The sequence below is a fragment of the Prosopis cineraria genome, unplaced genomic scaffold, assembly GCF_029017545.1.
Source record: "Prosopis cineraria cultivar Desert tree isolate PC_DT_omini unplaced genomic scaffold, ASM2901754v1 PC7, whole genome shotgun sequence".
NCBI lineage: Eukaryota > Viridiplantae > Streptophyta > Magnoliopsida > Fabales > Fabaceae > Prosopis > Prosopis cineraria.
In genome coordinates, this window is record NW_026555338.1 from 24939573 (window position 1) to 24992726 (window position 53154).

Consider the following 53154-nt stretch of genomic DNA (forward strand, 5'->3'; position numbering starts at 1 on the left):
AAAAGTATCTTATAATATTTGATTCTTTCAAAATACCATCATTAATCATCAAGAAGATTTTTTTTTGGCTATAAAAGAGAAATAGCATAAGATAGCATTTACAAAGAAATAAAAATTCTTTCATGCGTGCATGACAAAGGAGATGTAAAAAATAGAGAAGAAAAAATTGTAAATTTTTCTTACGTGCATGACAGAGGAGAAGATGTAAAAGAAACAATGCATATAATTACCTATTATCAATAGAGGAGAAGATGATAATCCACTCTACTAATTTTTCACCCACATTTTTTGCGTCAGAGAGCACATGAGAGCAAATTTTTTGCAGCCAAAAACAAGAATAGAGAACATGACATAAGTTATTTTACTGTTATCTTTTAGTGTTTAGCGAGAGGATAATTTTATAAAGTTAGATAATTGAAATTTTAAAATTTTATGATCCTTAATTGGAATTAATGTCCTTAGAGGGTTCTTAATTATCATTTTCCCATTTAAATATACATATTTGTCACATGTGAGCAGATATAACTAGCTTGAATTACCAGCATTCTTTTTAGGTAAAAAAAAATTACCAATGTTCTTCCACTAAATTATAAATAAAATATTAATTTTAATTTTATTTATAGAATATTTTTATTTTCTATATTTAATTTTATTTTTACTCTTATTAAATGTTATGAAAAGTTATTAAAAATAATTTTTTTGTCTTTATTAGAAGGTAGATGTGGAAAATAACTAAATTTTAAAAAGGAGTTAATTAGTATTAAAGTTTTCTTTGATTATAATAAAATGTGCTAAAAATAACTTATAAATAAGACTAAAAAAGTAATTACTTAATTTATGTTTCTAAAAAAATTGATTAAAATTTTGATTATTTAAAATTTTTTCCATCTTTTGAATTGTTGATGGGTGAAATAAATATAATATTTGATCCTTTTAAAATACTGTCATTAATTACTTGAGTGGAATATAATAAGTGTATAATTGAAAATATATATATATATATATATATATAAAACCTATACAATACTCCTATATTTTGGATAATGTGAGACCTTTAGAAAATGCCGTATATTGTAGCGCGGAGGGAACATTTCACAATTTCATATTTAATTTTTTTTCTTTTCTATGATAATAACAGCAGAGAATGGGACCAACGGAGGAAAATGATAATAAAAAAATGGATTTACCACTCTTGAAGTTTGTTATGATTGGAAAGTTCTTAAGCTCGATCGTATTTAATAGAGGCACTTTGAAGTATATCATCATGTTTCCATGAATATATATAATTAAATTGTATCATCCATTCCTTATTCCTGGTTTCATTTTTGTTTAATTTAAAGATTGTCTCCTATGGTAACTGCAAAAGTTTATATAAAGTTGAAAATCATCACGCAGTACTGCTTTTATCCAAAAGAGTTGTAATAGGAACAACATACGATACAATGAAAACTTTAAACTAACATGGCAATATATCACAGAACAATAATATTTGAACACTAGACACTGAACATGACAAATTTTGAAGATATGCAACTCTCAAATACTCTTATTTTTTAAATATAAGGCATTTTTAATAAATTTCATTTCAATAAATTAGTTAACTTTCTTTCAACTAAAAGCATTTTTCTGTATTTACCTTTATTTAATAGGATATTTCACTTAAAAATAAATATTACTCTCTCTAGACCATTGTATAATATATCTTTTAGAAACTTGCTTGGTCCACAATATAGGATATTGAGTAATTTTTATAATTATTTTTTCAACTATATTCCTATTTTATTTATTATTCTTTTTGAAAAAAATGATGTATTAAAATTTTGATTACTGTTATCAAAGCTCTTATATAAGATATTTAATGAGGGTATAATTGAAAAGTTGTAAATTTTTTTAAAAATTAAGATTTCAACTAATATTTTTTAAAAACCGTGAAATACTTACCAATGTCTTATATGTTGATTTGGAGGGAGTAAATGATTTATTTATTAATGACGTTTTAGGAAAAAATACATTAATTATATTTTAAAATACTAAAAATATTTTATATTTTTTAATATTTAATATTTTAAAAAATAATTTACATTTTTAAACGGAAGGAATATATACTATTTATACAAGATAGTACTTGAGGATATATAAAGTATGGTTTGAAGAATGTGACACCTTTTATTTCTTGATTCGGTATTTAATATAAATAAAGTTAACTAATTTTACATTTATTAAAAAATGTTAGTCATAGTTTTAAAATTGTAAAAGAAAAATATGTAGCTTTCGAGTTAAGTATATAAATTGAATTAAGCACTTTAACTTTCAAATCTCACCTTATATTAATAACTACATAATAAATTGTTATGAATTCAAGTGACAATAAATAAATAAAGGATAGAATTGAAAACAAATTAATTACTATATAACTTTCAAATCTCACCTTCTATTAAAAATCAGGGGAATTCACCAAAAAAAAAATCAGAGAAAGTATATAGAATTTAAGGTCTTCAACTAATTAGATGATTAATACTAATGGTCTTGACTAATCTAACACTTTACTTCTTGAAGATTAAAAAAAAATACGGTTTGAAGAATGGTGAGAAATTTTTTTTTTTTTTACCCGGTCGGAAAAGAATGGTGAGAATGAGGATTATGATTTCAGCAGAATATATTTGTTGGACCTTTTGAAGATCTCAATGCATTCAAAAAATAACTTGCTTGATAGGCAATTCTGTCTTATCATTAAGATACATTTTAAAAAGTTTATTTGACTCCCTTTATAAGTAATGATGTAGCTTTTTAAGTAATATTTAAAATATATTTTTAATTTAAAATTATTTTTTATGAGAAAAAAATAATATAATATTATTTTTAAATTTTATTATATAGAGATATATTTAAAATTTTACATATTTTTTTATATTAATATTGATAAAATTGATAAAGATAATTTATAAAGAAAATTGACAAACTAAGTTTTTCTTAAAATAAATAAGAGAGAGAGAGAGAGAATTATATATATTAATAAAATTTATTAAATATATTTTACAATCTTATATTTTTAAGATAAAACTATAAATTTTTAAAAATATCATGCATTAATATTTTATTTGTAAAAAAATATTAAAAAGAAAAAACATATGAAAACGTTATATTAAAAAAATTATTAATAAAACCTTTTTTGTTAAAGTGTGTTATATTTTGGGTTGTCAAATTTATTTTAAAAGTGTCTTATAATTTAAAATAAGTTAATATCTATAAAACATTTTTCCCATTTTACCTCATTGTATATATTAATCTAGATTCTTATATCTTTGAATTTATAACATTTTTCTTACTTATCATAAATTAAAATTAAAAATATATGTTTTTTTATAAGAATACAAATTTTATTGTTATGAAAATTATTGTTGAAAATTGTTTATATTTTGAATAAAAAGAGCATAATTTTAATTGAAGCGTGAAGAAAGTTCCGCAGGAAAAATGATATTTTTAAGCTCAAAATGTTATTTTAATAATTCTTTGGGAGTATATTATAAAATAAATAAACAAAATTTACTTACCTTTTTTATTTGCCGGAAGAAAATTTACTTACCAATAATGTTAATTAAAAGAAGAGGACGAGAATTATAACAGGGATCGGTGTTGGGAAGAAAAAAAGGAACATAGTGCGTTTCGGTCATAAAATATTATTTTTCATGTGGGCGCTGAAGAGCACAGCCTATTGAATGTCCCGGGGGAATAGATCTACATGTGAAGAACATACTTGTTAGCTGAGCAATAAATGTGCAAATAATTAATTTTTATATTTTTAAGTTTGGATTAAAGCTAAAAGAAAGTTCCGCGGGAAAAAAAAATGACATTTTTAAGCTCAGAAATCAAAATTTTATTTTTATAACTCTTTGGGAGTAAAATATAAAATAAATTTAAAAAGCTCAATATCGCAGTTATTAGCCTGTTTTGACCTTTATGTGCATTTTTTAAATTTCAAGCACTGTCATTGTAGACTGATTAAATTTAAAAAGTTAGAAATAATAAAAGAAATTATAGGGACTAAAACTAAAATATAATAAAAAATACATGATTTACTATTATATTTTTTCCTAATAACAATGTGTCGTTTTGATGTGAAGAATATTTCATCAAACTAAAAGTTTTTCCTTCTGTACATTCCCGCTTTCTTCCTGAATATTTTTCTGTAATCGTTTCTGTGGATCTTTATCGTGACAGACAACTCAATAGCAACTAATCTTACTAGAAAATTCATGTTCAATATACTTATAATTATAATTATAACTTCCATCTGGCTTCCTCAGTTAGCTAGTATATATAGCCGGCACGGAGGATTCATTAAAGCATACTGAATACAACAATTTGCAGTCACAATACCAACTTCTCATCATCGTCAAACTCATCTCTAAAGATATATTCTCCGATCACTTGGAACAAGTACGCATCACGTCCTCTTGTTTAATCTTTAAGGCTTTTCTTAATTCTGTACTCTCCTATTGCTTACAATTTTTAGTAAAATTCAGTACCTCAACTATATATTAGCCTGTTTTAATTGGTCTTCTTGTTTTGGTTGTGAAAAGATTTGCGAGATCACAATTTACGAGAAACACAATTTATATATTTCCCGAATCGAGCTTTATCATCAGTCACCTTGTTTGTTTTGCTAATAGATATGGAAGATGATGAGATCATGATAGACATAAATGCAATAATGACAAAGAATAGAGACGAAGATGGCCTCTCCTCGCGTTTGCGGTGTATTTACAGGGTGCCTCCAATGATTCGTCATCTAAAAAGGCAAGCTTACACTCCACAGGTTGTTTCCATCGGTCCCTTCCACCATGGTGACAAGAGGTTGAAAGACATGGAGAGGCACAAAGAAATAGTGTTCAAAAGATTTGTAGAAAAATCAGCTATGGTAGACTTGGACACTTTGGTCAACTTTGCAAAACAGTCTGAGCTCAAGGTTCGTGCTTCGTATTCAGAGAACATCAATCTTAGCAAGAAAGATCTTGTTAAATTGATATTAGTGGATGCTGCTTTCATCATTGAGCTCTTTCGGATGTCCTATGAACGTGTTCCTGAGATATTCAAAGATGCTAAACTATCACAATTAAAGTTGAGGGAAGCTGTATATCTTGATTTGCTTTTACTTGAGAATCAACTTCCCTTCTTTTTTCTTGAAGAGCTATTCAATATAGCATTTCCGATTGATCTTAGTGTTGACTGTCGTTCATTTCTTGAGCTTACATATTCCTACTTTTGCAGTGGTAACATTCAAAGTTTAGAGCCTCATTCCAATATCAGGATAAAGCACTTCACAGATCTTCTTAGATTATTTTACTTACCGGAAAGAAAATCGATAAGGCATGGGTTCAAAGGGGATAGATCTGATTTTCCTTCATACAGCGCAAACGAGTTACAAGAAGCAGGAGTAAAGTTGAAGAAAAGTACAAGCAAGTGTTTACTAAACTTGAAATTTTCAAGACCTGTTCTAGAGATTCCTCAAATTCATGTCGACGACGCCACTGAAACTTTGTTTCGTAATATGATAGCTTTAGAACAATGTCATTATCCTTATGAATCTTACTTTGTGGACTATATTTTTGCATTGGATTGCCTAGTCAATACAAATAAAGATGTGGAGGTCCTCACTCATAAGAAGATTATTGAAAACTGGCTGGGTGATGCGGATGAGGTTGCTGCATTATTTAATGGTCTTGGAAAAAATATAGGCAGCAGCGATTTCAGTGTTGAATACCTTGACACTTGGAGAAGGTTGAATAAGTTCTATCAAGATCCTTGTCACAAGAGATTGGCAACTTTGAGAAGAGATTACTGCAACACACCTTGGCGAACAGTGGCTTCAATTGCTGGAATCATACTTCTCATTCTCACCATTATTCAAACCATATTTTCTATCCTCCAAGTAGTATAGAAGCATAGCTAGCTAGATTTGAAGCTTGTAGAATTAATTTAATGTTCTGTACTGGGAATTTTTGTTCCCGTATTCAGCGTTTCTACAGCACCATGTGTAACCATATAAATAATAATCGCAATCCTCATGCTTCGTTTTCTTTACGCAGCTGTCTATACATTCCTTGCCCAGCTAATAGGTTCCACACCGGTGGCATTTCATTCAACGTGGACCGAAGTCTTCGTCAAGTGACACATTCACTTGTCCAAAAATCGCATAACTTCAGAAATTATTGAAATTTTCCACTAATCCTGTGAATTTTACAAATCACTTTTACGCAATATTTTTTTATAAAAATAATGTATCGAAATTTTAATTATCATTATTAAAATATTTATACAGGATATTTAATGAGAATATAATTAAAAAAATCTAAAAAAATTTAAGAGATTAAGGTTTTAATTAACTTTTTTTAGTACTCTCTGCGTCTCAATTTATAAAATGCCTTTGGAGGAAATTTGATGTCCTAGAATATGACATATTTTGATAAAAATAAAATTTTATTAATAATATTTTTTTAACATTATCCTTTTCATTATATTTTTTTCTATTTAATATTTTATCTAAAAGTGTGTTATAAATTAACATGAAAGGAGTATAATATAATGTAGAGAGAGAATTGAAGGAAGCTAAGCCTATGTGTTGCTGTTCCCAGTGAGTAGAGGATAAATCTGCAGTGAGGTGGAAGTAGCTGCAGTTCTATCATTTGTTTTTGAATCATGTCATCTGCCATCACCCAATGAATCTCATTGGCGTATATGAATCTTATGTTTTTGATCCCTTCATAGCCTCGGTGTCGTGTGTATGTAAAAAGCCAAAAATATAAGAAAAAATTACATATAAATCCTGTAAAAGTTAACTTATTTATGAATAAGTTTCATAAAATTTAAAAACCACAACTTCATCCCTTAAAACCTGAGTGCAATTTGAAATTTGATTAAAAAGATAGTAATGTCTACATCAATCAAATAATTTATAATTATTTCACTAGTAATTTATAAATATAACTTTAACTTTTTACAACTATAATTTCATGTATTCAATAATTAAATTGATCAATTTACAACTATAACTTTAACTTTTTACTAACTATAACCATTGAATATGTGAAGTTACAATTATAAAAAGTTAAAGTTATAGTTATAAATTACTGATGAAGTAGTTGTAAATAATTAATGTTAAACTTTACTAGTAACACATGATTATTTAATTATTGGATATATGAAATTACAGTTGTAAAAAGTTAAAATTGTAGTTATAAATTGCTGATAAAATAGTTGTAAATTAATTATTTGATTAATGTAATATATATTTAATAGGGGTATTATTATTTTTGTAGCTTAATTTTAAATTACACTTAGGTCTCAAAAGATCTGGATGTGGTTTCCAAATTTTATGAGACTTACTTGTGAATAAGTTTGTTCTATAGGACTTAAATGTAATTTTTTCAAAATATAATATCTTGAAATAATATTCATTGAATGACTTTATTGTCAAGAAGACGTAGTATATTTCATTTAATGAATTATTTATTAAGGTATATATTAATGGACGGTTTCTTTATTCTAAAAAAATATTTAATTGTGAGAAAAAAGTTAAACAATTTTTTATTATTTATTAAGGGAGAATAACAATTAAATCTATCTAAAAAAATTAAATCAATATTTACAGTTAAATGCTTGACAATTTTTCTTAAAAAATCTTTAAGTATCTATTTAAAAAGTTATAAATAAAATTCTCAATTACAATAGAATTATATTTAAAATTTAAGTGTTTTTTTAACAATAAACTAAATCATTTGTATCCTTTTACAATTATAGACGGAATATTTAATCAGAGGAAAGGTAATACTATCAACTATTATTATGTTTGGATGAGTGGTGATTTAAATTTGGATTAAATATATTATTTGAATACATGGATCTTGATTTAATCGAAATCCAAGTAAACTAATTTACTATTCCTTTAAAATTTTAAATACACGATATACCTTAATTATTTTAAATTTTAATCTTACTCTTTGTCATTTTACCGTTTCAATCATTTTTAAAGGATTAAAAGTTCCATTATCTTAATTATAAATAGTAACTCATTCTACCTTTTATAAGTTATACTGTTTATATATATTAAGGATAAAAAACTTTAACTACTCTAACTTTGTCTTGTATTAAAGATACAAAAAAAACCTTTCAAATTTCACCTTATATTTTGGTAAAAAAATTCATCTTATATTGAGTGAAATTAAAATATAGTCATCTTAGGACTTGTTATATTGTATGTAAAATTAAACTTCTTCTGTTTAACAATATAAGGCATTTTTGAGTAGTTGAATATAAAAAAATATAAAGCAGTTTTAGTGTTTTAAAATGTAATCATTGTATTTTTTTTAAAATACCCCTAATAAATAAATTACTTAATTTTTATTTTATAGCAAAGTAGCCTATTAAATAGGATTAAATATGAAAAAAGTAACTACTTTATTGAAAGTAAGATTCGATTAAAAATACTTTATATTTTTAAATGGAGATAATAATAAATTATTTAGGTGAGTTAGATCTTAAAAATTTATATACCAAGATTAAGACATAACATTTACAGAGATGCTGCTGCAACTCCTTCTACTATTAGTAGTAGTACCATTGAGAGTGAAGGACCTTATGATATATTGAAAAAAAAAAGATTTTGTATAAAATATTGACGACGAATGACCTTTATTCACTTTTTGTTATATTAGCAAGGGCATTTATGTCATTCAGCACTCAATAATTATTGACAGCGAATGACTTTCTCTTGACACATGTTCCAAGTCCTTATGGGTGAATAAATTTGGGGTGAAGTTTTTTTTTGGCAATTTTCCCTTTTTAATCAAAATTTCTAAATATAATATTAATTAAAATAATATCAAAATCACTTTTAAAAAGAAAAACTTAGAAGAATGATATTTTAATCACATTTACAAATATCCTAATTAATCGTATTGTAAAGGAATTAGATTAAAAAAAATTATTAAAATATATTAATTTTTCCTGAATCTAATCTAATAAAGTAGTGATAATAGTTTATGATTTTAATAATATAAACCCATTTCAACAACTTTTCTTAATCTTTATGAAGTTAATTAAAAGTGTTTTATATTTTCAATTTGAAAAAAATATCATATTTTATTTACAATTACATACCATCTATCCAATAAGATATTTTGGTTCCATTAAGTCATTAAGGTTTTGACTAATTTGTAGTGAAAGCATTTGTTTCAAATGATATTAATAAAAACATATATTTTGATGAAATGCTATTTAAAAAAAATTAACCCCTAAGACGTTACCAAATCGCTTTTCACTCTTCTATCACTTCAAGTGATTTTGTCCAACATCTTAAACAAAAAAAAATATTATCTAACTAATTTATTTTATGGGTTAAAGTGTATTTTTATCCTTAAATTATTCTTTGACGTGCACCCAATATTTTAAACTATTTGTCATATCAATTCAACGTGTACCCACCGTTGATCCTTTGGTATGATATTTGTTTAATTAGTTAAGTTTGAATAGTGGCAAAGGTCATTATAAATTTGATATTAGTTTCTTGAGATTCGAGAATTGGTGCTAGTGTGTTTGTCCTTCTGTTTGTGCATTAAACATTTAGCATATTGAAATTTTGGCAATACGTATTCTTTACACATGTCTTTCCTTTTTGCCTGTTTAGTAGTTGTAATCCGATTTGTAACTTTCATACATACTATTGGTGAGTTGCTGTCATCATCCCAACGGAGTACTGACAATTCCCTGAACCGTCTAAGGGATGAGGTGATGAACCTCTGGGAAAAAGTTTGCGAACATGAAAATTAAATTGCGATGTTGAAGCGTCCGAGAACTACAAAAAAACCAAAATTGACTCATCTATTGGTCAGGATAGTGAGGAGCCTTCCAGAGATTTTGAATCCAAGGAAAAGGAATGCTCAGCAAATGAAATTGAGCAGGTAGGTTTGCAACAACACTTAAAATGGTTTTAATCCCCTCCATCCACTTCATTATTATCCTGTACCTCCATGGGCTTACCAATGGAGCCAATGTTGGACTTCGATGATATTTAGATCCAGTCCTGCTTATATGGGCTTCGCAACCATGATGTCAGTCCCAGGTTTCACTGCACCAACAATAGAATTATCAGCAGCGCCATTTGTTGGTCCTACATTTAGTGGCATCCCATCACCTTCCTCTTCCAGTAACAACAGTGTTTGTTCTGGGACTAAGTCTCCAACCTTAGGAAAACATTCCAGAGATGCAAGTACTCAGGCAGGTGATGCAAAGAGACAGAATCTTTGGGTACCTATGACTTTGAGAATTAATGTTCCAGGAGAAGCTGCTAGGAGTTCTATATGGTCTGCGTTCAGTACAAAGATTGAACAGAACAAACCCATTATCATTTTGTCAGAGATAGTTATGTGATCTCTGGTTGGTAAGAATATTCGATTATGTGACAACCATTACTTTGAGGTAAATTGATACCTTTCATGTTTAAACCTCAAGGACCACGTCATAAAAGAGCCATCACAGTCAATTTCTATTGCATGCCATAGCGATTGTGTTAAAGTTTTGACCTTCAAACTCCATAATAGTTGCAATTAAGATAATTTTTCTTTTCCACTTAATTTTTTAGCTGCTTCTGTCATCTAGTAGCCCTATGCACAATTTTTGAGAATTTTCTGGATGTCTTTTATTGCTTCTTTCTCTTTTTCTCCTTTATGCAGTCCTTTATTGTATCTTGAAAATCTATATGCTCAGAAAAGCTTCTTTCTTATATTCTGAGGCAACCAAAACTATGCTATTTAAGACAGTCTGTACTACAACATGGTGAAGCCTTTCTTGCTTCAAGACATAAGGTGTCTTACAACACTGCATACATTGTAAATTGCTAGGAGGATTGTTACTCTTTCTTATTTGACTTCTATTTTTATAGAGCATCTTTTATTTGTTTCTCGTCCTTCTTATTGTACAATATTTGATAAACTTTTCTGTGTATCTTCATTATATGCATGTTTTCCTTGATTGCTATGGCTTATCAATGTTGATATAACTTTCCTTTCTTGTTTATTTAGTTATTTTCTCTTTTCTATTTCATTTTTGGCTTTGTGGGAAGGGTAGAATTTTTCCACACCCTTCTACACATAAAAGCTTGTCGAACACCAGGTCCTTCCTGTAAGATAAGAGAGATTGCTTATATTCTTAATTTAACAAGAAATGATTACTAAATTGTCATGAGCCCCATATTGGGGAGCTTCACAAATGGTGTGGGGTTTATAAGTTTACGACACTCTCCCACCCAACAAATTAATCTTTTGAAATAGACTCTCTCTTTAAGTTTGTACTCGTTACATTGGCGCCTTCATTAAGAGCCGGTGTCACGGCAAGGTCACCCATAGAGGGTTCTGACTGGCAAAAGGTCGAGTAAAGTGCCATGAAATGAAACCACTCGGGATGTCGGTTCTTGATGGGGTGACATTATCATGAGTCTCACATTGGAGAGTTTCACAAGTGACATGGGGTTTATAAGTTCAACAGGCAGGAGCTCTTTCACCCAACATGCTAGTCTTTTAAGATGGACTCTCTTTTTAGGCTTATGCTCATTACATAAATGAACATTTGTAACATTCTTGTAAAATTCAAAGTGATGGGAAGGCCTTGTAAATGAAAATTCCAAGTCATAATTCCGGTAAAAACATGTACCTATTTCATTTTCTTTCTAGATATATTTATCATTTCCTTTCTAAAAAAAAATACTTTTTCATGTATCAAACATAAGGTAAGGAAGCACTGAACTACTACATACGGAAGCTTATGTCTATGCTTTGCATATCTGGCTGATCAACACGTTGGACTGACCAACCTATGATTTCATGTGTTCTTTGCCAATGTCTGGGATATGAGATATTTCATAGAATTGTCACACGTGGACTTTTTTTTATATGTAACCTTGGATTGCTCAAAAAAAAAATCTTCATGTGTCATCATTTTATTGAGAAGCCTCATAAACGCCTAAATTTTGCATTTATAAACTTTCCATTGTAGAAAAATCTTTGAATTATGGAAGGCATTTGAACATTCATGCTAGAATTTTTTTTAAGTAACACATTCAAAACATTAGTGACTGAGATGAGTCTTTCATTGGGAGGTTGTTACCTTCTGTGTTTCCGGAAGCATGTAGAAGTTCTTCATACTTCTGATTCATATAAATTTATATGGTGAAAAAAATTTGCGATGGCAATGTGTGAATGAGTTGGGAATATTAAAAAGAGGTAATATTAAAAAGCTATAATAAATAATTAAATACTTAACAAGACCATGTGTTTAAATGTGACTTCCAATGTAAGGTATTTATTTATGGATATTTTTGAACTGCTTTTGTAGCATTCATTGATTCATGGGAGCTGCATTCTTTTTATTGATTTCTCAAGATTCAATTCATGTAAAGACTTTTTTACCATTTAAAAAAAACAGAGAGCTACAGGCTTTGGTCTAAGTAGCAGGTGTTATGGTTATTTAAATATCCCTCCGTTTAAAAATATAAGGTAATTTTTAAGGGTTTGAATGTTCAAAAACATAAGGCATTTTTAATTTTTCAAGATATAATCATTGTCTTTTTTTAAAAAATGCTCCTATTGAATAAATTACTTTATATTCATTTTAGACTAAAACACTCTATCAAATAGGAGTAAATATAAAAAGACAGGGTTTGTTGAAAAATAAGTAACTACTTTATTGGAGGATAAGTTTTGGTTAAAAATGCCTTATATTTTTGAACAAAGAGAGTATTAGATTTTGAATTTAAATTTGTATGAATGCAGAAAATATTTTTTTTAAAAAGAAAAAATATAAATTTTAATTTTTGCACTTTGTTTGCATTTTACTATTGGTCTGTGCACTTATTTTTCGGCGTTCTAAGTTCCTATATTTTTTTTTCATTATTTTAAATCCCTATATGAACAAAGTGTAGGAATATTAGAGGGACCTAGCTAAAACAATGAAAAACAAAATTGTAAAGACCAAAAATATTAAAAAATGTATAAGGATCAAAAGCAAAATATGAACAAAATGTAGAGACCCAAAAATATGTTTTTCCTTTTAAAAAAATACTTTTAATTGGGTCTGACATGATATTAGATATCATATTGTTATATATATATATATATATATGAAAACTTGTTGCAGTCGAATATCATATAATGTCATTGGCAAAAAAAAAAAAAAAGAATATCATATAATGTGTTTATCAATTTTTGACAGTTGCAATTCACCAACAAGAAGCTTCGATTGTACTTGATTTGGGGCTTGTTTGGTAACCCATCATTTTACATTTGGGAAGTCCATTTATGTCCAAAGTTGTTTGGATGACAATTTTTATCCAAATTTACTTTTTTAAAAACACATTCAAATCAGATTTAAAAATGAATTTGGTCAACATTACCTGCTAGAACTTTTTATACTGAAAGCACATTTCTAACTCTCACGCTTCTCCAATATCCTAGACACTATACCCACCGTTCGATCATCACTCTCCTTCCCAAATTGAATTAAATCATGAATAAATCCTTTACTAGAGACCCCAACACTTGTTACTATTTTTGTGATTATTAAAACAACAACAACAAACAACAACAAGCCTTTATCCCACTAGGAGGGGTCGGCTACATGGATTGCAAGACACCATTGTGCTCTATCATTTATCAAGCTTTTAGGAATATTATTAATTAAGAGATCGCGTTCAATAACTTCCAAGAGTGTTCTCTTAGGCTTTCCTCTACTTCTTTTAATCGGACTCAAAGTTATATGTTCTACTCTTCTCACTGGTGCCTCCCTTGGTCTTCTTTGTACATGCCCAAACCATCTCAACCGATTTTCTACCATTTTTTCCTCAATAGGTGCCACCCTCACTTTTTCGCGTATGTGCTCTTTTCGAATTTTATCTTTACGTGTATGTCCGCACAACCATTGTAACATTCTCATCTCTGCTACTCCAATTTTATGCTCTTGCTGTCCCGTTAGAGCTCAGCATTCACTACTATATAACATTATCGGTCTGATAGCAGTGCGATAAAACTTTCCTTTAAGTTTATTAGGCATCTTACGGTCGCAAATAACTTTTCTTTTTCGCATACGTGCTCATTCACTACTATTTTTGTGATTATTACAAGATATATAAAATTAAGAGGCACGGTTAATTCAATAACCTGCTTTAAAAATAAAAAATTTACAAACATTTCCATATTCAATGACATGTTCTAATTAAAAGAATAGCCAAAAAAACAAAAACAAGAAATATTAAAAAAGAGATAATATTAAAAAACTGTAATAAATAATTAAATACTTAATATTTTATTATAAGAATTAAATATCCTCCTCAAAAATGCCTTATAAAAAGATTAGGGGTATAAAATATGAAAATTTTTAACCCAATCAAGTTTCTCTGGTTTCATGTCTACGTGTAGATCTAGCAGTGTCATAGGCGTGTTTTTTTTAAAAAAAAAAAAAATTGCCCAACCCAACAAACTGCACATAATTTTATTTTTTTAAATGCAATTCTACGGAAATACTTCTCTCACCATCACATGATGATAAGTTGAAACATTTTTAATATCAAACATTTCTATAACAAAAATTACAAATCATAAAAATTAATATCCTTTTTAATAATTATACATTTAAAAGCACTGTATTTTATATAATTAAATAATTTTTAATTTATTAAACTGATTTTTAAAAGGATTTATTCAAACACAAATTCTTTTATCACAATTAATTTTTATTAAATTAACTGTAACCAAATAAACTAACAATTGACTTGTGAAGCTGTTCATGAATTATGAGACGATTTTTTATGGTCAAGAATTAGACAGCCCAAAAATTAATATTAATCATCACGACCCAAAATTTGAGTTGTGATTGGGGCATAGGCTAAGCTAATATATTTTCATTTAATCTAGTAAGCCTGAACATATTATGCTTCTCACACATAATATCTCAATAAAACACAATTTTTCCTTACCCAACTTTTCACCATTCATAACAAAATTCAATTTTCATAAAACAGTAAAAGCATCATTAAAAAAAGAGTACAAAAATATTGCAGAAATAAGTAACTACTCCCAAAAGTTATGTACTATTATTATTGCACAAAGGTAAAAGACACACAAGTCATGTGATCCCTATTTGGATAATAGATAATGTTTGTACGTTCATAATGCATATCAGACCTTGAAGGTCCCCAAAGGGGGAAAAAACAGCATAAACCAGTGTACATAACAGAGTTCCCCAGCACAATTTAAGCTTACAATTATCCTATCCAAAAGCTCCTCTCAATTTATGAGTCAACTCTCAAAGGGAGAATATGGGGAACGAAAAAAGAAACTTTACATCATACAGAAGATCTCACATGTTCCTTCACCATACACTTTTTCCCCTATTATTGTTGTCAAGTTTTCCCCTCTTTTTTTTTTTAATGTGAGAAGTGAGAACTAACGTCCATTTAAAATATGTTCTAACCTGAACTATAACTGCAAAGCATTATACAGGGCTCCCATTTCAACACAGAAAGATGGTGGGACAACCTCACTTTTTTAGAAGCCTTCTATGGAACACCAATACAGGAAAAAATGAAGCCAAATCATGTCTAGTAGCTGTAGAGGTGTTTGACAATCATATCAAACACCTGTGTTTTAAACTGTATAATTGGATCCAAGATAGATAGAGAGGAAAAAAAAGATAAATCTTTATTAAAATATAAAATTTGAATCTAACTTTATAAATTAATAAAGATAAAAGAAAATCTTTAATAGAAGATGATCAAAATTTTTAAATTTATACAACTAATAAAGCCAAAAGAAAATCTCCACGAATAAAAATAATAATTTAATTTCAGATTCTTTCTACATATGTGCCTCAATATTTATAGACAGAAAAATAACTAATAATTCCTAAAAATACTCCCACTAATCCATAACTATGATAATGGAAAATAACTACCTGAAAATAAATAAATAAAAATTCTAATTTAATCTCCAAGTATCCCATGATAATCGTAAACTTACTCAACAAAATAAAAAAATAATCTAAAAAATATTACTAAATAGATAATATTTAAAATAACTTGAAAATAATAATTGCTCCTAATATCTCTCCAACTTCCGTACATCACCCATTATCTCATACTACTCTTACTCTATCATTGTACCTACAGGGCACTTGAGCTGTCTCCACATCTCATAACCACCTCATTATATGTGATTTTCTTAGAAAGGCATCGCGGGATGAAAATGTCAACCTCAGTGACCTTTATACTGTGCTTGACTCGCAGTAAAAAATAATGAGAGAAAAAATAAAGAGGAGAAAGAATGAAAGGAATGCATTTTTTTTTAATTGTACTTGGTTGAGCAAGAGAAATATAAAAGAAAAAAGTTATTAATTTTATATGGACAATAATAACTTTCTTATTTATAAAACTATTTATATAATACAATTCAATATTTTAATATTATATATAATAAAAATTATTATATATCATTGCCTGAACAAAAATATTATTAAAAATTATTTTATTCAATATTGACGAAAAAATATTTTATCCAATTTAAATTATTAATATATAATAATCTTAAAATTTGAGACTACAACCAAATATAAAGTATTTAACTGAAAATTAACTTAAAAATTTAGAATTAGTATTTGTTTAATTAGTCTAAAAATTAAATATACTGTTTGTTTAACAAAAGTTCATGATCAAAATATAACTACATTACAAATATCATGATAAAAATAAAGAAAAGCAAGAGGCAACAATGAAAAAATTGATGGATAAATTTGAAAATAAGATTTTCTCTCCAAAATATCCCCATATATGGAGAAAAAAGTTTGAGGTAAAAACATGTGGGTCTCATATGTTATTTTCCTTCCACTTTTCTCCTCCCTCCACTTTTTCTCCGCAGCCAAGCAGGAGGCAATATTGTTTTCCGCCTACTTTTCCTTCCCACCTTTCTCTCCCCCTCACTTTTCCCTCCTGCCAAGCATAGCAATTTTCGGTGTCTCCCTAGCAGTTTTAGTTCGTTGTCAGTGACATCAGGAGGGAGAGCTGTCATCTTCATTTTGATTGGTCAGAGGTGTTACGCAACCAAGCCACTGCCTCTATAGCAGCATCCATCTTGGGTTTGCCATCAAACTGCATTCCTTTGAACTCCAAAACAGCCCTAAACTTATTTGTTTTAAGGCGTTTTGTTTTGTACCGGGATGGAGAGTGCCCTACTAGCAAGCGCAAGGTCTTGGGGTTTGTCCCATCTTTTGTGAACTTATTCTCACCATTAGCTGCCTTAGGCTTCCTTGTTTCTCGGCCAAATACAAATCTTCCTTCACATTGATCCCCTAACACAAGTTCTTGAACAGCAAGCATCAAGTACTTCCCTTCCTTGTGGATGTCAATCTTGGGATCTTCAAGCTGCACGTTACATGAATCAACAAAATGATTAGCTCATGGATAATTTTCATGAATTCACAGTTTCCAACTGTCTTTTCTCCTTGTGCAAATTAATTAGCTCATGGGCAATACTAGTGAATGATAATTTCCAACTTGGAATAAATTTTGGATGAACTAGTGTAGGATTTGTTTATTAGTGAATCCATTGCTTGATCTTAGCTTTCACTTGAATGTATTTAAGCAGCAGTAGATTTTTCTATCAGCAAATCTATTTCCTTCAGTTTCCTTCAGTCGTTTAGTTGAATTTGAAGTACTTTAGAATAATGTATTTATGCTCATCGATGGTATATCTGTCAATCGAATCGAAGTGTAGCGCTAGTTTAGTTTCAGAAGACGGAAATGTAGACTTAGAAAATGAAAGACAGAGAGAATAATGTAGCTTCAACAACGTGGAGGAGAATATTTTAGTCAATTAGATTAAGTATAGCAAATTTTTTATTTTAGAAATGGAGAGTGTTTACATTGAAATTAGAAGGAAAGTTCATTCAATTCCTGTATAAAAAATATCCATGTAATTTACTCAGAAGAGAAAAATGTAGGCTTTCATTTAAAGGATAATCTTGCATTATTAAGTTTCATCACAAGATAAAACTACATTGTGCTTTGTCAGATACGTCACGGCAGGCTTTTGCTGAGGGTGCTTGTCAAAAGATAATAAAACTATTTATAGACCTTTACATGAACTTCTACGTTTGAGATGTTTCATTGAAAAATAAACTGGCAATTTTGATAGGTAAGTAAAGGTTGAAACTCCCTTGCATCTTACTTAAACACGCAAGAGAGAAAACATAAAACATGTTATGCAGCTATAACTCATTTGCAACAAGGAACAATATGGCGAGAAACCAAAATCTGCTGACCTTCTTTTGGACGAGCTTATCCAGCTCTTCCTTTAGCTTCATATAGCAGTCAGCTAAACTAGGATCCATGAAAAAGTCAATATAGCCATCCAACATTTTTAGATGTCCAGCCTACACCCAAAAAAAAAAAAGGCATATTTTGTCATGAAAGCAAAAGTCAATTGCTAGAAACTGCAGATGTATCAGTTAGCAAATCACCTGTGTCCCATTAACTAGGGCGCCGCCAAAAAGGATAAGTACTGAATCAGACACACCAGTGGAATCGCATATGAAAACAGAATTAAATTTCACTTTTTCACCAAAAACCAGCCATGGATAAGAAATGGTTTGGTAACGCTCATTCACTGAATTCTGGCCAAAATCATCAATACCAGTAAAAATCTAGAAAATGAATATGATAGGGGTTGGGGGAGTTTAACTTGTACATATCCATACAATACATCTGCTAAGATATAAAAAAGTCAAGTGGATTTATAACTTTGGCATCATAATATATACACACAGTTAAAAATATGACTTCTGTTAAAGAGGCTAAAGATATTAAATGTGCAGTAGCGTCCCCAACTCAATTCAAAGACTTACTGGCTATTCATGAATCTGTGAGAGCATACATGCATCTTCTTTCATATAATTGCATTAGCATGAAAGAACTAGTGGTTGAAGACAGAGGAGGAAGAATCTTAGGGATATTGGTGAAGGTAGTGCTTATGAGAATTGGGGAAAACTGAAATTTTAGCTTTTAAAACTGAACTCAGATCTATTCAGAGGAGCTTCATCTTTTCAATAGGCTTCTATGGCTTTATTAATAATAAACAGAAGAGAGAAATAAAGAGAAGTATGTGCGGTTATTGTTTAGTGTTTTTCCCATTTTTTGATTGGTTTTGAGTCAAGTACCATTTATTCCTATTTTTCAGCAATCTAGTCTAGACAAGAATTTCTTCCAGACCTGATTGTTCCTGTCCATTTCACACAACTCAGAATTCCATCAGGTATCTTTAAACTACATATTTTTAATTCAATCTCTTAATAAAGCAAGATGCTCCCATTAATTTCATACCTTGTTGTTTTGCTTTTCAGGGCTGAAGAGAATAGAGAGAAAATGAGAATAGCTGCCTAAGTCCAAAAAATATCATCTGACACACCAAACAACTCCTCATAGATTTTTTCCCCATCTTTTAATGCTTCCTGGACTTACAATGCCATATGCAAGATTGATCCTGTACTAAGCATATGATATTCACTACAATGATCACTTTCAGCTTTAACAAAGTAGAACAATAACATGAAAAAAGAATCCGTAAAGATCAAGAATGGTTAAAACAACGATCATATTTTACCTCACCTAATCATGAAACAGACAAGGTTATGTATGCATCTTTAAATGTTAAGTTGAAAACTCAAATGTGATTCCACAATAATATTTTTGCTTCTTACAAAGTAATTTCAACATATTGCAAATGAAAGTCTACATGCTCAAGTCTAAGAAGGAAATTACCATCAGAAATGAGCCAATTTAAACAAAAAGGCATCATATAAGTTAAACATTCATTCAAGGTAACTCCATCAATGCCCTAATTCCTAAGAATATGAGCATGGGTTTGCCACTTACTGCATACAATAAAACCTGGCCGTCATCCCTTGTTTTAAATGACATGGACGTCTCCCTGTGCTGTACATGAAGGAATAATAAAATTTAATCAAGTAAAAATTAACTGAAAAATATTATGCCAATTGCCGGAATACATGTCTAAGGAACATTTAGCTTACCACTACAGATGCTATCCCAGGAAAGAGGCCAGAACAAATGACTGAACGAACCATAGATTGATTGTGACTCAGTTTGTTGTTAATGCTTGCATCTGAATCTACTAAGCCTGCATCCTTTAAGATGAAGCTAAACGACCTGAAGAGTCTGGGCAGAGAGGAAATTTCTCCAGCAGTATTCATGAGCAGAGCCTTCTCTTTCAGCTTCTTTCCATCCCTCGTATGCACGGACAAGAGCCATATGATCACTGTAATCTTTTGCAGAAAATCTAGACTTAGCTGTCCCTACCAACTGAACCCAACAGACAAAAGCTATCAGTTTACTCTAATAGTATTATCCTAACTTATGCCAGTGCTTAATCCAAGAAATAGAAAAAGTGAACAGGAACTAAAGATTCATTGGTTCGGTGAACTTTAATGGCTCAACATCTTGCACGACCTCTATACTCAAACCTAACCCAAATTAGTATATGCACATCCGACTACTCAGACAGAAACAAAGTACAGTTAAAAAATGAAAATTCATATTTGGTTCACCGTCCATAAAATGCAAGTTTTCCAACACATTTTTAATAGAAAGATAAATTTAATCAGAAAGACAATAAAAGGATGATAAGACACTACCCAAAAAGAGAAGATTCAGGAGAATGCAAAGAGAGAAAATAGTGGGGAAAACACTAGTGTGGGAAATCTAACTATGCTGCCCAGCCCCTACTCATGTATGATGCTCACACTGTTTTCACAGGAAAAGGGACGCTACTACTGTCATAACTAGCATGTTCAAGACTTCCAATTCTCCACTGAGTTTAATTAACCCCATCCAATACATCTCTCTTTAAAAATGTGATATGAAATAACTGAAGCACAAATTTATTCACAGCCATAACCAAATCCAAACATTCAGATAATTAGCTGACTTACATCCTTGTTGTCTTGGGGCAAAAGGAAAGGATCCCTGACACTTAGGCCAGCAACTATTGTAAGAATAGGATCAAAGCAACGAAATATAGCACCCATAATTAACATTTTTTCCAGCTTGGGATCCACTGGAAGCATTGAGAGAAACTTCCCGAGATTAGAAAGATTTTCCTTCTCATCTAACGCCCCAATCATCTTCAGAAAATCAATAGCATTTTGGACAGCCCGCGGCTCTGGCGCTTGCAGAGCTGCTGATAAGAACTCTCCTATGCTCTCCACCTGCAAACTCTTTATTTGCAAGCAAAGAGAGTTTTAGGGTGTTCTCAGTAGCTCAGGAAGTTGGTATTCAGAAAAAGCTTCATAAACACATTTGGGGTAAAGGCGGTAGCATTCTCCTGGTTGTACACGACCTGCTCTCCCCCTTCTTTGACGAGCAGATGCTTGTGATATCCAAGAAGGTAGTAGACAAGGTGTGTTATTCAAAGCATCATAAGAAGTCACTTTTGCTTTTCCACAATCAATTACAAATACTAACATCATTGATAGTAATACTTGCCTCTGCCATATTTGTTGCAAGCACTACCTTCCTTACATTCGGTGGTGGTTTCTCAAATATGAGTGTCTGTTCAGAAGTTTCCATTGAACCATGGCATGTTAGAAGCAGAACCCTATTAGGATCTCCTAAGAGAGGATGAGCTTTGAGCTGATCCCTTAAACGTCTTATATCCTCCCACCCAGTCATAAATACTAAAATAGCACCTGGCCGTTTCTTCCGACATATATGGCACAGGACAGCTTCAATGAGATTAAATCCTTTGCAATCTGGGGCCCAAGATGCAAGTGAATCACAGGTCCAAGAGCTATAACTTTCAAAACTTGATTTAGAAAGAGCATCCTGTACAACAATCAGAAGGTAATAAAGTCATACTTCCAACATAACAAATGTTATTTTCATTAAGTTTCTAAAGCAAACATAGCATAGACACAAAATTGTAGGGATAACAAGGGCTTGCAGACAAGGTATACCATGTAGCAAGTCTTATATAAGTAATGAATCCATGCCTTCAAAAAGCTCAAAATAAAGTCAGGGCTCCTTTTTATAGTTATTTTGAGTAATGATATCCCATTCTTTAAAAAAATAAGCTCAAAATAAATATTACATGTCACAAGGCATAACATCAGGCTGCATACCCATGAAAGATGACATCTGACCAAACAAGGATCTGAGTTATACCAGAGGTAAAGTAATAAAACCAATAAGAACACCTCCCAGCTGTCATTGAAGCTGAGAACAGTATATTGAGTCATTGACACCACAGTATACCATGGTTGACGCATACTAATGAATCAATAAATCAAACACCATCCATAAGAAAAATTAAAAAACATGATGCATTAACCTACTTCTGTAGGTGATTTAAGTTTGAAGATTACTTTTTAATTAATGAAAGCAAAATTATAATTAAGATAGTACAATATAGACAAGAAAATTTCCTCAAAATTCTGCATAATAAAGCCTTTATCAACTCTATATTCTGCATGGGTGAGAAGGAAATCCCTATAACTATCCATGGGCTCAATACTGATAGGTAAGAATAATTTGGAAAGATAGAAAGTTGAGGGAGGGAGCGGGAATGACTGAGAGAAGAACAGGAAGATAGAGAGAGCAGGAAAGAAGAGAGATTAAAGAGGAGAAGTTGAGAGAGATTGAGAAATAGAGATTGCACTGAATAATACGTCTTCCGTTCATAAAACATCAAAATACAATTATCAGCCTATATATAGACGTCCCTTCCCAAGCTTTTCCCAACGGCTATATTAACTAACTAATCAATTATATCCTAATTACAAATTTATAACAATACCCCCCCAAAGAGATCTTTGCCCTCAAGGATCAGTAACAACAAATTGAGGAAATTGCTGCTGAAACTGATGCAAAGCTGTCCAGGATGCTTCTTCCTCAGGTAATTGCTTCCACTTGACTAAAATTTCAGTAATTATCCTCCTCTTTTTCCGGCCAACTCTTTTCTGCAAAATGCATTCGGGTTCTAAAACAGGAGGTATTTCAAGCCAGTCAAGAGGTGGATGCCTCTGCTTGACTTTAGGATCAGGACATAGCTTCAATAGGGATACATGAAAGGTTGCATGTATTCTAGAATCAGGTGGTAGTTCTAACTTGTACGCCACTGCTCCAACTCTTTGAATCACCTTGTAAGGACCAAAATACCTAGGAGCTAATTTTTGGTTACTCCTAGAAACTGCAGAAAGCTGTCTATAGGGTTGTAACTTTAAGAAAACCCATTGCCCCACTGCAAATTCCCGATTAGATCTGTGTGAGTCTGCCCTTTGCTTCATCATATTCGCAGCACGATGGAGATGATGTTTGAGAACAGCTATCATCTCTTCCCTTGCTGTAAACGACCTGTCCATAGCATCTAGCACACTATTATGAGGTAAATAAGGAGAATGGAGAGGAGGTTTCTGACCATATAGAAGTTCATAGGGAGTAGCCTTAGTTGCTGTGTGAAAAGTGGTATTATACCACCATTCTGCCTGTGACAGCCACTTACTCCACTGCTTGGGCTGTTCCCAACACATACACCGAAGGTAGGTTTCCAAGCAACGATTAAGCACTTCAGACTGCCCATCTGTTTGAGGGTGATACGCAGTGGAAAGAAGTTGCTTTACTCCCAAAACCTGCAAAAACTTTTTCCAAAAGCCGCTAACAAATAAAGGGTCATGGTCACTAATAATTTCAGATGGTGCCCCATGTAATTTATAAACTTGATCCATAAAAATTTGAGCTAATATGGAAGCTGAAAAGGGATGAGTGAGTGGTACAAAGTGTGTGTGCATACTCATACGGTCAATTACTACCCAAATAGTGTCCTTGCCAAAGGATTTAGGGAGCCCTTCAATAAAATCCATAGTGATACTCTCCCATACCTTACTAGGAATAGGCAAAGGCTGTAATAGTCCAGGGGCAGCAACAGTCTCATATTTACACCTAGCACATGTATCACATTGTTTAATAAAATCAGAAATGTCAATTATCATTTTTTTCCACCAAAATAAGGACTTAACCCTCTGATATGTAGCCTGAATTCCTGAATGACCACCTGGTGGGCTTGCATGGAGCCATTCCAATATTTGTTGCCTCAAAGGACGATGAGACCCTATTACCAGCTTCCCTTTTCTTCTTAATAAGCTCCCATCCTAAGAAAAATGACCTTAGATTCCCTCATTCTCTTACGTTTTCTTCCGGATTTCTGAAATAACAGCATCCACATTCCAACTTTCCTTTATCTTCTCAAGCAACTCTGGTGATGATGTGTCTAAAATCATCTGCATAATTTACTGTTTCAGTATTCTTGAGAGAGCATCTGCAACAGAATTTTCATTCCCTTTTTTGTACTGAATCTCATAGTCAAAACCAGCTAATTTAGCAACCCAAAACATCTGAAAACTGATTTTTAACTTCTGCCCTAGCAGATATTTTAGGCTTTGCTGATCAGACCTTATTATAAATCTTTTCCTTTCCAAATATTGATGCCAATGAAGCACAGCCAAGACCACCGCCATCAATTCCTCTTCATATATCGAGAGTTTTTGATGCCTTTCAGCCAAACCCTTGCTAAAGTAAGCAATTGGTTGACCGGATTGCATTAGAACAGCCCCTACCCCTACTCCACAAGCATCAGTTTCAACTACAAATTGTTTCGAGAAATCTGGAAGAGTGAGTACAGGTGCAGAAATAAGGACTTCCTTGAGTTTAGTAAAAGCTGCAGCAGCTACCCTTGACCACTCAAATCCATTCTTCTTAAGAAGAAGAGTTAGTGGCTTAGCTAGAATCCCATAGCTCTTGACAAACCTTCTATAGTATCCAGCCAGCCCCAAGAAAGCCCTTAATTGCTTGATATTTGTGGGTTCAGGCCATTCAGCCACTGCTTGCACTTTCTTGGGATCTGTTCTGACTTGCCCCCCACCAATTAAATGTCCCAAATACTCAACTTCACTTGCTGCAAAAGAACATTTGCTCTTTTTAATAAAGAACTGATGCTGTCTCAAAATAGAAAACACTTCCTTGAGGTGCTGCACATGATCATTAAGATTAGAGCTATAGATCAATATATCATCAAAAAAAACTAACACAAACTTCCTCAAATAAGGACGGAATATACTATTCATAGCCCCTTGGAAAGTTGCTGGTGCATTCGTTAGACCGAATGGCGTAACTAACCATTCATAATGTCCACTGTGTGTCTTAAAAGCAGTCTTTGAAACATCTTGAGGCACCATTCGGATTTGATGATAACCAGCCCTCAAGTCCAATTTTGTAAACCATTTTGCAACACTTAACTCATCAAAGAGGTCTTCCACTAAGGGAATAGGATATTGGTTTTTCACTGTCTTTTTATTTAATTCCCTATAATCTATACACATCCTCCAAATACCATCCTTCTTTTTGACTAAGACAATTGGAGCAGAAAATGGGCTGGAACTCTCTTGTATTACCCCCGTGTGTAGTAATTCCTTGACTAACCCTTCAATAACATCCTTTTGGGCGGAGGGATATCTGTAGGGCTTTAAGTTTACGGGATTGGTACCTTCTTGAAGAACAATAGAGTGATCATGTCCCTCATGAAACGGTGGCAACCCCTTGGGTGCTTCAAAGAGGTTAGGGAACCCTTGCAGTGTGGAATTAATCGCCTCTGGGATTTCCGTACAGGTCTGTACTGAGAAGATTTCCACCTTCTCACGCCCCTTGGGAATTAATTGCAGTAAAAATACTTGGTTAGTAGAAAAATCCTTAATTTCCACTCTCTTTGGTTGCACTACTCGTAGGGTATTGGAAGGCATAGCTTGAAGCTTACACATTTTTCCTTCAAGCCAAAAAAACATGGTTAGAGATTCATAATCCCAGAAAGCATTTTTAATACTTTTGAGCCATTTCAGCCCCAATATTAGATCATAGGTATGTAATTCAAGAATTCTAAAATCAAAAGAAAATTCTAAGCCCTGCATTCTCCATTTGAACCCCTCCCAAATTCCATGCACCTTCAGTCTTCTTCCTCCAGCCACCTCTACCCATTCCTCCTTCGTTCCATCAGCTTGCCACCCGAGTCTTTTTGCCACATTAAAGTCCAAAAAGTCATGGGTGCTGCCACTGTCAATTAGAATATGAAGCTTTCTCTTGCCAAAATACCCTATGAGCCTCATTGAAGAGCCATCATCAACTCCTTCCATAGCGTGTAGTGAGATAAAAGGTTGGGTGTCTTCCCCTTCAACCTCACCCTCTTCTTCCGACTGAGTAACTTCTTCTGGGACATCATTAACCTCAATAAAATGAAGCTGTAATCTCTGCCTTTGTGGGCATCTATGATCCCGTGAAAAATTTTCATGACAGTAGAAGCACAAGTTTTTTCTTCTGTGTTCAGCTTCTTCATCCGCCGAAAGGATTTTCGGGACAGTGTTGACTAATTTTTGATTGACCGAGACACTTTTCTGAGGTAAAGAGGGTGTCTTGGCTTTGGTATGGGCCCCATTACCCATTAGTGCTTTTTTATATGAACCCCACGTGTTTGACTGGAAGGTTTGTGTGGCTGGTGCTGAGGGTTGGGTGGCCGAAATTGAGGTGGCCACGTATCCTCCCCTTTTATTCTGGCTTTTCTTCTCGGTCTGTCTCTGGAATATGATTTCTTGCATTCTCACGAGTTTTCGAGCCTCCCTTAGGGTCCGAGGTTTGAAAAGGTGGACTGGACCCTCATATTCCTCTCGAAGACCCGAGAGGTACATGTCCACCAAATACTCTTCTGGCAGTCGCAGCTTACACGCAAGCATATCAAACTCATCGTGATACTCAGCCAAAACTCCTCGTCGCTTCAAACGAGCTAAATCGCTCATGGGCGTCTCATGAACAGGTCCGAAACGATCTTTCACTTCTTCTATATATTCTTCCCACGTCGGCCAAATTCCTTCGCATGATTTCTCATAAGCTTGATGCCATTGGAAGGCTCTTGGGTCAAGATGCATGCTTGCCATCTTGATCTTGGTTTCTTCTGGCGTCTCGTCAAGCTCGAAATATCGCTCACATTTCAAAATCCACCCGAGAACGTCTTCCCGAGTAAACTTTGGGAACTCCATCTTCGTGAACTGCATGGGCCTCCGGTATTCTCTTCGTTCATACCCCTCTCTGCGTTTATAATCCTCATGCTCATGATGGCGTTCAGCAATCTGTCCATTTCGGTGGTGGCCTTCTCTTTCAGCCTCTCGGTCCCTTACCAAAGACTGAAACTGTTGGGAAAGCCCATCAACCAATTCGGTCAAAGCATCAATCTTTCCATTGTTTTCTTCGATCTTGACCATGAAATCTTCCATCTCTGGTCGGCTTTGTTGGTGTCTGCTACGCGTCTTGACCATGAACCGTAATTGGAGATATAGAAGAGGGGGCTGAGGAGCGCCTGGCTCTGATACCACTGATAGGTAAGAATAATTTGGAAAGATAGAAAGTTGAGGGAGGGAGCGGGAATGACTGAGACTGAGAGAAGAACAGGAAGATAGAGAGAGCAGGAAAGAAGAGAGATTAAAGAGGAGAAGTTGAGAGAGATTGAGAAATAGAGATTGCACTGAATAATACGTCTTCCGTTCATAAAACATCAAAATACAATTATCAGCCTATATATAGACGTCCCTTCCCAAGCTTTTCCCAACGGCTATATTAACTAACTAATCAATTATATCCTAATTACAACAACAACAACAACAACAACAACAAGCCTTTATCCCACTAGGTGGGGTCAGCTACATGAATTGCAAGACGCCATTGTGCTCTATCATTTATTAAGCTTTTAGAAATATTATTAATTAAGAGATCACGTTCAACAACTTCCAAGAGTGTTCTCTTAGGCCTTCCTCTACCTCTCTTAATCGGACTCAAAGTTATATGTTCCACTCTTCTCACTGGTGCCTCCCTTGGTCTTCTTTGTACATGCCCAAACCATCTCAACCGATTTTCTACCATTTTTTCCTCAATAGGTGCCACCCTCACTTTTTCACGTATGTGCTCATTTCGAATTTTATCTTTACGTGTATGTCCGCACATCCATCGTAACATTCTCATCTCTGCTACTCCAACTTTATGCTCTTGCTGTCCCGTTAGAGCCCAGCATTCACTACTATATAACATTGCCGGTCTGATAGCAGTACGATAAAACTTTCCTTTAAGTTTATTAGGCACCTTACGGTCACAAATAACTCCTTTAGCTTTTCTCCAATTAAACCACCCAGCTTGAATTCTATGTAAAATATCTCCACTGATTTCGCCATCATTTTGAATAATGGCTCCCAAATATCTAAATTTTTCCACTTGAGGTATAATTTGATCTCCCAATTTCACTTCCAAATTATTTTCGAATAGTCCTTTACCAAATTTACAATATAAATATTCCGTCTTACTTCTACTCAGACGAAAACCTTTCGACTCCAATGTCCTCCTCCATAACTCAAGTTTGCAATTAACCTCTTCTCTTGTCTCTGCTATAAGAACTATATCATCCGCGAAGAGCATACATTTCGGGATTTCCTCTTGAATATGTTCCGTCAAAACATTTAAAATCAAGTTGAACAAATAAGGACTCAGAGATGATCCCTGATGTAGTCCAATCTTTATAGGAAAATCCTTTGTTTGACCACTAGGCGTTCTTATACTAGTTTTTACCCCCTCATACATATCTTGTATGGCTTTAATATAAGCAATCCGTACTCCCTTTTTTTCCAACGCTTTCCAAAGCACTTCTCTTGGTATACGGTCATAAGCTTTTTCCAAATCAATAAAAACCATGTGTAGATCTTTATCTTTACAACGATACTTTTCCATTAATCCCCTTAGTAGATAAATTGCCTCTGTAGTTGATCTACCTGGCATAAAACCAAATTGATTCTCAGAAATACTTGTCTCCAATCTCAACCTGTGCTCAATTACTTTCTCCCACAATTTCATTGTGTGGCTCATGAGTTTAATCCCTCTATAGTTAGTACAATTCTGAATATCTCCTTTATTTTTATAAATAGGAATTAATGTACTTCTCCTCCACTCATCAGGCATTTTCTTGGACCGTAAAATCACATTAAATAACTTAGTTAACCATCTCACCCCTTTTTCACCTAAATATTTCCACGCTTCGATAGATATACAATCAGGTCCGTTAGCTCTACCATTTGCCATTTTCTTAAGAGCTTCCTTTACCTCCTTATCATGTATTTTTCGATAGAATGACAAATTTTGTTCTCCTTCACCAGTTACTAAATCCTCCAAGTTACTAGATGAATCCTCTCCATCATTGAAAAGTTTAGAAAAATAAGTCTCCCATCTATTTTTAATTTCATCATCTGTAACTAAAATTCTTCCCTCTTCATCCTTAATACACCTTACCTGTTCTAAATCTCTTGATTTTCTTTCTCTACTCTTGGCAATCTTATAAATATTTTGCTCTCCTTCCTTCGTCTCAAGGTTCTTATAAAATTCTTCAAAAGCTTTGGAACGAGCTTCACCCACAGCTCTCTTAGTTTCCTTCTTAGCCATACGGTACCTCTCCCAATTTTCCTCATTGTTACACAAATGTATGGCTTTAAAACAGTTCTTCTTATACTTGATTTTGTCCTGTACACTATTATTCCACCACCAAGACTCCTTATCTCTCGGACCAGAACCTTTCGATTCTCCCAAAACTACTTTTGCAACCTCCCGTATCTTTTTAGCCATATCCTCCCATATGATGTTAGCACTTCCCTGAGAATCCCAAATTCCTTTATCCAAAAGATTTCGCTTGAAAATATCTTGCTTCTCACCTTTTAATTGCCACCACCTAATCTTTGGTGTTACTACTTGTCGACGTTTTTGGATTTTACTCATAATACACACATCAAGGACTAGGACCCTATGTTGTGTCGTTACAGCATCTCCAGGGATCACCTTACAATTTTTACAAAGTTTTCTATCTGTGTTCTTAACCAAAAGAAAATCAATCTGCGACCTTGAGGCTCCACTTTTGTAAGTGATGAGATGCTCATCTCTCTTCTTGAAACAAGTGTTGGCAATCTTAAAATCATACGCCAATGAGAAATCAAGAAGAGTTTGCCCTTCATTGTTTAGCTCTCCAAAACCAAAACCACCATGCACCCTCGCATACTGACCAGCTTCCCTCCCGACATGCCCATTAAAGTCTCCTCCAATAAAAATCTTTTCACTCTGTGGTATGTGTCGAATCAACCCCTCCAGATCCTCCCAAAATAATTCCTTAAGACTGGCTTCTGTCCCGACTTGCGGCGCATAAGCGCTAACAATATTAACAGTCTCACGTCCAATTATCATTTTTAAAGAAATAATTCTGTCTCCAATTCTGCTAACTTCTACAACGTTCTTCTTCCACTCCTTATCTATAATGATGCCTACTCCATTGCGTGCACTTACTTTTCCTGTATACCAAAGTTTGAAACCTTGAATATCCTTAGCTCCTTCTCCACGCCATTTTGTTTCTTGCAAGCAAAGGATATTGATTTTCCTTTGAATCATAACCCCTACAACCTTTACAGATTTACAATTTAATGTCCCAACATTCCAAGTACCAAATCTAATTTTGCTCTTATGGACTAACTTCTTTAGCCGCGTGCGTCCAGAATGACACGGTAGCCCTTGCTCATTTAACACTACATCCGGGCGCCGATGCAGCGGCTCTAACTCACTTATCACTGTACTCGAGCCATGCAGCGCGTTACTTACGGGCAACGACCTAGCATTAACATTATAACGTCTATTGTCCATGTTCATGATAGATTCAACAAATTTTTACATTGGCTGTTGATGGCCTAACACAACCCTCCTCCTTTACCCGGGCTTGAGACCGGCTATAAACATAGGCGGAGTTTATATCCTAATTACAAATTTATAACAAATACCAAAGTGAAAAAAAGTAAGCATATCCATATTCTATAACAAAAACATGAATTCAAACAGCACATCTATGACATGGGCTGAAAAATCAACATATTAACAAGTATCTCTAGCCTTATTTACGAAAGTTCCAAACAACTACATAACAGTACATCTTGACAAACCTGATCTTCCCTAATCCCACCCAAAACATAAAACTATAATGAACAAAAACTCTTGAGAAAAGAACCAAGTTTCCCCTACTCACATCACACACTAACTAGAAGATAACAAACTTCAGAACATTGTAGGAAGAAATTTCAAGAAACTTTAGAGATTCAGAAGCATTTAAAATATTATATTAGAACAGATCCACAATAAACTTTCACAAACACACAGACAAACACATAATGGTAGGAGAAAAAGAAACACTTAAACATCATTAAATTACATGTTATATTAGAATCATGTATTTAAAGTAATTCCCCACCTCCACAAGAGCAGTGATCTGATTCTTCTTTTTTCTTGGTTTTTTCCGCAACTTCTCTTGACCATAATCATCAATTTGGTTGAAAGGAGTTAACTTATATCCAGTCATCTCCAAAACATCTTCCAAAAAATGAGAGCTCACAAGATAGGTGAAACACTGGGCAAAAAAAAAAAAGCACTCAAAACACTTCTCTTTTGGAAGTAAACATTGAAACATCCGATAAGTGAAGAGATTCAATCTCATGGTGGTATTAGAAAGAAAGACATTGAATTCATTTCAACACATCACTAACAAATTTCATACACTGATTCTTATGAAATGCATTGCTTAACCAAAAGGCATAACAAAGAAATTTTGACTAAATCATCATAATTCAGTTTCCAGAGAAGGATTTTGAAAAAAAAAAAAAACTACATCTGAATGCAGTGTGCTGGGATGACACTTGACAGTTACATTTTTGCAATCAGGAAAAACCACTACTTGCAACAACTAATTTATGCATGGATGAATGCGGTGTGTTCTTAGTACTGTTAGGGGAAATGATTTTTGTGTCAGATAACTGAGAGTGTAAAAGTATAAGTTCAAATGGAACCTTTGGTAATAAACAATAATTGGACAATTTTTATAGCATGCGAGAGTAATGAAACTAACAGAAAGTTTAGTCAATTAAATGTCAAAACTGGCTAGTTTGAGGGAGAAAACGTGATTTGGGGCCTTTAGATTGTTTAAAGACAACTTCTGTAGTTATCAAATCACATGCACAACCAGCTCAGCAATTATCCAGCCATAGAGTTGATACATCCTATATAACAGAATGTTTCCACATAAATGCTCGGAAAACTCAAGGGTAGGCTTACCGGAATATGAAATGTTGGGGCACCCCCAAAATAATTAGAAAATAGCCCAGCATTCAATGTGGCACTCATTAAAACCAATCTTAAATCTCGACGATGCGGAAGAAGATCCTTTAACACAATCAGTAAGAAGTCTGAGATGAACAAAAACCAAATAGAGGAACGCATAAGTCTAATTTAGTTGCTTCTTTAGAAGTGTACAAGTCATTAAATTGATATTATTGAATTACCTTCATTCATGCCTCGCTCATGAATTTCATCAATAAAAACATGGGTTATACCATCCAGGTTTCGATCACTCAGCAACCGTCGAAGTAATATACCAGTAGTACAGAAAAGTAGATAGGTGTTTTTCCCCTTCATTCCTTCTAACCGAACTTTGAAACCAACCTATCAAAAAACCTCTGTTGTGGAATAGCGGCAAGAACAAAGAAGTTCCCGATTTTAAAATTTATCTTTTAAAAGCAAAAATAGTTTGACTCTTTACTTTCTTCATGAAAACCAAACTTACTGTTTCACCAAGAGGCTCTCCTCTCTCTGCTGATACTCTCTCAGCCACAGTCATAGTAGATATCCTTCGAGGCTGTGTGCAAATAATGTTACAAAATGCTCCAAGACCAGACTCTATCTCTGACTCTAATACATATTGAGGAAGTTGTGTGGTTTTACCACAACCAGTCTCTCCAAATACTACAATCACCTATCCAAATAATGATTAAGATAAGGCATTAATTTCTTAACTTGCAAAACTCCACATTCAGCTCACTCTTATAGGTAAGCCATACACAATACTAGTGTATTAGACGCAAAGATCACAAGCAAGATCAAATTTATGGAAATTAGAATTTCATCAAGTAAAGATAATCTATTATAAACTTATAAGCAGGGTACGCAATGTTCATATAGTAACTCTGTCACTAATCACAAGGCATCTTATCATGGCAGGAATTTAGACCTAAGTGCATGGTGTCATTTCATTTTGGAAAAAAAAAAACCTTCAAGAAGATTAAGAGATAGGAAATTTAAAAATCAATTTTAATATTTCACTTTTTTCTTTTTGCAGTAATTCATTGCTATTTTGTTATATATTAAGCTGATCATGTGTTGCACTTGGTCTCTGGTTTTACATTTATTTTATTGATTCTTGAAGAAACTAAAAAAATTTCAGAAAGCCTTGACAAAGGGAGGATCTTGTTGCATCTAAGCAGAAAAAACTTAAGATTTCGGAAAGTAATACTATGCTAACAAGTCTCACTTTGGCACTTCATTCATGCCCACTTAGTACAGATGTAACAAAGTTCCACATCCTTCTGGTATTAGAAAAGGAGTCCAAAACCTAAAATGTCAGGCAGTATAAGTGAAATGCTTATTTATGGTAACAACCAGTTCACAAGTGTAATTTAGCAGAGTTACTACCTTCTTGGAATGTGTTAGCTTAACACTGTAGACACACAACACCAATGCAGGAGAAAAAAGGGGAGTTAATATTTTCATGATCTTAACTAAAATCCCATTCTCCATATTTATCCTTATTTCCTAATTTACTAATAATCATATATTTTTGAATCTCTTTTCCTCCCCCATTAAACATACCATGTGAACTAAATTCATAAAAACAAATAAACCCACAACCACTATGGATTCTCATTCCATGCTCATCAGGAGTGATGAGCACGGGCATGCTCATCACCTGTAAGGTGATTTGAGCCCTTTATTCTCCTCTCAAATGATCTCCACCATTGATTTTAATTTTTTTAAAAAAATATTCTTAATATTATATTTATCAAAATAAAAATATATAAAAATTATAAAAAAATTAATATTAAATTTATCTGTTGAATATATCTAGATGGTCAATTTCTAAAAATTATAAAAAAATTAATATTAAATTGGACTTTCCAAATTATATTTGTACCATACAAACTACATCTAGATAGTTAATTTATAAAAATTAATATTAAATTGGATTATTCAAATTGAATCTGTACTAGCTAGATTACTGATAAGTAGCTTTATTAAAGATTTCTATATTTTTTTACATATTTTTATTTAAATAAATATAACATAAAAATAAAAAGCTTAAATACAAATTGTCCATATCTCATCGGGGGTGATGACTGCTATAGCATTTTATCCTCTAATAAGCATAAAAAACAGTCCAAATTTAATATTAAATTTTTCATAATTTTTATATACTTTTATTTTGATAAATATAATAATAAGAATATTTTTAAAAATTTAAAATCAAATCATTTGAGGAGAAAATTAAATTAAGGGCTCAGATCATCTTACAGGTGATGAGCACAGAATGAGGATCCCAAACACTATACAATGTGCAATTTCTATTTTTTATCTTCTGAATCACTGAAAACAAGCTGATTTTTGACCTGGAAGATATTTCAATGAAACCAAGAAAATAATAGTAGCTGCAAGAATTCCAAAGGCCTGCCTGATTTCGCGCTATAGCTTGAAGTAAGCCTTCCTTCTCCTTGAATGCTGGCAGAGATTTCCAGAATCCCAGCATCATCTTGCCTTCAGGTGATTCCTATAAAAGGTGCAATATATATATGTAAAATATTAGGCTAGAACATGTTTCTAGTACTTAGTGACTGATAATTAAGAGCAGCTTCTCTGGTCGTCAAAGTAATTAGCTAGAATATTTTAAAGAACATTCCTGAATATCAATTCACTACTATCATACGGTAAGAAAAACCTACAACATGTAGATAAGGCAGACAAATCAAGACCATTAAATCTAGAATGAGTGGCCCAGCATATGCCTAAACTCTATTTTGCAGGCATATGTTCATCACTAATTTTGTTCCACTATCTTCTTTTAGAATACCCACAGCCATGCATACATCTTGTGTTCAAGGATTTTGCCCCTTTCTGAAAATAATCCTATAACCACCTTTTTTTTTTTAGTTACAATCCTAAAATAAGAAAACCTGCAAATAATCTACCTAATCCTCCTAATATTTGCAAAATGTAAGCATACACATGTAATAAGATAATTAGCAAGGCTTCCAGTGCCCAGTTTACAGGTGACTCAATAAATTTTAGAATAACATGTATGGATCAACAAACTAATTGGCAATCATTAGTATTTCTCCAGTTGCATTTTCAAGAGTTAGTAATAGGCACTGAAGATATGAATTTGAATCATACCATTCATGACCAAGTAACCAGAGTTCTGAAGGCATAAGAAAAAGGGTATATTTATCTCCCAATATCACAGTAAGAGAAAGAAAATCAACAAATTTTAGCAGGCAGGATAGAGCAGGGTGACTTGTTGACTTTAATGAGGTCAACCAAAAAAACTTGAAATCAACGTTGCTTTTTATTGAACCATCAATGAGATACTATATTTAATGATTAGAAAAAGTACACATTCCCTTTAACTTCAAGAAAAGGATCAGTTTCACTAATAACTCATAAATAAAGTGAAGGAGGAAAAGAAAATCATCAAGCATACAGAGCAAGTGCAGCAGTAATGATCTCTTGACCGCTACTCACTAATTCAAACAGTGGTATGAAATGTTGATGTCAACAAAGGATTGAGGAAATCAAACAAGTAAAACCTGCCAAGATCTTTGCATATCACGCATCCTCAAACTCCTCTTCAGGAGAACCTTTTCCATAACAGATTCATCCACAAAAGAATCACCAATATCATCCACATCGACATTTTTAGTTGGACTTGCATCATCCACATTGTTCGCAAGCTTTTCAGAACATAACTTAAGTCTATCAAGGTATTCCTGCAACAAACCTTCAACCCTCCGTTGCAAGATTAGAGGAATAACCACCTGTTCCAAAGCAAGGAATCCAACATCAGTCACAGGTTATGTTAAATTGCCTTACCAACACCAGCTCAAAGTGTGACCTCTCTTTGAGGACGCTTGTCATCCAAAGCTTGCCTGTAGTGAGTAAGAGGCTCTTTGCTTGCAACAGCAACTTTTCCAGACAATTCACTGCGTAAAGTTTGACAGAAGACATATCACATACCAATCAAACACCAAAAACAATAGAAAAGGCTTCTCTTGCGAGCTCAAAGTAATCGTTAGAAGTGCAAACTGCAATTATCTTGTATCAATGAGGCTATTTGATTCCATATTGCACGAAATGTATGAAAACATTTTGATTACCTCCCGATTCTTTTGGCAAGATTAGATATCTGCTCATAGTCTCTCCTATCTTTTATGTCTCCAGATACAATCTCCTGGTCCTTTTCACTGAGCAATAGCATGCTGAGTTTCCATTTACACTCGTCAACATTGGCCACCGTGGATGATGCCTATAACAACTACATTTTCTTAGAACTATCGGAAACCCCAAAAAGTGGGCAATTATGATTGTGAGAAGCCATTGACTACATGATAGCAAATAGGATAAAGGCATAATTTATAATTGATAAATAGAAATAAAACCTTATAACGTTTCCAACATGACTTGATAATTAGTCTTTAGTCTTAACCATCAATAAACTTCAGAGTTTACATTACATATAATATTCATAACTTGTTAAACGGCCACGAGGATTAAAGAAGTAAACTTTCTTTTCCTTTCTTCTAAAAAAGAGAGAAAAGAAAAAACCAAGGCCAAAACAAACCTGATGGTTCTCGAAATCACCCTCGTACTCATCATCCGGGAACTGCTCCAGGGCGTACCCAGAAAACCGACGTTTGGCGATGAGGATTGCGCCATTAGAAATAGAAGAAAGCAAAGTCGGATACTCAGTGAGTGCTCTAGAAGGAGAACTACGAAGACTGGGGAGAAGCTGGGTGTGGCCTTGCACAGATATTCACGCATCCTATGAGAAAAGCTAGTGATTGCTTCGAATTGTGCATCATAAACCAACGAGTGATTGTTAGACTGTGCAAATGTGAGTAGCCGTAAGAACATGAATAAAAGTTACAAATTTAAGTATTTGAAGTTGAGTTTAAAAACTTCTTTGTTAATCTTGCATGTTTCTTCCCTGCCCCTGTTTTTAGGTGGTCGTTCTTTTCCTCAAACGGGTGACATTAAAGTTAGGTTTTGCCTGAGATTTACAGGTGTGCGTTTGGTTTTCAATTTTAAAAGTTCATTTAGTGAAAATCTATTTAATAAAAATCAGTTTAGTGAAAATCAGTTGTTGTAACGAAATTTATATTTGAATATATTTTTTTAAAAGTCAGTTTGATATATTAAAAATTATTTGGTTTGTGATAGTGAAATGTGCTTTTAAATATACAATTACTAAAAAGAACATTGATTTATAATGATTTATAATTTTTATTATACAAATTTAATATATTTGAAATATTTAAAAAATGTAATAAAGATTTTAAATAATATAAATTTTGATCTATAATGCTAAAAATTTAATCTCTAGTTATTTGTATTTTTTAATTTGTAATTTTAAAAGATGTAATAAAGATTTGTAATTTTTATTATACATTAATACTAAAAATTAACATAAGTAATTACTCAATTTATAATTCTAAAAAAATTGATACCTAATTATTATTATTAAAAATAATAATTATATTTTTAATGAATAAACTATTTTTTAAATAAAAGAATAAGAGATTAAACTTAAGGTAGTATGGTCAAATAACATCCTACTTTTCAAAAGTTTCAAATAGTTACGTTTCAGAAATTCACTTTTAGCTACTGTTTGAATGTATTTTTAGGATGTGCTTTCCTACAAAATATTTTATCCAAACAACTTTCAACTTTCTGAAAATAAAATTTCGCTTTCTGAACGTGAAACGAAGGAAAACCAAACAGACCCTAAGTCTTTTATGCACGTACATTATAAAGCCCAAAATGAGAGTGGTCTTGACTGTAACATAGACTTACATGTATCACACTATTTAAAGCTTGAAAAACGGACTTGATATGAAAAGTTTTTGGACTCACTTAAAAAAGAGATTATATTGTCAATGTAATTTAATTTAATTATTATTGAATCTTATAGTAATTAATTTCTTTATATGGGATCTGATTGTAATTCTTTCAAAGGCAAACGAAATTTTCACTATTTACTATATTATATATCAATTTGGTTTTATAATTTATGCTTTTTATTTCACTTATTTAATTTTTTTAATGTTCTTCAATTTTTTATTTTTTGTTTGATACATGTCAGCTTGACCATTTTAATAAAAAAATTTGAGCCTTGCCTAATCATTTACAATTTTTTCATTCATCACGTGTAGGTTGAAATTTCTAATTTGTTTTGAAAAAGTAGCTTAAAATTTATTTGGTTGAGAAAAAGGGGCAAGAATTTCCATATATTACTAATTATACTTTTCTTTTAAAAAAAAGACATGTCTTTATTTACTATATAAACTTTGAAAAATAACTTAGTAAATTATCTATGACATCAATGGTATGGTGAATTGTTATATATTTTTATTACATGTATTTGATATCTTTATTTTCTCATAGGTACCCTCATACTGAAGTCAATATTATTTGATGCATGGTCAAACACGGTTGAACAATTCTATTTGAACACTAATCCATTTTACGATGTCAAGTTATTTCATATAATTATGAAATATTGTGATTGAATTTCAATTGTTTATATTTGGATGGAGATACATCACATCCAATATTTCATAATTAAAGGGAAGGATATTGATTATAGTGAAAAGAACAATTAAATATCTAAACTATGCAATTAATTAGTAGGTGATGATTTTATTTTAAACTTTAAAAATAAGGTTAATGTTTAAATTTATCCTTGTACTTATTTTTTAGGAACACTAGGCACTCTATACTTTTAAGTGGGGTAATTTTGCCCTTGAATTTTCTTTTTAGGAGCGAAAAACCATCTCCATTAATGAACCATTAACTCAGCCTTATATGTTGATGTAGCATATGCGTGGAGCCCACACACAATGACATGTAAGACTCTGACCATGTCCTTTAGTATTAATTTATCCTTGAATTCTTTTTTCAAGAGCGCTAAGCATCCTAAAATCTTTTTCTAGGAGTGCAAGGTACCCTGAAGTCTTGTTAAAATAAAATTTAATAAATATTATTAAAATATTAAGTATTTTAATATTTAATAATTTAAATATTATTATTTAAAATATTACACCACCTAATTTAATATTTTAATATTTTTAATATTTTATAATTTTATATTAAAAATGAAGGGAATGAACCTTCAAATTAATAAAGGAATTTTTTTCCTATCTCTTCATTTTTTTCTTGTTAAGTAACCTTTTTTGTAGCACATTAATGGAATAAGTGATATCTTTTAAATAAACATTTTTATTATCATTTTAATTGGTCTTGATTGTCATATTTCTGGTTTTACTCCTAACATTACAATATACAGAGAGTATTAAATTTAGGCAGTGTAATATTTTGGAGGAAGACCGTTAGTTGACCAAAAAAAAATTAAGGAACTTAACCAATATTAAAAATATAAGTAAGTTTTGATAAGAATAAAAATCATAATGATTTAGGCAGTGTCTCAAAAAGAAGATCGAAGATCAATATATAAAAATAAAAAGTCATTTATAAATTTATAAAATGTTAGTTTGAGTTTTTAATACTTAAAAAGTAATTTATAATATGAAATACCAGATATATTCAACAACCAAAAAATAACTACTTTTTTAAAAAAAAACTCACAATTAATCAAACAGGTTGAACCCCATGTCCTCGTCAAATTCTTCAGCTAGCTCCTCATCCTTTTTCTATGCAGCAGCAGCTAAATCAGCAATAAGAGCAACCGCAACAATAGCAACAACAAACTTAAGCTTTATTTGGTTTAAGGGAAGGGGAGGGGAGGGGAGGGAAAGGGTAGGAGAGGGGGGCATCCTCCCAAATTGGGGGGGGAGGTTTTGGAGGGGAGGAGAGGGGAGGGAAAATTTTAAAAAAAACCTCCTCTCCCCTCCCCTCCACCTAACCAAACAAGGGGAGGGGAGCATTTCCCCTACCCTTGTGTCATCAAACAGGCCCTTATTAAGATCCTATAATTGAACAAAACAAGAATTAGTAATTACTTGCAGTCCTATTTATGAGAGTCATAGCCATGTAAAATACTCCTTTTAGTGCTATTTATATGTTATTTTTTAGTACGTTTTACAAGAATAAAAAAAAATTAAATTTCATTAACTCTGTTTAAATTTGTAACAAATTTTTAACTTTATTTTTATTAAATATACATACTTTAATGACATACTTTTTCTCACCAATATTTAATAAGAATAGAAAGAAAAACTTATAATAAAATTTCAATAACATAACATATAAATAGAACAAAAAAATCATTCTTTCTTTTTATCTTATAAATAGAATCAAAGAGAGTATTACAAATGTTACCTCTAGGTGCTCCTTAACGTTCTCTTTTTGAGGGTAAGAGTACTTAGTATCAACTAAAACGACCAAGAGGTTTTAGTAGGCATTGATGAACATGTGCGGTGCAACAGCAAGTGTTGGGCATGAGATGGCCAATCAAAGTGATGTGACCATGGAGACTCCAGCACCAAATTTCTCGACAAGGTCATCCTCAGTAAGATGATCAAGAACCTCTGGGCTGAATACGGAACCATTATCATACACTGGTAGTGCTATAAGCCCACATGAGAAGGGCCTTATACCCAATTTTGAAAGCAGAGCAGCTTCCGAGGAGTCTGCATTCTCACTCTTCTCAATTAGTTCAGCCAGGGTGATGATTTCCACAGTTCCTTTGTTAATCTTGATGGGAATATTGAGCATCTTGAATGTGGAAGGTATAATATAAACTCACTATTTCCAAGAAGGAAACTAAGTAAGTGTTTGGAAAACCTACGTGTAGCTTTTAGAAAGTATTCCTACAACTTTCTAAAAGTCAAAAGTGCGCTGGATGAAACCAATAAACCATGTTTCTGGACTTTGGCTTGCGGGAGTTTTTCAAAAATAGATACGAGTGTTGGGTATTAAAGAGGAAGCGAGTATTTTTCTCTCAACCAAGCTTTTGTGTTCCCATTTCTAAAATGATAACAATTTTAGTTTTGACCAAAATTGCATATAGGCCCCGTGGAGTAAACTTATTTGTAAATAAGTCTCGCAAAATTTAAAAATTACAGTCAAGTCCTTTGAGACCTAAAAGTAACTTAAAATTAGAGTACAGAGACAATAATGCACATATTAAAAATACATTATATCAATTAAATAATTTACAATTACTTCATCTATAGTTTACAACTATTACTTCAATTTTTTATAATTATAACTTCAACTTTTTACATCAAATATTCAAACTTTTTAATTATTGGATATGTAAAGTTATAGTTTTAAAAAATTAAAGTTATAGTTGTAAATTAGTGATGAAGTAGTTGTAAATAATTAGTGTTAAACTTCATTAGTAATACATAATCCGTTTAACTATTAGATATATGAAGTTACAGTTCTAAAAAATTGAAGTGATAGTTATAAATTATTGATAAAGTAATTGTAAATAATTAGTGTTAAGCTTTTTAATAATGTATAATTGGTTTAACTATTAGATATGCAAAGTTATTATTGTAAAAAATTGAAATGATAGTTGTAAATTTCTCATAAAATAGTTATAAATTATTTGATTGATGTAATGCATTTTTAATAAGGGAATTATTATTTTTTGACCTTGATTTCAAATTATACTTAAATCTCAAGGGATTTAGCTGTGGTTTCTGAATTTTACAGGATTTATTTGTAAATAAATCTGCTTCACAAAATTTATACATAATTTTTTCTTTAGTGTTTTGTTAGTTTTAATAGATTATCTTATTCATTGTTTATAGGGGAATTATGTATAAGTCCCATGAAGTTGACTCATTTACAAATAAGTCCTACGAAATTCAAAAAAAAAACAACTACATCTCTTAAGACCTAAGTGTAATTTAAAATTTAGATAAAAAGATAATAATGTCCTTATTAAATATTTATACATTACATTAGTCAAATAATTTATAACTATTTCATCACTAATTTGCAATTATAATTTTAATTTTTTACAATTATAATTTCATTTATTCAATAATAAAATCAAACTGATTTGTTTAACTATTGAATATGTGAAGTTATAATTGTAAAAAGTTGAAGTTATAATTATAAATTATTGATGAAATAATTATAAATTAATTATTTGATTGATATAATGTATGTTTAATAGGGGTATTATTATCTTTATAGTCTAATTTTAAATTATACTCAAGTCCTAAGAGATTTAATTATAGTTTCTGAATTTCGTGGGACTTATTTGTGTATAAGTCTGCTCTACATGGCCTATACATAATTGTCCTTTATTTATATGTAAAAAAGAGGCAAATAATGAAAAGGGGTAAATAAAGATGTTCAATGCTCTTCTTCCACCAGAAAAAAGAATATGTATTGTTTTCACACATTACCCAGTTCATTTATGTGAATTATATTATTTTCTAAATATTTTTCAATAGGATATGAAATATAACACTGAAATAGAGAAATGTAAAGAGGTTATTACATTCTTGGTGTATCATATACAGACGAACGCGTCTGTGAGGGGCTCGTGAGCGAGGTGGTCCCAGCCTCCCATGAGGACGTACGATCTTCCCCTGGCAGCTAGCTGTTGACAGAAGAGACTGAGAGGGTCGAAGACGATGATGCCATAAGAAGGTGAGGATGCTGGTTTGAGGTTCCCAGGCGAGATTGTTTCAGAGGGCATTACCATTGTTTCTTATTTTACTGTTCTATTCTTCTTGGCCTAAATCTATTTTCAACTGAAATTTTCAGTTACTTTTATCAGCATTGCTTAGTAGTACGTGATGCGTGATAGCAAATTTGTACTATAATTTCTTTCGCTATTGGAATTGTTGACTTTTTGATTAATATATAATCAACCAAAACCTCTAACTGATTACACTCTTAATGCCAATGGAGGAAGTTTGACAGCAATTCCTGGATTATTAGATATGATTGATGTGAGTTCTGTCTGTTATATTATCTGCACTTACGACTTGACTCCCCCTACATTTGATTTTGAATAAACACTCACGATTTATTGTTTTCTTATTTTTTGTCCAACATTATTTCAAAGGATACTGTAATACTGATATGCTCTCGTGGCCTTAATTATAGGATCGTTGCTCTAATTGGTGGTGTACTTGGTTTGGAAGCCAGAGTCAACAGCATTCCTCGTGTTGGAAGCCAGAAGGATGGATTGAGACCATTATTGAGCTTACATCATCTTTTTATTCTTTACACATGAAATATGACATGTCAATTAAGAAGTTTTAATTATAAATTGCTAAATTGCAGTTGGAAGTAAAAAATGAAATGTGATACATCAATTAAAAAGTTTTACTTATAACTTGTGAAATTGCAATTGTGATTAAATATGACTAAAATATATTTTTTATAAAGAGTATTTTTCTCTCAACCAAGCTTTTGTGTTCCCATTTCTAAAATAATAATAATTTTAGTTTTGAATAAAATTGCATATAGGGCCCATAGAGTAAACTTATTTGTAAATAAGTTTTGCAAAATTTAAAAACCACAGTCAAGTCCTTTGAGACCTAAAAGTAATTTAAAATTAGAGTATAGAGACAATAATGCACATATTAAAAACACATTATATCAATTAAATAATATATAACTACTTCATCCATAATTTACAACTATCACTTCAATTTTTTATAACTATAACTTCAACTTTTTACATCAAATATTCAAACTTTTTAACTATTGGATATGTGAAGTTATAGTTTTAAAAAATTGAATTTATAGTTGTAAATTAGTGATGAAGTAATTGTAAATAATTAGTGTTAAACTTCATTAGTAATACATAATCCGTTTAACTATTAGATATATAAAATTACAGTTCTAAAAAATTGAAGTGATAGTTATAAATTACTGATAAAGTAATTGTAAATAATTAGTGTTAAGCTTTTTAATAATATATAATTGGTTTAACTATTAGATATATGAAGTTACTATTGTAAAAAATTGAAATGATAGTTGTAAATTTCTTATAAAATAGTTATAAATTATTTGATTGATGTAATGCATTTTTAATAAGGGCATTATTGTCTTTTGACCTTGATTTCAAGAACTAAGTAGGTGTACAATGGGAAAAGTCCAAGTAAGATTATTGGGAAACCCTAGTGATAGGAGTCTAAGACACACTGGGAATGACTATACTAAGGCCCTATATACACGGCCTTACCAATCCTCCGCAAGTCTAGTACCCACAACACAGACTGCCTAACCTTGAACCTAATGCTTGACCTTTTGAGGAAGTAAAGGTCCCTTGGGACGAACAATATAGGAATGAGGGCTGTAGAAAATCATTCCTATACACAATCGAAAACCCTTCCGACATGAATACCATGCATGATGATGGCTCAAGAAGCGTTAAGGTAGAAGCACTTGATTTTGATAGTAGACTAAACCTAAGCGCCTTCCTAAATTGGTTAGGTACCATGGATGATCACTGTGATTGGTATACCATAAGTGACATGCAGTGTGTTCACTTTAAATAATGAAGCTTAAAGGATCTGTTAAGAAATTTTGGCTGAATGTCCAAGTGAACTTAGGATGCTTAGGTCAATGTTCTATAAACAGTTGGGCTGAGATGAAGATGCAATGACCCAGACATTTTTGAAAATTTAAAATTAATAGTAAGGTATTTTAATTATATTTAACATATATTTTGGAACGTATTAAATAAGAGGGAGAGTTTGCTTACTAAGATTTCATCAGCTAGGTCCCGAATTCGAATTCCATCTTAAAGCAAGAGTTTTATTATTATTATTATTTATTTATTTTATTTCACCCTTCTAAAATTACCATTATGCCCTCCACATAAAACAGATATTTTTTCCCCTCTCTCTCTTCTTTCCTCTTACTCGATCCATTGAAAAAAGAGAGATCGAGTGAAGCTTAGATCAAAAAACTCCTACCACCTCTGCCTTCCTCTATCATTCTGCCAGATGCCAGCGATTGCAGGGGTGCAGGGTGCTGGAATCTTCCACCTCTGTCTGCGTTGATGGGTGCGCTAGCTTCTTCTTCTTCTTCTATTTTTCTCTGCCTTGCGTCGCTGTTAATCCGTTTCAGAGTGGTTTTCGTTGGGTTCTCATCTTCTGCTTCTTCGCTGTTCCTTCGCGCGCTCAATATCTCCTCCTCCTTTTGGATTTGTCGTGTTGACCTGAGTTGAGGGAGACACTGTCAGAGTTTCGTTATTACCGTTGAGTGCTGCTAGGGATTCATGATGCCAATTTGAAAACATGCTAAATCAAGATCAACACTTGCTTTTGTTTGTATACGATGAAAAAAGAGCACCAGGTATGTTTAATCATAAAATACACTGCAAAAAAAATAAAAACAAATTAGTGACAAAAATTTATTCTATCACTAATCTGTCACAAATCCGTTAGTAAATATCCGTTGCTAATTTACTAACGGAATTTTCATCGCTAAACCATTAGAAATAAGTTTACCAATGGCATTTAGCGACGGAACATTTCATCGCTAAAAATTCCTTTACTATTCGGTCGCTAAACCATCAGAAATAATTTAGCGATAGAATTTTTCAATAGAATTGCCTATCGCTAATTTTCAAGATATGCTATTCTCACTTTATGATAGCATTTGCGATGAAAAATTCTGTCACAAACCTTTCTATCATAATTCCATCGCTAATTGTTTTAAATTTTATTATATGATTTAGAATATATATTTATATATAATTTATTTAATAATTTATTATTATGCTATAAATAAATAATGTAATAATTATAATTTATTATCTTAAATTATTTAGATATTAATAATAATAACTTCCTCCATCTCAAATTATAAGATACTTTTATGGAAGAGTTAAAGTCTCAAAATATAAGATATTTTGATAAAAATAAGGTTTCATTAATGATACTTTTTCAATATTACCCTTCACATATATTTTCTCTCTTCAATATTCTTTTATGAATGGAGTATTAAATGAAGGGTATTTTTAAAAGTTTATATTTTTATTTTGAAAAAGTAAGGTTGTAAAGTGTATTTAATAAATTTTATTGGTATGTAAGATTTTGTCTAAAAGTATCTTATAATTTGGGATGGAGGAGTATAATAATTTAAATTATATATTTAATTAGTTTTTTGATAACATAGTAAAATACCTAATTATTTAAATTATAAAAATTATAATAAAATATATATTGATAATAAAATATTTATTCATTTTAATATTAAATTTTTTTATCAAAAATAATTTTTAAAATTATAATATAATATAAAATAAATATTATATAAAAAATTAATTTATTTATTGATAAATAAAATTAATGTTAAATAAAATAAATATTTTAAAATTATATATTTATTGATATATATATAGGTGTGGGTGATTAAATATTATATATTTAATTTATCAATTAATGACTAAAAATCTCCTTCAACTCAACTGACAATAAGGTTGGATGTAAAGGCTCACGAAGGTGTGAGATTGTGGGTTCGATGCCAAGACACATTTGAAGTTGTTTGAACTTGGCAGGTACATGGTGATGTGAAAGCGATGTGGCAAGGAGGGGTGATGAGGTGGCACTAGCCTACTAGGTGACATGACAATGGTGATTTTTTATAGAATTTTCATTTGCAATGGATTCAGTGACGGATTGCATTCCATCATAGAATTGAAATAGCTTACCCTTATTTAATGACAAAATTTTCATCACTAATTCTGTGGCTAATTAGCTATGGAACTTTAAATTCCATCGCTAACAAATTAGTGACAGTGTTTTTTACCAACAAACTTATTCTGTTACTAACCCATTTAGCGATGAAATTTGTATTGATTAGTGATGGAATTTTCCATCGCTAATAGACTAATTTTTTTTTACAGTGATATACTTGTTTTGGCTATTATAGTTGTTTTTATGAGGTAGAAGATTTGTGTATAATTTCTTAACTGCATTAATAGAATATAACATATAGGGAACGTGAAACGTGTTTCAAGTGCCTAATCTTGAAGGTTTGCTTAAGATGGCTTTACATGTGACAAATGGCACTTGAGATTGCCCAAAATTAGTACTGCGAAGCCTATGTAGTTGGATTAAAACTCATATGCTTATGTTTGAAAGAGTTAGAAAGACAAGTTATTATATAAACAGAAGTGTTGAAAAGTGTGTGTGTGTGTGTATGTCTAAATATTTGCAGGGATTGAAGGAACAAAAGCATAAATTATATTGATTTGGGAACTTACTTGTTTATGGTGTTGTTAAAGAAAATAAAAACAGAGAAAAAGAAGAAAATCAATTATGTTACTCGAGTTTTAGAGCATAATTTTTTTATAGGAAGTCATGCTTTAAGCACTTTGATTATTGTAAGAGGAACAGGGGAGAAGAGAAACAGTACTTTTACCACGCACAACAGAGGAAGAAAGCTTAACTCACAGTACCAATACTAGCTCACCGCACAGCCTCACCCCAGTTTTGATGCTTTATGTTTCCTTGGCTCAGCATGATGCAGATGGTGCAACAGAGAGGAAAAAAAACAAAAATAGGGAGCACGGACTAGTGAAGCAACCCACGAAGCTCACGGTTGAGTTGGGAAAGGAAGAACTTATGAGTTAAAACCCTCTAGCTTCGACGACCTGGTCCTTCACTTCGACTCCAACTCGAACGTGAACGGCACAAAGAAACAACAGACCAAAAAAAGAAAAACAGAGTCTGCATGTATGAAAGAGTGTCTACACATTACTGAGCAGTGGCGAGCCCTCTCTGTCGCCGATAATAGCCAGGAGTAAAGAGGGGAGAGATGGTCAGTTATGGTAGAAGGGTAGAGAGCAATTTCGAACACTCTCGAGTTCTCTCTCAGTCCCTGCGTGCACCCACTGGATAAGGAAGAAATAATAAAAAAAAGAATTTTACATATGAGGAAGAGGGCATTATAGTAATTACATATAAGCTAGAACCAACAAAACAAAATTCCTCCTTGTGCTCTGAAGGTTTTGAACTTAAGACCTTTTTTTTTATTTGGGCTATTACATGTTGCATGTTTGATTATGAGTAAATTATTATGGAAGGCACTTACCCTTATAAAAAATATTAGAATTGAAATTAGAGATTTCTGAAGTTAAAATTTTCCTCTTCTACTTCTTTAAGTTATTTTGGATTGAAGGTTTTGAGTGTTAAAACTTATAAAGAATATAACAATAATGTCACTTGGGCACTAGGAATTTAAAGACTGTGGATTGTTGTTAGAAGGATTAATTTGGAAGTAAGTTCTATGTATTAGATAAGTAAATAGCATCCCAATCAATTTATTTATAAATTTTATTTTTTAAAAAATATTATTTTCAATAATTTATATTTATTAATATTTATATATTTTCATGGTACTAATTTCTTTTGTTGATTAAACTACTCTGCCTCTTGAAGTCATGACATATATTTTTAAAATTGATGAAATTGCTTTTACAAGTTTTAAGTTATCCTCTATTTTGTAAAGACAAACTTGGAAATTGGTGAACAAATCTATGAGACATTTGTTATGAATTTTCACGATTAGAAGGATTGATGCTTTGAATAATTCATATGAGTTTGATATTAAGAAGAGAAAAATTTATGTTTGATAGCAACTGTTTTCTCATATGTTTGAAAATTAATTTCAAAGGGACTATAAACATAATGTTAGTTGCTAACAATAGTCATGTTAACCCTTGGCGTGCCATAGTTAAATAATGGCTAGCTTTATGAGGATTGTACTCATGCTTGTTTCACAGGCTTTATGCCTACGTTTGTTTCGTGGCTTTTGTCACACTTGTTTCATGATTTTAAGCTATGCTTGATTATTTTGTGACTATAAGTCATGCTTGTTAATTACTTACTCTCACAAACTGTGTGTTCATGCTTGTGGTTACTTACCCTTGTAAACTGTGTATCTATGCTCGATTGGTGATTTACCTTTGTGAACCGTGTGTCAACATTTGTTATCAACACTTGTTAGTTATTTACTCTTATGGATTATATGTTCATACTTGTCAATTATTCTGATTAAGTCCCATTAAAAAATTGAGTTTTTTTTTGAAACTTATCATTTATTCAAAATGATATTTGTTAAATGAGTTGTATTTTTCACATATAGATTTTGAAAGGAGTTTCATATTTCTTAATTGTTTAAAACATAAATTGTAGTATGAAAGTTAAATTCTAATACTACGTCATCATTATTTGAATTCATACATATATGATTTATATATGTACATAGAATAATATGGCCTACAAGGTATTTGTTCCTAATTTATTTTCAAATGGATATTTTTGTTAAATTCCTAATTCATGCCATTAGTATATATTCTCTTTATTTCCTTTAATTTTAAATTGGACGTTATTCACTTGATAATATTTTGTCCTCAGATAATAGCTAGACTTATATCTCTTATTGATCATTAAAGACATTTATTTTTGAACTGAAATAGAAGAATTTCTTGGACAAATCTCAACTTGATCTAGATGTGAGCTTATGAATTATTTTTACAATCTACTTCATGTGCTTCACATTAATTATAGATAGGATCCTGATTTATAATTTATATCATCTGTCTATTGTGTAGGCGGTTTTGTATATTAAATTAGAAATTGATGTTGCATAGATTTCGGAATATCCTATTTATAAGGGAGGTTTGTCGAAATTGCCATAGAAAGTTTAGTAATCTTTTTTTTAATAAGAAAATGTTGAAGTGATTAATTTCCAATCCTTTTTCACATGAATTAAAATATTATATTAGAGTTTTTTTTATCAAGACTTAAGGGATGTGAGTGTTGGTGCATATATCTTGGGCTGGCCATGTCTAATTTTTGGGACATGGCAAAAGATAAAAATAAAAGAGAAGTTTGTACCAACCAATTGTAAGAGCAAACTATACAATTAGTTACTTAACCTTAGGCAAACTTTTATAGCATCTGAATATCTGTCCTAGTTAGAATTAGTAATTTAGGCTAACCTAAATAAGCTTGAAAAATTTTAGGGCTAATTTTAGAGGTAGAAATTTATGATACTTCAAGCATATTTGGACTGCTCGAACAAGGCCAAAGGGGTTTGAGCTTGGCCGGAATACTAGTTTGCTTTGTTTTCTCTAAAAGATTAATGAAAAGGTAAAGCTGTAAGGAACTTTGTTTAGATTCAGACTTCAAAACTTGCATCACACTTCACGTAGACACACACATTTTTCTTCTCCTCCTTATATCGTAGATTCACACTCATAGATTCACATCAACTCTCATTTTTACATCTGAACTTTTTTTTAGGAGCGCTGGGCACCATGTTCTAATAAATGAGATAATTTTTTTTCCAAGAGTAATTTTTCAAGGAGCAAAAAAACCCTTCTATTAATCAGCCATTAATTTTTTTGTTTTCTGCCAATGTAGCATGTGCGTGGGGCCCATGCATAATGACAGGTAAGACCCTGACCATGTCCTTTATTGTTAATTTGCTCATGAACTCTTTTTGTAGCAGTGTTGGGCATCCTAAAATTTTTTTCTAGAAACACTGGGTACCCTGAATTCTTGTTAAAATAAACTTTAATAAATATTACTAAAATATTAAATATTCTCATATTTAATGATTTAAATATTACTATATATAAGTATTGATTCAAAATTTATAGATTAACTTTCAAATATTAACTACTCAAACTAGCTTTTTCATAAATTTATAGATAACTTTTTATTTTTTATATATCGATATCCGAGCTTCGCTCTGAGATAATGCCTAGATTGTTATGCCTTTTGTGTATGTTTAAACTTACCTATATTTTTAATATTAGTTAAGTTCCTTAAATTTTTAAGTCATTCTCTATAATATTTTTTTGTCAACTAATAATCTTTCTCCAAAATATTATACTATCCAAATTTAATACTCTTTGTATGTTGCAGTGTTAAGGGTAAAATTAGAAATATGACAAATTAAGACCAACAATATACTAAAAAAATATTTATAGATATCACTTATTCCATTAACGTGATACAAAAAATTACTTAACAAGGGAATAATGGAGATGAGAAGAAAAATTTTCTCAATTAATTTAGAGGTTCATTTCCTTCATACAAAATTATAAAATATTAAAATATTAAAAAATTAAATTGCATGGTGTAATATTTTGAAAAAAGATGGTTAGTTGATCAAAAAATTATAGAGAATGACATAAAAAATTTAAAGAACTCAATCAATATTAAAAATATGATCTATATATAAAAATATTATAAGTCATTTATAAATTTATGAAAAAAACTAGTTTAAGTTGTTAAAATTTGAAAAATAATTTATAAATTTTGAATAAATATTTATAAATAATAATATACAAATTATTAAATATTAAAATATTAATATTTTAACAATATTTATTAAATTTTATTTTAACAAAACTTCAAAGTGGCTAGCACTCATAAAAAATAGGCTTTAAGGTGCTCAATACTCTGAAAAAAGAGTTCAGGGTTAAATTAACATGAAAAGATATGATTAGAGTCTTACTTATCACTATGCGTGAGTCCCATACACATGCCACATTAACAAAAAAAGGTAAAGTTAACGGCTGACTAATACAAGGGGTTTTTGCTCCTAAAAAAAAATAGTTCAAGAATAAAATTTTCTCGTTTATCAATACAAGGTGCTCAAAGCCTCTCGGAAAAAAAGTTTAGGGATAAATTATTTTTTCAAGCTAGTAGGATGTAGCTACAGACTTCTGGCCAAAAAAGGTTGTAGCTATAGACTAGAAAAGAACAAAAGAATAGACAAGACTATACTAAGGTTCACACTTTTATCCTATAATAAAAGATTAATATAATCTCTTTGTTGATAATCTTGATTAATTTTCATGTTCTATCTCGTTTATTTTATAGCATGTTGTTGTGTTACATTTTTTGAAAAATTTTAATTTTTAGCTTAAACCTTTAAAAGTTAAATTAAAATGGTCCTGAGTATTCGAGTTGGCTCGAATAAGTCCGAAACCCAAGAATGTTAGGATTGAGCTTGGCTATATGAGTTTTTTTATAAGTTTAGATACTCAAGCCTTGCCTGAATAAGCCTAGCTCGTCTGAATTACCGTGTATAGTCCAAATATGATGACCTCTTCATTAGGAATATTGCATCCGAGCCTTTTTAGATAACTATCAAAAGGTTCATTAATAATCTCAGACCAAACATCTAACAAGAATCTAGAATAGAATAAACTGCCCGAATACCTTAGAAGAAGCATATCATAAATCTATATAGATAGATTTAATATCCAGGTACCTTTCTGTTGAAAGTTTTCCCATGCAAGGCACAACATACGAATAGATCACTCGTAACCTTATACTTATTGATCAATCCCTGGTCAAGTTTGCAACTTCCTCCAAGTCAAACCTCTAATCTTGGTGTTGAACTCTGATTTTAATAATAAAAAATTAGAGAAGATTTTGTTTAATGGGTATATATATGGTTAAGGAAAGGGAAGATGAGGTATAAACAAGCTATATTATATTGCTATAATATCTTATTTCAAATTTTGTCAAGTGCCTACCGTTATTGTCTTAATACTATTGGCATTGATATCCTTTTCCTTGTTATCAAGCCTCTAGTTCATTCTTGTCTCTATGAGTAGTGTTCTTGACAATACTCATACCCTTATCAAGGCTTAATTTGTTTTATGTATTGTGTTACTTTGGGTAGTGAAGTCATAGTATTGGTATTAAGACTCACTTGTGATCATCTATCACTAGGGGTATTAAACCCTGTTTACCGATATTGATTTTTGAGTGGCTCGTTCTTCATGTGTGTGACACGACCGATATTAATGTCCCACTACTAGTATTTTAACTACTCATAGTGTTTCGCATGATTACACGTTACGTGACTTAACT

The 53154-nt window shown here is 31.7% G+C and overlaps 2 protein-coding genes and 1 pseudogene across 3 annotated transcripts; 1 reads left to right on the top strand and 2 right to left on the bottom strand.

Annotated features, from left to right (window-relative positions):
• Nucleotides 1-4343: 4343 nt before the first annotated feature.
• On the top strand, nucleotides 4344-6081 carry LOC129316900 (UPF0481 protein At3g47200-like). Of its 2 annotated transcripts, XM_054961300.1 has the most exons (3): nucleotides 4344-4437; nucleotides 4671-5118; nucleotides 5269-6081. In XM_054961300.1, exons 2-3 carry the CDS (start codon nucleotides 4673-4675, stop codon nucleotides 5936-5938), a joined length of 1116 nt encoding a protein of 371 aa, XP_054817275.1. In that variant the 5' UTR covers nucleotides 4344-4437; nucleotides 4671-4672; the 3' UTR covers nucleotides 5939-6081. The 2 variants fall into 2 exon arrangements, with proteins under 2 accessions (XP_054817275.1, XP_054817274.1); XM_054961299.1 differs by having other exon boundaries at nucleotides 4671-6081.
• Nucleotides 6082-16804: 10723 nt separating this feature from the next.
• Nucleotides 16805-37115, bottom strand: LOC129316627 (DExH-box ATP-dependent RNA helicase DExH3-like; annotated as a pseudogene).
• On the bottom strand, nucleotides 22747-28879 carry LOC129315194 (uncharacterized). Its single transcript, XM_054958762.1, has 2 exons — nucleotides 23526-28879; nucleotides 22747-23461 (listed from the first exon to the last, which is right to left on the bottom strand). Exon 1 carries the CDS (start codon nucleotides 27694-27696, stop codon nucleotides 24394-24396), a length of 3303 nt encoding a protein of 1100 aa, XP_054814737.1. The 5' UTR covers nucleotides 27697-28879; the 3' UTR covers nucleotides 22747-23461; nucleotides 23526-24393.
• Nucleotides 37116-53154: the final 16039 nt, after the last annotated feature.

What these genes read in the sequence shown, in the direction of transcription:
- LOC129316900 (XM_054961299.1), top strand. Translation starts at nt 4,673, where the DNA reads ATGGAAGATGATGAGATCATGATAGACATAAATGCAATAATGACAAAG.
- LOC129315194 (XM_054958762.1), bottom strand. Translation starts at nt 27,696, where the DNA reads ATGTTTTATGAACGGAAGACGTATTATTCAGTGCAATCTCTATTTCTC.